This window comes from Anopheles gambiae, chromosome 3 (genome assembly GCF_943734735.2).
Source record: "Anopheles gambiae chromosome 3, idAnoGambNW_F1_1, whole genome shotgun sequence".
Taxonomy (NCBI): Eukaryota; Metazoa; Arthropoda; class Insecta; order Diptera; family Culicidae; genus Anopheles; species Anopheles gambiae.
The window spans coordinates 45,177,069-45,228,632 of record NC_064602.1 but is presented as its reverse complement, the minus strand read 5'-3'; the positions used below and the strand labels follow the sequence as shown (position 1 = coordinate 45,228,632).

Genomic DNA, 51,564 nt, shown 5'->3' with positions numbered 1-51,564 from the left:
AGTCGTTTGCCGTCTGCTAAACGAAGTCTTTCTATATTCCGTTTAGGTAGAGAACTTGAGTCGTTTAGAAGCCGTTTAGTGGTCGTTTAGTGGATTTGTGGCACTTGGGTACCAGGGTAGGTGGTTATAGAAATGAAGGTTAAGGCAGTTGCAAAATAAATCAAACATCGCTGTGAAAACCCTATGAAAACAAAATAAAATCTAGAGGCCGGGGGACATTGTCCGTCGACATATCGAATCGAAATATTTTCATTTATAAAAACTACTAAGGCCGGGGAACATTGTGCGTACTAGCTAGTGTAACTTCGATTTTCACTAGCGCATCTGGCGGCAGCTGATGGAAACTTTTTTGGTCATTGAAGGAATGGTCATGCCAAATCTCAAAATAAAGTATTTTTTCCATCGTTTTTTGTCAAGAAAATGGATGTAATGCGTGCAGGACATGTGCATCTACCTTTTACAAAACTTTTCTCGTCTGAATATTTTCTAAAGAGGTTCCAAATTGGTTGGCAAAATGCTTCGGTCAGCTGCCGCCAGATGCGCTAGTGAAAATCGAAATTACACTAGCGAGTACGCACAATGATGATTAGATATTAAATCTGGTGATATTTCTGCGGTTTTACTTGTTGGCAAAAAACACAACTCGATCCATTTACAACTTCTGTCATTCTCCTCTTTTATTTCATCTGTTTTTTCTCAAGGTGGATTTAAAAATATCAGGTGGTGGACTCTAGTGCATTTTGACAATTCGTCACTTGACGTAAGGTCCCCAGGATTCAAACTTTGTTTACATTTATTTAATTTGTTCATACAATTTACTTACCGCATTTTTCGATTAAATATTCTTTAAAAATATATTTTGGACTTTGCGAGTTCTTATTTAACATTAAAAAATGGTTTAAAGTATGTTATTTTGTGTTATTCCGTGAATATATTCTATAATTCATTGTGTTTTCAACATTTTTGATGATAAAAACTAAGCAATCATTATATTTTTCAATTTTCACATTAATTCCTCATTATCTACGAGCCGCATGGACAATTTACGTAAGATAAGAACTCTTACTCACATGATTTTAAATTTCGTGCATTAAAAAATCATCAATTGTTTTGTTAATAAATCTCATTTTTTCGATAAAATCAATAGACACACAAAAATCAACATAATAACACAGAAATCTGTTCTATTTGCTAAGCTTTGTGTGTGGAAACCAATGGTTAACGGTTCTAAAATGACGTAAAGTCCCTCAACTATGGCGACCCCCCAAAGGCCCTAATCCACCACCTGATATTTTTAATCCACCTTGGTTTTTTCTGTTGTTGACTTCCGCAGCCTTCATGGCAGTTATCTTGATAAACTGTAGTGAGTCGCAATTTGCTTGCGCATTTATAACGCCAGTTTGAGTTGACCGTTATAGTTGTGGCGTCAACACACAATGTCCTCCGGCCTTAGTAGTTTTTATAAATGAAAATATTTCGACTCAACCAAGGTGCCTAGATAGACTAAAAGTGGGTCCTTAGCTCAGAATTGGTAGCCATCAAAGTCTATATAATACAGAGGTCGAGTCGTCCAGAACATTTGATCAAAAAGCGTGGGAAAGTTTTGACAGCTGGATGAAAAAGCTTCAATAGTTTCATCGTAGCATATATTGAGGTTTTAGTTGTTGTGCATGCAGTGGTCTGAATGCATTTTCGGTCATTTTTACATCGTTTGTTTGTAATATTATACTTAAAAAAGTGGACGAATATCAAGAAAAGATAGAATTATAGTACAATTATTGATTATAACAAGATCAGTGCCCAAAATTAGGACGAAATCATGTGCAACTCAAGAGGACCAAAGTTAATAGGCTTGTTTCCTGATTTTGATCGTTTTTAACTGATGAATTAGTGAAAAAACTACTCCATGCCACGTAAATGAGAAGGAAATGTATAGTTACACTAGATTTTTTACAGAAAAAGCACAATTGGCCCTAAAAAGTGTTTGGTTGTGTGGAATCGTTCACAAACTTTTTCATCTAACTGTCAAAAACAAGCTTTCAAAATGGTGGACCAAAATCGAGCTATGCATCGACCTCTGTATTATATAGACTTTGGTAGCCATGATGAAATGAGTTTTCTATGGAGATTGGCAGATAGGGAATAAGGGTTGCTAAGGGCTTTGTATGGGTTGCTAAGTAACTTTGGAGTACACTGGACGGACCGACCTGTAGTAATTTATGGATCTTGGACTCAACTCCAATTTGTTTTCGTGTGATAATGATTCAAAGTTGATATCATCTTTACATGTCAATAAAAAAATACGTTGCACTAAAAATAAATAAAAAAACTTTAGAAATGTGTGGATAAAAAGATCATAAAAACAAGCAGATGTTGAGTTTTTTTAAGCGACTCAAAAAACAAAACCTGTGAAAGAAATAAATAGAAATGCATTATATTTGGGGTGGCCACCACTCTAAAACGAACTCCTATTTTTTTCTTATGCATTACTTCAGATATATTCAAACCATTGTCCTAGAAGCCTATTTTGGATGTCATCTATTTTAGGTCAGAACTTAAAAGTATGACGACCGTTGGAGCGGAGTCGCCTCCGAAATTGTCTGGAGCTATAGGAGCCGTTTTGTCCATTACTACTGCCAATCAAGCGTCTGACGAGATCGTTTTGGTAGCATTTGAGAGATTTTTTTTAAGAGGGCAGGAAGAAAGCTGTTTAGTCTCGAATGAGTCATCGAGGACAATGGAGGAGCCATACCAACGAAGAACTAGGAGAGTGTTACGATATTCGTACGACCTTTGTCGTACAGGAACCACGCTCGTCATGCTTAGGTAAGCCGATCATATTGCACTCGGGGCATCTAACGGCGGTGTTTTCAGGCCGTTAATATAGACTGAGATGGCGTAGAGTCATCCGCCATTAAGACTAGTAAAGTGAACGTTTTCGATGTTGATTCGAGAATGTGAGTATATGAGTATATGATGTATATGAAGGCGCACCGTTAAACTTCTATTTGGCGTAACGTCCTACGTGGACATGCCGGCCTTACAGAGGCTTTCGATACTTAATTCATTACCACGCAGCCGGGTATTCAAGTCAGTCAGTCAGTAAGTAAAAAAACAAGAAAAAAAACAACCAACTAGTTTTAAGATGTATCACTGTTTTATTTTGTAACATTGCCACTAGTAACAATAATTCACACGTGTAAATTGTGTGTTTGAAATCCAGCACGCCTCAGAACGGCGAGTTAGTGTGCAAACAATGTGGATCGCTTCTAAGTATTCAATCGTAGCAAAATTATGTTTTTTGTTTTCGCAAAACATTCTTTACAACATACACTATTCAACAAACTGTTCAACAACTATAAAACGTGCTTCCCTAGGGAAATGTAGTCTAATATCACTGAAAAATACCCTTTCTTCGCGAATTTCCATCCTGCACTTCAATTCAGCAATCCCTGTTTTAGTGCGAGGGTCAGTAAGTGTCCTTCCTCAAACGAATCCTCCGGGACTGGTTGTATCGTAAGGATGTTTTGTTAATATATGGCATAGCGAGCAGAAGCGATTCTTGCCGTCGAATCGCACAGCAACGGTCGATCAGCCCGATCGTCAGGTTAATGTTTCTTCGACTTGATGCGCTTCATATCGTCATCCATGTCCATAAATCTGCTCAAACGCTGTCCATTGAACGGAGCGTCACTACCGGGCGGATTCAGACGCATCTATCGAGGGAAGGAAATGTAAAAACAGACATGATTTAAAAGGTACTTATAGTTCTGCTTCATCTTCTAGCTGCACCACCTATAGATAAAGGTAACCCGAGCAAATAGTTCCATGCTTTGCACATGTTTGTAGCTTGCTTCTTCCTTGAATACGCACCTTCTCGTGTATAGGCCTCCAATTTCCCGTGTAATGCTTTAGGCTGGCGTTTAAGCAGCAGGTTGTGTTTATGTGTTTGTGTGTGATTCGCGTTTTAATCCCCTTTCAAGGTGTGTAAATTTCAGGTGCAAAGCGATACTTTCCATTTAGAACAATTTCGTCAAGTGTCTGTGTAAGTGCAGTGAGGTTCGTTGATTTGCGGCTCTAACAAAGGTATGCAAATGTTCCAATGCTAGTAACCATAAATAGTCTTGCCTAAACGATGTCCACAGTCACGTTTGGAAGTTTACGTTTTGCAAGCGAGTGATGTTGTCTTGTTATGCTGCATTGTATGTTACAGATTAGTTGATATTAGCCATGTAAACGAAGGATATGTTTTGTCGAATAATTAGAAGCGACCGCGGGATAACGATGGTTAGTAAAAGAGATAGCCCATCCACTTCCACTGTCCTCTACCTTCACCATTAATAAGGATATACGGATCAGTTGACCTTGTTATTCAAAGTACATGGAATGTTGTTGATGATACATCTTTCTGTTCTTTTTCGTTTTCTTTTAAACAACGAAAGCCCATTTCCTCGTTATTTGGTAACCGATGAAGTAAAAGTTATTGTTTAATGTAGATAGTGCATTTTTCTTTAAATACCACATGTCGTCTTACTTTATGATTTGGTATTAATGTGTAAATGGTTAAAAATAGGCTAAAACACTTGGAAACTTGGACTAGGCCAAGTAAAGCTTGGAAGAACACAATGGAAGCAACTGTTAATGATAAGTCTAGACAATCGTACTCCAAAAGGGGATACGTTCTATGGCAGGAATTGGAAAGGATAGAATTCAAAGAAAGAAATTAAGTATAAAAATCGTTCCAAAGTTCTATGCAGTTTGTAACAATTTCTAGTAAAACTTCAGTAGCGCAAGTAAAGTCAGAACGTTAAGTCATTGTAATCGCTCGCACGAGAAATTCGAAGTCGGAGATCATATGACCGAGGATGTCTGTTTAGATCTCAACATTATCTTTGGCGAAACGTTTCTATAGCGTGGTTGGATTCGTGGTTGATTTGCAGACGAGATATGGAAGGAAGAGACGAATCGTAAACAATGTTTTATTAGTAATCGAGACTTTCCGTATCGTTTTGAAATTAGTGCTGTTTGTTGCATACGAGCGAGGTGCCAAGCCAATGCCTCCAAACAAATAGAGAATGAATTGATTAGTTCTTAATTTCATTTTGCTTTATAATAAAGCCCATATGCATGTGTAGACTGTAGCCGTTAGAACCGATCTCACGCGAGCGGATATACTTTACCATTATTCTGTACTTCTCCTTGCATGCGTAGTTCGACTCGTCGACATCATTGTAGCAGTCAGATTTGTAATGCGCTGGCAGCGGTTTTCCCTCGTGCTCGCAGAGCTTGTGAAGCGGACGAGACCTTCGGTTGGAAAAGCAATTCGGAAATGGGAGTGATAAGTGGTTGTGCTGTTAAGATACTTTCTTTTCACCCCTACCTCACGATCATCTTATCCATTCCGGTGGGTTTGTTCACGGGGCAGTAGAAGACATCGGGTGTGTTTTTGTCGTACACGATCGACTTTCGTAGCAGATCTTTTTCGGTGTACTTGATGTGTTTTTCCTTTGCCATCGCCTGCTGGGTAGCTAGACCGATAATGATGCTGAGAACTAGTACCACGACCTTGCCCATGATGGTAACCGGTTGTGTTGGGTGTGATCACACACGTTAAATGAGGTATTGTTTGTACGCTTGAGAAAGAACCTAGTAAAGTAAAGGGAAACAAATGTAGAGAAAAAAGAGAATGTATATAAGAATTGAAAGTGCTTTGCTTATATGGGACGTGTGATTTTGTAATGAAAAACAAAAAAACAATTAGCACTCGTCAACACGTGAATGAAAGTGTATGCAGATTTACTTTCATTTTTGCACGTAGTGTTCACGTAATGCAATTGTGTTAATATCTTAGTTTGTACAAGTTACAACTACAGGGAAAAATTTAATGAAGTTTTTTTTAGGAAAAGTATTTTAATTTATAAAATCGATTAGGTCTACATCATTACCGTAAAACTTTATCAATGACATGGTAAAATATTTTTTTTTAAATTAATCACACAATTTGATACCAATAATTATAGAAAAATAACAAAGTAAAATATTGTGCAAAAAACTTTTCAGAACTGACGCAGTTCAAGCAGTAAAGCCACATATATACATGATCTCAGTAGAAGTAGAATCAGTCCATAGCGGGAAGAAGCAGACCTGTTTATTTAACAGCTTTACTGAAGGACATGGAACATTACTCATGCCACTGTGATGATGTTATTGAGCTTGAATACCTGTGTGGTTGGTCGAATGGATGATAAATCAACAGAAAATGCATCCTATGCCCACACTGCATTGACAAGATGTTGGGTTCAGATGTTGAGATTCAACGAGCAATACCAAGGTACTCTAAAGACAACTATGCATACTTTTGCCATACGCACAGCGAGTGGTAATAAGTATTGTTTTCTGAATTGATGATATATAGCTTAAACTTTTTTTGTACAATATAATTTTAATTTATTTTTATTTTTAACTATTAACTTTTTGCATCATTTGTGAAATTGAATTGAAGTTCGTTATTATTAATCTGCTCTTTCACCCTATAACGATCACCGTCAATTTAATCCATTTCACGCATATCATTTTTGCTAATGTACCCCCAAAGTGTGTAGACATGCTGCAACCAGCTATCATACTTGCCAGCCCATCTTTCCCAGAAAAAAAACGAACCTAAACCAGCCAGGCCCACGTGCAAAGTGTGGACCATTTCACGGTTTACGCCTTGTCTGATCGGCAGACGGCTCGGGCGTGATTAGAGGTTACTTCCCGTTTGCTGATGTAATGCTTAACACTTTGAGAAGGCCGTTGTACATACCGAGAGAGAGAGAAAGGAGAAAAAAAGAAGCAAAACTTGACCAGTCACGTTTGGTGTGAATAGATCAACAGGCATGGTTTCGGTAGAAGAACATTTCTACAGTTTGCCACAGTCATCTCCGCTTCTTCTCACCTGGAATGGTCATGGTGAGTTTCAGAAGGAACTAACGGGATCATGAGCAACCCCGGGAGTGTTTGGTTAGAGTTTTTTTAGTTTCATCCCACGGCACTTTCCTCTTCCGCCTTTGCTGATGAGGAAGTTCCGATTTGGAATGGGGTAATGCAGCGGTCAGCGAATTTATGGCCAAGGTGTCATAAAGAAAAGTGGGACGTTGGTGGGTGTTTGTGTGTTTGTAAGCGCTTGAGCTAAAGAAAGAGATAAACAGGGGTTTATTTTGAGCGAAAATTTCAGCAGCATGGTTTGCCACAAGTTTATAAACCTTTTAACCGACTCAGTAATATAAAAAATGCTGCACAGCAAGGATTTTTGTGGGGCAAAAAGATTGTAGTAATCGAATTTTACCAATACATTTTAAACGTAAAACTTTTTCATCTTGCAAATGTCTTCTTTAATTAAATTTCTACTTCCCAAATACCGAAATCCTCTCCAAATTAAAAAAAATCACGCAACGGTTGAAACGTTGGCAACTTCACACACCAAAAAGTGACATGAATTATAATCCGGTTCAAAATGTGTCCTCCGACAGGTTTTGCGTCCATCGCGCCTTAAATGGACAGCATCCATCCTGTGTGGGTGCACGCAAAAAAAAACAACAAACGAAACGATGACGCATCTGTCCATGCAAGCTCTGCTTACGGCCAGCTCCGTAATAATTGAAGCTAGCAAATAAAACAAAAACTTGTCATTCGCTTCTGAACACCATCATCGAACGCTCGATACGTTTGTTCGACATCCCACCGTTGGTCAACCCATTTGGGTTAGCATTAAAACGATCCACTTCCAACGCAAAGATGAGTTGACATTTTACTTGCTGCTTGGCCGAGATCGCACATGCGAATGCCATTTTGGTTTTGCTCCCGCTAATACTGGGATGGAGTCAGCTTAGAGTAAATATTAAGGCCAACGTGCTAACCGGTAATGGAAATGTTGTTTGTCTGCACGGTTCCAGCCGGAATTGGACCACCTTCCAAGCGATTTTGATTAGCTACGGAGCTTCAGGCTAAAGAGATAAAAAAGCACATTCTTAAACTAGTTTCTTAAGCATGCTTACTAGAAACAGCAACTGAGCGATGCGGAGAATGTCTAACGATTTCAAAGATAATGCTCGAGCCCGGGAGAAGGATCGAGTAAGTGCTGCCGTGTGATCGTGTAAAAGATCGGTCGGTAATTGAATTATTTAATCGATTTGCTACGCTAAAAGAAGGAAGCAGATTGCGGCTAGCTGCCGTATGCGTTGATCAATGAGATCATTAACGGAGCCGCGGAACCCTTAATGGGAGGTCTTCGGTGGGCTTCGGTGGAATTGGTTTTTGCGTTCGTATTAAAGTTCGCCTGGGAAAGGAATGGACTGCATTTGAAATGTTTCTGCGGTTGATTAGGAGAGATACCTTTATTCTCATGCAATGCTATTTTCATACGTGTCACGGATACACTCCATGAAAGGTCTGTGAAAAGGACCAAACTGATACACTTTAAACGATAAAGCATGTTTTACGATCTTGAATGCCTTGAATTCTTGAAACAACAATTAAGATGAATTTATCGCTAATGAATTGATGATGGTGTTGCTGATGAAAGTCAGCCGAATGAGAACCATCCGGTGCGTTGCTGCAACATCCTTGTAATTTTCAGTGTTTCATTTATGCGCATGAGTGACGCCTTAAGCAGGTCTACAATCTTGCGACCAGTGCAAGGTTAGTAAAACATGCTTTGCGAAAGTCGTTTTTATTTTGTAAAAACGATCGGTGCTGTTTCGTTGCACACATAAACGATCGCCCATTTCCATACGTACAGGTAAACGTTGTTCAAGGACTCGGTGTGTCGGTGTGTTTGTGGTTAAGCGACGAGCTTTCATTTTCAGGCACAACATTTAAGCCAATGTCGAAGCGTTTTGCAAACAGTTTCCTTGCCTCTCATTGGCCATCATAGTCAATTATGGCGTTGGAGTTGTGAGAGCGGCACAGGGTTTTCTCTTTTTTACAAATCACTGCTAAAGGTGTCCATAGGTGTTGCGTATACGTTATCCATCCATCTCGGTACGATCATAACTCGTAAGTCGGCAGTCCATTGCTACTCGAATGGTAATCTACTGGCCATTTCGTTGCTGACGCAATGGGTGAAAGTCTTCGTATGAGTTTCAGTTTTCAAGAAGACATTTATTTATGGCCTGTGCCGATGATGAGTGAGACTTTTCCCGCCATTCATCGCACAAGTTGAATGCGTTGTATACCCTATCACCCTAGCGGAAATCAGAATTGAAGTATTGACTCGAATTGTCAAATAATTAAAAAAAAAGGAAAACAAGTTGTCTTCAACAGCGACATACAAAATGTTCCGGCTAAAAGCGTTCCACGGAGAATGTTATAGCCATGTTAAACGTTCGCTAGTTAACACCCCATGATCACTTCCTGTTGAACCTCCGGTTCATGCTTAAGTTTGAATTGCAAAGCTTCAATGGGTCGAAACCAAAACGGCTTTGTGAGCTATTTTGCAAACTGTTGATATTTGTTTCTGCTTTGTTTTGGGCTTCATTCATATCTCATATTCGAACAACTATCGAAATAGCCTTCATGTATACGAGCTCCTGGAGAGGTAGCATGGAGAGATGGGGTTATGACTGCTTGGTCGGTTTGAAAACCGGTTTCCAGGTTTGAGCGTAGCGTGCTTGAATGCACGTGTGTTATCATCGTAGGCCATGCTTGTGGTCGGAACGAACAACCGTCTGTGGTGGCTGCGGTTGTAGGAACCACGGTTCTCCCTGTGTGCACGACGATCGTTACAACAACAGAAAACCTTGGTTCGACCTATTTTTCATGCTCCGGTATGGGGTGTGTGTGCTTTCGTTTTCCGATCACGATTGACCTAGCGTCGGTAGAATGCTAGGTTGGATGGCAGGAAATTACGAAGAAGGATAGGTAGCACAGAATACAAGCGTAGCTTATAACAAATTATGAATATTTTAACATTAAATAGGATCAGTATGGATGAGGGAGGAAGATAGAAAGAGGGGGATAAAGAGAGGGGTTAATGAAGTATCCACGAAACGTAGTAGAATTTGATTTTTGGCCTATTCAACACTGTCCAAAAAAAAAAGACTTAAAATTTTTTAACCAAAAATATGTAATATTTTATGATCTTCTGTACTATTGACAACAGATGGTTTGCAACACGCGAACAAAAGTTGCTTTGCATCACGTACAACGTAGACAACGAACTTGAACATTGAAACGTAACCGATTGTCACTCCGTCAACCCACTCGAAATCACTTCTGAAAACGTCACCCTCGTCGTACACTGAACGTTGACTCATACTAGTTTTGAATATTGGAGAGCCCTTGTTTCACAGTCACTTTACTCCATCTTGATACGCTTACTTTCATACAACTTTTTTACAATTTCTCAGCAGTAATTCAAACAAAACTATGGCACAATTTTACACATTTAAATGAAGCGTGTGATACGCAGCACTGATTTCTCTTGCCGACATAGGGCGGGATGGATTATAAAACAGCTTAAACAGTAAACATGTTCAGGCAAACACAGACACACATACATACACACACACACATACACACACCTTTTTCTCCAGTAAATGTCAGCCGATCGTAGACGGACAAGCGAGCAGAAACGAAAGACTTGAGCGCCAGCAAACGACGAACGCGTGTACCCTCGCCGACAGACAGAATGAAACTCTGCTTTGTGAATATATCCGAACACTGCTGTGCTCCATCTGTTAGAGTTAAAGCGAATGGTGGAGAGCGATGAGAGGAAGCAAACAAAAGCGAAAGAGAGATTTTTGAAGCGTTTTTAAAGAGATGAAAGCTGAAGCATTTCTATGTTGTTGATTGGAAGCAAAACCAAAGCAACTCAAAAATAGAGAAATGTATTTATTGCACCCCATAAATGTAGACTGATCACGATAATTTGATGATCACTTATTAACTAATAGACATAAGAGTGTGCAAGTAAGTTTGTTGGTTCATATTTGCACGATTTCTTAAATTCAAAAGCATTTTAAACAAAACTTCTTGCACACGCTTTGCTTTTACTGTTTGCAAGGAATTGAAAGAAAATAGTTAGTAGACGACGAACCTGTTTAAACATGTGCACCGAGGCGCGATTAATGCGATTCACTTTCATTTTCGTGCATGGAAGCGGTTTGTCGATGTGTGGCTGAAGACCGCTTTCTGAAAACAATCGCATTCACCCGAACATTGCACCTTCTTGTACCTGCAATGCAGTTTGTTGATTTTTATTTAGTTTAATTTATATTATTTTAAGACAATTTTTAGGAAATTACCTACAAAACCTACAAAAATAGTTTATCTATCAAAGATGCATATTCTATTTTTAATATCAATAAACTTAATACAGACCTCAAATTCATATGAATATTATACAGTGGAACACTTCATAATCATAACAACCAGTACCCCTTTCGCATAACGAGCAAATCTAAGTTCTCGAGAAATACCTATTTTAACGAGTAAAAAAACTTACATAGCGAGCAATGTAATTCGTGTTTGGGATAAATTTTTTGGGGAGTAGATCTGAAAACAAGATCACGTTCGGTTTACATTGAGTATTTGATCAACATATGAATTGCTAGTATTATGAAAATATTTTTCAGTTTTTCAGACGCATGTGTGTATTATACTAGCACATTTTCGGTTTTGGAACCAATTACTTTACTTTCCATACAAGTTATATGGAAAATAGATTCCCGCATAATGAGTGATTCACATAACGAGAGAGTAACTGGAAGGAAATAAACTCGTTTTACGGTGTTCTAAAATAAATCAAATTGTCGTGAATCAATAAATAAATAAATTAAAAATATGTAACATTTATCTATAGTTCTCGTTATAATTGCATGGTTTGGATTGTTGAAAAAATATCATCATGCGTTATCTATTCAAGTTTTTTACATTCTATTTATAATGCCTATATAGTCTATATGTCTATATGTCTATAAAGAAAAGTTAAGCAAATATATTGAGTGTCTCATGCAGGCAGCATGGCAAAGAAATTATCACATTCCTAATGCTTTATCCCTTAAAATCACGCAAGCTTGGAGTAGTCGTCGTAGAATCGAGGTAAGAATAGAACAGCTGGCAGGAGAGCAGAAAAAGCAACCTGGTACTCCATCAGTTCCATTTTCATTCATTCAGTGACAGTTAAAATTGAAAAGTGGAAGAAAATTATCAACAGAGCGTAGCAAGCAAGCACGACCAAGAGGATAGGAATTCGCGGGTGGTGGATAATCTAACGGGGTTTTAATGGCGTCGAGAGTATTCGCTGATTGTCGGTAGTTCACCGCCACATACAGGGGCTGTGGCCTACCGCGCGATGGTTTCCACCTGGACCTGGCATCGGCAACTCAACAACCACCCGTGGTTCAACAGCGAGGCAGAATTAATTCGACTTTGCCGCGCGAAGCCGACCGGGGCCACTGGGGCACTTGGAAGATTTTGCACCGGAACGTAGAGATGAGCTCAGGGGGGAATGATGCAACCATTCTTCGTGGCCAATCGTTCGTGGATTGTGTTTTTAACGGGAGTGGTGGTGGTAGTGGCGAGGAAAAAGTTCTTTCCACGGGAGAGCGCGACGGGGCCTGTTCAGCATAATTCTTTTGCCGTAAGTCGTACGGTACTGTCAGAAACCGGGCTGAGAGATTAAGAGCATGAGCGACAGACAGAAATGTTGGGGATGGAAGGGAGAATTTTATGAAGAAGACGTGTCAAGAGGTGGAAGAGGGGATCGGGGTATTAGTCATGAAAGGTTTTTTCGTGTTTGCCGTGTTTGCCGCGCAGTACTTACTTGACTTGACGCCAAGACGCGAATAGCATTAACCTGGAACTGGATAAGAGGTTGATTTGCACACGAACGTGCATTTGTAAATAACTGTCTTTATTTCGTGGCCCCTTTTATGTTGCTGTGTGTTGCTCGGTCGGCAGTTGCTCTGCGCGTTAAGGGTACAGTAAGCATTTGTTCGTGCAAATTGAGCATTTAGAGTGCGATACTTTTTTTTGTCTTTAGAATCATGATGTCACTTGTAGCATTCCATGGTATGTAGGTCAAATACGCGAAGAGTGCAAGGAAGCAAACTCGAGAGTTTTCATCATTTAAAGCCATGTCTCCGTATTGCTCCTGGTTCTATTAAACAATAATAATTTTCCCCATGATGAATAATTTTTCCCAGATATTTCATAATCTTAAAGGCCTGATATAACTGGAGTTTAGTGAAATTTTCTTAAATAACACGTTAACTTAAAGCAACATAGTCATGGTACGTTTCCTAAATTTGAAAATAATTTAGATTAGATTAGTATGCTTCTATCTCCATATGTGATTGAATAAAGTATTTTATATGTTTGCGTCAAAGTAATTATAATCTCTTATTAATTATCAGTGGTTTTTAATGTTTTGAAGTAAAATGTGGCTATTTTAAAAGACCAATTAGATATATGTTTTTCGATATGATTTATTCTAGTCTTAAGAAGGGACATAGACGAATTCCATTTCTTCTCTAGATCATTTCAATATAAAATGCCTAGAAGCACACATCACACATTTGTTCACTGTTATTCCTCTCCTTTAATGTCTCAGGAAGGTAGTATTGCATGCTAGGTACGAGCATATGAAACTATTAACAAATATCTGTGCCATCGCTTAACCGTCCTATTGCATCTGCTGTTGACGCTAAGGTGATGTTCATTTTGTTCATTGGGAATATCGTGGTTCATACATGTCAGGGGTTGGCAACTTTATAATATGTTGTGTCTATTTGATCGCATCAATATTCCTGTATACAGTTAACGATTTTATAAAAAAAAACATACATTGTTCAGATGAAATATCTAAAATATTTAAAAGGGTAAAAGAACATGTGATATAAAGTATCAATGAAATTGATGACATCCGTTTTGCCTTATTTTAAATTAATATACTACAAATTAATATCCTAAAAAACAAATAGTATAATTGGTGCAAAAATTTAACTATGCTTTACGCGCTGTTCTCGAGTTAAAGGGGTTTCGCTTCACTCACTTGTTTGACACAATTACGTATGAATTACAATTATGTAATAATTGAAAGAATATTGTGCGTGCTGCCTTTCAAACAATTAATGTACTAACTAAAAGTTGCAAGTATATTCTAGATTTATCTTATTTTACTGATATTTCTCGGTAAAACTTTGATAAGAAATTTGCGCGTCTATTTGAATTAAGATGATGGGTTTAAATAGTGGTGCAATTTGTAGGGTTAAGTTTTACGAAAAAATACATATTTTCCTGAATGCTTCGTTGTACCTATGGTGGTGATATGGTTCCTATAGTCGTCATATTGTGTTCCTATAGTGCTGGTAAACAAAGATACCTCAAACACTGTGTATAATATAAACGGAACTTAATTTTGAAGTTATTTTCATATGAATAACTGGGATTACTGCCATAATTTCATTGAAAAAAAAAATGAATAAATTTGAGTGAAGAAAATATTGACTAAAGTACTGAATAACGACCGTAGTCTACCCACACAGGAAAGGGTGTGCTTGATTCGAAGTCGACTTTTCACTCAACCAGTGTGAATTGTGAAAAAAATGTGAATTTAAGCCTTTTCGATTTTGGTAAATTACTTACAGGAAATTCATTTTAAAATTGAAACATTAAATTAAAAATAAAAGCCGTTATAATTATATTAAGATTCTATTAATTATTCTATTATTAAGTCCGGAAAAAATCTAAAATGTCCTTTTTTACTGATTTTATAACTATAACCACTATATGAACAATACAGGCATTGTGTACCTATTATGGCACTGTGGTAATGCACTCTTGAAAATGCGATGATCAAAAGCGATGAATTTTAGTAAATCATTAACATTTCATAAAATTTATATTAAAAACAATAATTGCGTTGTTTTGTGGTATTTTACTGGATTTTTTTGTCACTATGTTACAGAATGGTTCAATTTAACATTTAAAGCCTTTTTGAAAAACCAGAGAACATTTAACAATAACATAAGTAACTTAATTACTCTTCAACTACTGTATGGAGCGCATTTTAGTTCAATACCACTACCATTGGTACTACCACCACTACAGATACGTTTAACCTATATAGTTTTTTCACACCTTATAGGCAATTATTATAAGTAGGGTAAATGTATTTTGGCTTAATGTTATAGACTTGGATGTATACAACGTTATAGACTTGCATGAATATAACGTTATAGACATATCCCGTGGTGTAGTAAAATAACATGCCCGTCATGGGTTCATGTCCCGTATAGAGCGTGTCTCTAATACATAGGAATGACTATCTTGGTAATGAAAATAGTGTTGCCTATGATGTTATTCCCGTATGGTTTGTGTTAGTCTCACAATTTATTCATCGTTGCCATTTTTTTTAAATTATTCGTACGTTGTATAGGAATCGTCACATTGAAAATAAATACAAATTGTGGAAAACACCGAATAAATGGTAAAACGAAAACAAACAAAAAACATTTAACAAGAACAGAAGAACGTTAGATCTAAAGTTTTTAATTCCGTTTGAACAGATGTGTGACATGTGAAACCAGTGGAATGTGTCAAGTGAAGAGAAAGTAAATAATTAAACAAAGGTGAATTAATTTAAAGGGTTCCGGTTCACAATACTGTGACGGTGTGTGTTAAATATTTAAATACTGATAGCAAAGTCCATTTTTTAGGTTTTGCGTAAACCAACGCTATGGTTATAGTAGCTAAGGAAAAGCATCTCCTCGATCCTTTTACCTAAGCTGTCAGTGCAGAACGCATTTGAAGCTACTCCTTCCTTACTCCCCACCATGACTTCTCTACGGCGCCTTCCCTATCAGACGCTTCTAAGGGCTATGAAATTGATCTTCATTACACGTTTTCAAAAACAAAAAAAAAGGTTTCACTATAATCGCATAAAGCAGAATTTAAATAAGGGCGTAAATAATCGAGGCACATCCTATAGGTTCTTACCTTTCTCGGCTATGGCACTGATTTATTCCCCCAAAAACTGCTGAGCAGCAGCAGCAGCAGGAATAGCACGTCGAAGCACAACACACACACAAAAATATCACCTCTAACGAATGCGGTATACGCTTTCAAAACACTTGCTACACCTCCTTCCATTGGACTGTTTACGTCGATGCAGGTGGGCGCGCATTCGTTTAGTTCGGAAGGGGAAACAAACCGATGAAAACCGATACCGGTCAGGTGCCAAACGGCGGCCCGCAATATGGTTTGCTGCCAGCTTCGATCTGCCACCGCGCCATGCGTTGATGGATCGCTGCTGGGGGAACCACCGGTACGGCTCTGTGTCCGTGCGATGTCGAAGGTTATACTGTGCGCGGGTGACGAATGTTCGGTTTCGTTTTCGTTCATCTTTAACAGCATCAGCGAACATATCAAGCGCTTGCCCTGCTGTACCAAACGCATGCTTCAATAACCGTAGCTCTCTCTGCTCGCTCTCTCGCATACACACGTTCACTCTCACTTTTGTTGCTGGAGAGAAGCTCAAACTTCCCTCCTCTCATGCGTATGTATGTGTGTGTGTGAGGTGGTATACTCTCCCGTTAGTGGTTGTGCGGGAAAACTCACTGAAGCGGGAAAACTCACCCGAACGGCGATTGAACCTGAAAGGACACGACGGTGGATTTCAGTTTTGTGTTGACGTTTGGCGCGCGTAGAGCAACCACCGAGCAGGCGAACCGCTTCTACGCTGGCTGTTGAAAGGCTGCGTTTGTTGTGCCTACTGGGTAAACCAGGGTAGAGGAGAATCGGCCATAGTTGACAGTGGAAAATATCATCTACATTTTACATGCTTTTTACATAAACAAATCACCGTGCGAAAGTGTAAGCAGCCAGCAACGTGAACCCATTGGAGTACTACAGGTGGTTTAGTCAAGTTTAGTGGAGGTGCAATAAAAAAGTTTTTCATCACCACTCTTCTGCTTCTGCTCAGACATAACAACGTGTGGACGGGGTTGGTTTGATCAGTCGATAGTTTATCGTACTCGTCGAAGTCGAAGTTTATCAAACAGTCTCATCGGCAGGCAGTTCGGTTCGGTTCCGGTAGCCAGACTAAACAAAGCGACGTCGATAATCTGCTCCATCCTCAGAGATTCCTCATTTGGAAAACTCCAGCCCCTCCATGGCGAGCGCTGGCGAAAAGTGTGAGAAAGTGCCCGCCAGCGTTATCATCACTTGCTAACAGTGAGTGAGGAGTGGAAAGAGTAATAAAAAGGCTACAAAAAAGGAGAAATCTGTGTGCTGGAAAGTGTGTGCTTTTGGAGAAAGGAAAATCGACCGACATTGTGGGAAACGCGTGTGGCGAATAGTGTGTTGATAAACAAAGCGTGAAAATGTAACTTTTGTGCGAGTCAGAAGATAACGTGATACTGAGTTTGTTTGATTTTGTTGTTGTTGTTGCACTTGGTTCGTGTTAAGTTATTCCACTGGAAATGAATAATATTCACCATTGAAGCAACATCCAAAGCAGTGTGGCATGAATCCAGATTTTGGTTTATAGAAATTGCTTTCAATCGTTAAATTTCAACGGAAATCATTTCAAATTCGGAGGTTTTTGGAAAAAGAAAATCGTTCAGCTGTAATAAGGATAATATAAGCAAGTTTGTTTTTGGTACGGTGGTTTAAGCTTAATGAAGATTTAATAAAACAATTGTAAGGGGCTTCCAAAACCATAAAAAGGTAAAGGCGCGGAACGGATACACACTTAGCAAGTGTATGCTTTCTGGTGACTGAAAGTCCGGACTGATGAGATTTTAAAGGATATATTTAAATTGTAGGTAAGTAAAGCGATTTACATATTTTTATCATTTCAACATATCCGCTTGGATTTGGTATTATATTTTGGGTCTCAAGACAAATGTTTGTTTTACTACTATGCCCATCTTTTTATGTCTACTAAGGCAACGACTAGAAAATACTTAAATTTGTTGTTTATGCTTATTTTAATCACATAATGAAATGGGCCTAACATAGCCTTAAATATTTTTCATAAAAAATACTGCCGAAAGCAGTTAAAATGTGGCGAAAGAGTAATTAAAACGAATGGAAATGTATTTAGCTGACTTTAATTGTTCGTATTTTACAATAATGTTACATTTGACCTTTTCTGTGATAGGCCAACTTTCGCATTTAAACTTCGTTTAGCTTATTAATAATAAACAACTTTATCATAAATATTTTTATAGCCTTTTATGGGTAGTTCTGCGACTTGGTGACATCTTAAGCTTTGAACAATGTTCAGAACGTTGAACAAATTAATTAATTTTCCATTCGGCATTTTTAAGAGGCGAGGGACGAGATTTATCCAAGTGATTACGCGCAGTCCCTAAGCCGTTCGTCCTTGTGCTTTATGCCATTCATTTGATTGGATTCGAACGAGCTGATCGTCAAATGGGCACAATATTGGGCAACGGCTTAATTTAGGAGCGTTCAAAGAAACCCCTTCCTGACAATAGCTGACCAGCGCTCAGTCACGAATCTGTCCATCGGTCCCTCGTCAGCAGTGCTTAGTGCTAATTGTCAGATGACACCTCGGGAAGACATAAGCTGTAGCAGCGTGAAAAAACCTGGCTAACGGTAGCGGTGCAGTACAGAACGAGAACGAGTGTCCATTTTTTCCCGTCACCCATTGCCCCCGGGAGGGCAATGGTCAGCCTAATGGCTAATGGTGTGTGGCTCTCTAAAAATAAATGTAGTTTCTCTGAACCATGGTCTAATCTGGGCATTGGTTGCCGGTGGTACTACACGATGTGACGATGTGGATAAATTGAACCATCGATCTAGTTTTCTATTTTCGTTTGCCTTTCGTAGTAATGCGATTGTGGCAGATCGTTGCTGTCCATCAAGGCAGGTGGCATAAAATATTAATCCCGATATACGACACCACGTGAAAAAGGTGCGCTACTGTTGGTGCGTAATTATAGGTATTGGGGAAATATCAGAAAAAAATAAAGCATGGAGCATTGCGTCGTATTAACAGGATAAGTCCCCCTACAACAAAACTAATCGTAATAATTTGGAACAATTTCGTCATGTTGTGTTAACCACCCGTCATCAAACGTTGTTCAAATAATTATTTAAACCTATAAAAAGGTACTAACATAGATTTTGAAACATTTGTCTAATATCATTTTTGGGATGATGAAAGAGCCCATAAAGATGAAGTGAATCGACAACGCTTTCCTCTTTTCAAATTGTATTTTTTTCCTTCTGCATTTTCTACTCTTTTTATTTTCATTAAGCTGTAGTGTGTTAGCGTCCATTTATTGCAATATAGCACACAATCCTGCAGATGATCGCGGGTAGATGAATTCAAGCAGTAACAAAGCTATGGTAGAAAAGAAACCCAACACAGATACCCGGATCATCCTTTTTATTTTCTTGTTCGACGTTTTTCCATTATTTTCCCATGTTTCCCAAGCCGGTACCAGCCATGCCGGTCATACTTGACCGGCGGCACAAGGCTGCGACTAAATTATGCTACTATTTTTAGCACGCCCTAGAAGACTGAAGCATAAGCTACAATCCCATCCCTGGAAATCCACTTAAAACTCGCCTGGCGAGCGCGAGCGTGCGTTGAACATTGCCGGAAGCATTTTTTACTCTTCTTTTCGCTCTCTTTGTCTCGCTAGTTGTTTCTCCTTTTCCTTATCATTCGTATACGAGTTTGGATGGGATTGGAACAAGTAGAAAAGAAATACCTACATACATACATACATATATACAAAAAGTTTACCCGTGGCATCTAACCGCCAGTCGCACGAAATGTTGTGGAAAACATGAACACGCTGATACGCCGAATGGTTTGGGAGCTTTTGGAATCTTCGGTTTTTTTCCAGCAGAGAAAGAAACACTGTACCAGAGAATCAGGAGAAAAAGCTCTTTTCCGATTCCACGTTCAAGGTTTTTACGAGGCGAATGTCCCATATCGCTGTACATTTATCGTGGTGGAATTATGCGACATCAGTCGTATAAGCGGCAAATGAAGGAAACATTTTTTTTTTCGGTTGTCACCATGCGATGGGCTGTACATTTATTTCTAAATAAAAATAGAACTTGCTATAAAAAAGAGTAATAGTACAGAAAATCTATGGGAAAAGATGGTGTTACTGCTGTAAGAGGTTCTTTCTTGGTTGGGAATTGTTGCAGGTGAAATGTTTTTTTTTGCCGTCATCACACCTCACCATTTATCTTTGCATGTGTATACCAATACCAAACCTCAAACCTCATGGAGATCGATTGAAGATCATCGGTAAAGGTAAACACGTATCCTTCTCACCAAATCGTTGGCTGATGAATCAGCCGAAATCGTTTCCTATGCTGTTCGCTAGCTTTCTACGCAACGTGCGGGAAGACGTTCTCTTTGCTTATTTCAACCATTGATCGGAAAGTGTAGTGTAAATATAATAGCGGAAATAGAAATGGCCACTTGCGCGTGATATCCTTTCCATTCGCAGGATACTGTAATTCAGCCGCGATTAACTCAGAAACTTGATTTAGCATCATTCAATTGGAATTTCCGGTCGTACAAGGTTCTCATCGGATGCTATTTACCACCACTGAAAAATAGAGCTGGTTATTTATGCAAACATGATTAGATTATGTAGTTTCCTGAACAACGTACGGCTCGCCATTCCGATGCTCCGGTGGTCTATTCGATGGAAGTGCCGGCTCCTACAAAGTCGGACGGTTTTCATTCCTATCCCTAACGTTCATCTGTAGCAGGCTATCTGGTTGCATAGTATAATAAACTAAAATTAGATTAAAGTCTGATATGAGTTAATTAGATCGATACACCAACGATAATGAAGAAGAAGAAAATATTGATTTAAAACACTTTTCTTTTAATTACGACACTTTGACCTATATAAAAACATTCTAGATATTTATGTGTAGCATGCAGCAAAAACACTGACCATCTTTACCAATGATTCAGCACATGTTTTATAAAACATATTCACGATTATATGTTAATCTGTCGATTTGTATATTTTTGTATCTTATGTTTTGATAATACTATAAATTTTCCAGTACAGCTGCCGAAGTGTGAAAATAGATAAATATACGAAACAAATAATACAAATTGTTGTACTCGATCGGAGGCAGTAAAGAATTGGGGTAGCAAGTCAGGTGACTTTTTCTTCTTATTCTACTACGAGACCTCGTTAAAGCCATGTAACTAATAAAGCATAAAACAGGAGTCAGTCCTTGTTACGGTTGGACGGTCCATTCCAGACTTGAACCCACAATGGGCATATAGTTAAGACGTGCAGGTTGACGACTGTACCACGGCTTCGCCCATAATATATGATAAAGGCCGACTAAATTTGAACTGCAGTCCTTAACCTCTATTATAAGGGAACAATATTTGTGAGCTCTCTTACTCTCTCTTTCTTTCTCTCGTGTATTTTGAGGGATATTTGTCTAAAAATAAGCTCTATCAAAGGTATATACAGCTACCAATTCGTTGCTGCCAGGCAAGGTCGCTGAATGATTATTCCATTTGGTATTTTCCACCAACGCCAAACTACCAAAAAACAAAATGCGCGACAACCTTTCAGAGAAATAAATCCTTCCCATTTGCAAAACTGAAACAAATCTGTAATGGATTAACACGCAAACAAAAACTCTCTTTCTCTAATATTTGTTTATTTTTCCAACCTGTTCAAATTCCAGCGGTAAAAGTAACAAGCATGTAATTTCTACCTTTGAAACACCTACGCATGCAGCTCGCCAAAAACTACAGCCAGTTGCGATTTGGCTGCAATATTCCCTTTCAGTTGTAACGGGTGTGCCACAATGGTGATTCAGTGTGAAAGGTGGGATAACGTTACTCATAGCTTCTTTTTGGCTTTTTTTAACTTCACAATTCTATTTTTCTTCTGCTCCTGCTTTGTGGCTAATGATTGTAATGGTGTTGTTATCATGCCAAATTACCTTCGTGTAGGAGGTAAGCGTTGCTAACAACTGCATTTCCAGTACAAGTGAGAGTGTATGTCAAGACGATAATATAAACATTAGAATAGTTCGTGCGTTAGGTTAAGTGCTACTGTAAACACGTGTCGTGCAATTTTCTTTTTATATCGTATGATGATAAATCTTCTTCAGATCGAGATATCGTCCAATTTTTACCGTATAACATCCTCAACAGGTTGCGGATGTGCCCACTACGGTCAGTTCCGATTACTGCTTACTTCTTGGAACTTATTATCGACGGCCTTTCTATCACTCAAGCAAGCCCTGAATGTCCAATCATACCTAGCTACGCTGGTAAACAGCACCACCTTTGCACAGGGAATTTATCGTCTAATTGAATTCTGCTTCCTGGAAACTTGGAAATAGAGAAGCAGTTGGTTCTTAAATGAGAGAAATATGTTGTATATGATTTGCGGCACACACTCACCGACACGTACAAAAACGCAGATGTGAGTGTGTGTATTCGGGTGTGTACGTTCTCGGAAACATGGGCAAACAAGGAACCTTGCTCGTTGGAGAAATTGGTAACAGTCACCCGAGTGCCATAGTAGTATCGCCTGAGAGTGGTTTTCAAGTGAGGCCTTTTTCTTCCGGTTAGAGTAGGACGTGGTTCAATTGAGACGAAACTGAAGGTTTCGAGTGGTTGCCGAGGCTGGGTAGTAGTTGAGGTAGGGCATGTTCCGAGAAGATTTTACTCAAACCACCCTCGAACCGGGCAACCTTTGCCGTACCACTCGATTGCAGCCATTCAAATGAACTTCGTTTATGACAAGATTTCTCAGGAAAAACGAATCAATTCCACTCACTAACGATGGTAGCAAAGAGGAACGTGAAGTTTTCGAATAGTCACTTGGCTCGAAGTGTTCTGGCGTTAGATCAATCTTTAACAGCTTTATCCAGTAATCTTCAACAGACCGTTGAACCTTCGTTGCTGTATGTGCGGTGTACATAATCAACAAAAGCTACCCAGCAACCACGACAGCATGTGGTTCGGAAGTTAATCTGACTACAAATCAGCATGACAAAACGATTCTGTGTGTTCGCTTTCCAGGGGCGAGCTAAAATGAACTTCCCGTTGGCATGGCAAACGAAAATCACTTTTCCTGTAGGTGGTCTCCTGATGGGGCGAGCATCCGAGCAAGCAAGCATCCTATCGATTGCCCGACAACATAATGTGCACTGGACAAAATGATCGGGCTAAAAATAACGCTCTAGTTTGTGCTATTTTCGGAAACGTTTCCATCGCTCTCGAACGTAGCAAATGCAGGGCAAAACTGCTCCCACACACTGCTGACTGCTCGTTGGCTACCACCGAGAGGCTGTGACAGATAGCAGTGTTCGTATCCAGCTCCACGACGGGCCAGGCGGCCAGAGGTTGGCGAAAAGCAACAGCCACTAGTTGGATGCTTTTATGGAGCATTCTCTGTTTGGTGGATACATTCAGACAAGTGCACTGTAGGCTGAAGAGCGACACATTTACGGCTTGCATGTGGATGAAGGGCCCAAGCATGCCATGTTGCGCTATATTTGCGTACATGCTCGGAGGTGGCTGCTGTTGACGGGATGCCACCCAAACGCTACAGACTTTATGTCATGTTTCGCTCCAGTTGCAACGGAAAGATGGTCTCGGGGGTAGATTGGTAGAGGGGCATGCTGAGCTTGTCATCTAATTCCTTGTCTCCTCCGCCTGGTACTGGAGAATGCGATGAAAGCTCATATCAGTAACAGCTACCCAGCGTTCATAATGATTCACCTGTAGTGGGCAAATGATGAGGGAAAGCTTCATTGGAAATCAGTTAAATGGTTGTGGTGAGCGTATGCTGTGTAGGATGGCACGTACACATCACACAGCAGTATGCAACTTGCCCCGTAATGTATGAAGTGGCGTGTAAAGGGTGACAAGACCAGCCGAATGGTATATCATTTGGTGGAGATCGTAGGGAAATGTTTCCGTTTTAGTATTGTGTTTGTGTAACGTTGGTTTGATGGTATACTGGACATCGCATCGTTTTTTTCTTCAGATAATCCGTTTTCTGGTAGATGCACATTTACAATCCCAGTCTTTACATCTTGTAAGCATGAAGCGTTTTGTACTATTTAACAATAAGTATTATAACCAATTATAACCAATGCCAACCAGATATGGAAAATACAACCCGGATGAAAAATATATATTTCCACTAAAATCTCAGCATTCTGGCCTAAACGAACTAATTGGGAAATCTCTTGAAATAAACCTTGAACCAATTTCGCAGATATGGCAACTTGTTAAAGGATATGCAAATTGTAATTTGCAAAGTTTGTTGAATCATAAATTGAACCGTCATACCTTCCGCCCTCGTGGTTTATTGAAAGATAAATGCTTTCAGACTCGTAAACGACCGACCTTGTTTCGGATGTCCTCGAAAGTAAGCTCTCATTCATTAATTATTCTCAAACCAAAGTTCTTGCTCCCGTAAGAAATGAATGTAAACGATCTTTAGCTTATGCTTATGTAGCTGTGTATGTCTGTAATATTTTAACATACATGTCCATGTATATGGTGGTTTACTAAACTTAATTCTGACGGTATGTTAAGGACAGAAATGTTCGCTTTGAAATGTCATATTTCGTTGAAATGTCATATTTAAAAGTTTTACTCTAGGCAACAAAATTTTCAAATTGTCATTGGCACCATTTGTAAAAATATACCCATGTGACCTATGTGATTTATACGGTTGATAACGACTATGAGGTAAAAAGGATAAAAAAGTTTGAAAATGTTTGATTGGAAGTTATTCCTTGTATGGATCTGTTCATATGATTGTGGAAAATATCAAACTCAATAAAATAGTTCCTGTTGAACATCGAAGAACAACTGAGTAGCTATTTATAGGGAAATGTTGTTTCTGCCTAGGTTTGTTACAGACATGTGCTAATAGAAGTGGCTTATTAGATAGGAGCTATTTTCTGTTGAGTTCAGAATACGGAAATTACAAATTAAGTTCAATAGAAGATACTTTAATTCAAGACTTATGAATTTTCTGAAATGATGATTGTGTCTATCAGATATTACAAATATGTCCTAATACCTAGTGATAAGCTAACTTTCTCCATAAACCTAAAACTCAGCCATTGATAAAAACTCAGTAAAAATAATATGTACATCCAGTAGCACTGACCGTTTGATATCGTACTTATGGAAGCGTTAATTAGAATCTTTTAAATGATGAATATTTATAGCCCGCTGGACTGCTAAATTGAAAGCAGGGGGCCAGTTCAGGGAAGCTAATGAAATCTGACCAGTGCTTTGTAGTACGTGCAGTAGATACGATCAGGTGGGCGTACTAATTGCCATACACATAATTAGATATGATTATTATGATTTTGATTTCCGTTTCCCGCACAAGAAATAAGTTGATTGGTCATATTTGCTTAGGAAATGAGCGAAAAATGCGTTGCAAGAATAGCTTTCCATAGCAAACACATAGGAATAGGTTTCTTTCATTAATATCTTGGCGTTGCTCGAGAATTACATATTCTACCCATGTACATCTGTGTTATCAGTACTACTTGTTCGTTTCTCACGGCTTCTGGAAAGAAGAACTTTTCTAAAGTTATGATTAACCAAACCTACCATATTTGGCGGAGGTATCATTTTTCGTTCGGAACTCATCAATACCAAATGTGCTGAAAACAGACGCACTGTGTCAGTGTGGTATTTTTATACGTGCGAGTATGGTATGCATATGGTCAAATCAATCCACACCAAGTGGCATCTCTGCGCGCCAAACGGTAGACAAACGCGTGGGAAAAGAATTACGTTTCCAATTTAGCTATTTTCGTGTAAACTGCACGACCAGACCAGACCGGACCCGGCGGCTTGCAAAATAAAGATCTTGTTTCTGCTATCGTCCGGCAAGACCAACTCAGTGGCCTTCCTTACTCCTTACCAATTCACCAATATAGGCGGCTTGTATCGAGCGTACGACTAGACCCAAGTAAGACATCGTCTATTGGTGAGGGAAGGAAAAAAAACACCAAAAGCGCCGGTAAACGATGAAAACCTTTTTCTCTTTCTTTTTCCAGTCATTGGACCACCCTCGCAGCTGTTGTCGTCAACGGTGCGGGATGGTTTGTTTTACTTTGAACGATTCGCGCAGGTACGCCGGGCTTGGGCAGGGTTGGTGGGCCGTACAGATCTGTCGTATTTTTGTTTTCGATTGCAATCGAAGAAAAACAAAATAAAACCGATACTCATTGGTGGGATAATAAAATGTGGTACGGCATCAACCCCAGCGACCAACCCGCGCCAATCGAATGTAATATTCTATTTCCACCGCAGTGCGTAATCAAGTTTTATGAGGTTTGTGGAGTCTCGTTTGTTTAGGTCGGGAATGGGACGGAAACGATTAAATTGGATTCAGTAGATCTTTCTGCACAAGTTTTTCGTACACAAATTAAACAATTACAAAATGGATCCCAAATTTATACATTACGTGATTTGAGTATTTGCTGTATGTTAATAGAAAAAATGGCAAGCAGCTTAAGTGCTTCTCAGAACACTTGATGTATAATCGGCATCGCTCTCGTTTGCCTCTTTACCACTGGTCATTGAACAATTCACTATAATTATAAGACTCAAGCAGCGTTTACGTAACGAACGACAATCTTTTCAACAAAACTGTGCGAAGCAGTACCATAGCGTCCTAGACTGCGGAAGCTGAACGCAAAGTACGCCTAAAGTAGGGCTCCCGGAAGATCATTTTCATAAACAAAAGCGTTCCACCGCGTTTTGTTTGAAGTGAGCGCGGACAAAGCCCGCTCTAATGGTGTATTGTTTCTTTCATCTCTCCAGAAAGCTTCGAAGCGTTTAAAAAATGGGAAAACAATTATGTACATCGCTACACTGGTTCCTGAAGCCACTGTATTTAAATCATACTTATATCTAAAAATACACAATTCACGCTGATAACTTTTCAATGCCATTCCACGGTTGGAAGCTTGATAAGGGCTGGTTTGGGCAGTGGGCACACGTACATCTTTTGCCAATCGCTACTTTTCCCGGCCAAGCGGCGTACGAGCCGTCCGCGACGCCCTACGCGGCTCCAGGCTTAATGAACTTGTCGCAAATAGATTGGAAAATTTTAATGAAATCCTCATCGCCCACTCGGTTCGCCCGAGTGAGTAACACCCAACGTAAAACCCCTTTGCAGTGGTGACTCACCAACCAGGGGCCTGGGGGATGATAAGATTCTTAATTCAATTTGACATCCTTTACCGCAGCGACAAATTGCTTTGAAATGCTCCGCCAGGAAAGAACGTGGGATGCCCACCCACCGAGCTGCCATTCCACGGAGGGAAAGATTAATTGAATAAATCAAATTTTGCACAACTTTCGATCGGTTCCAACTAATTGGTGATGCAAAGAAACCCTTCCCTGTCTCGGGAATGTGGTTTGCTAAGAGGAAAATTAATGAAAGCAGCAAGTCGCAAAAGGATATACAAAAAGGCCGAGCCGTGACAGGCTTTTAAACCAAGCAACTTGTATTAGCCATTTCCTTGCAAGAGTTTACTTTGTTCTATCTACGATCGTAAGGAAAAACACAATTTGCATTTTTCTTGTTCATTTACCACTATCTCTACTATGTTGTACCACTCTATAGTGTGCATGCTACATAGCACCATTGCGTAAATGGCATGATTTCATTAAAAATGTTTCAATTCAATTTCCATCCACCTTTCCAGTGTTGACCAATATGAAGGCAGTGCCGTACATAAAATGAAAAAAAAAAACCTATAAATTTTGCGCTCCTGAGCGATCGATTGCGGTTGAATGGAGTACACGCTTCTCAGTGCAGTGAAGCATTATGTATCCTTCCTTGTTACGAGGGGTTACCTTTTCGCGCACAACACCGAACTCCACCGGACGGGAGGGGGGAGGTGGGGAGGGGTAGTGATTTTGACGTGTTGGTGCCTCAGCATCCGGTAATAAATTGCCCCTTTTTGCTGAGAACGACAGTGGCCCCGTTACGTTATCCTTTCGATCCTGCGGTCCCTAGCGCAAAGTGTGGGATAGCGTGCGTTTCGACGTTAGACCGAGGGGATCGGGAGGCTGGTGGCGTAAGATATCGATTGTTGCTATTTATAGCCGGTTTCGTCGATGAAGTGCTATTGCTAATTTCTTTTTTTGTTGTTGTTGTACGCTCGGTATGACGAGAACGGAGATAAGCCGTGCTAACGACGACACGTGACGAGGAAGCGCGGGTCGTGAGGTAAGCGAATGATTATGTAGACGTCTTATGGCTTATGGGATACTTGTTGAAGCTGAAATAATAATGATTGCATCTTGGGTGAGTGTTAAAAGAGACGTAACGGCAAACGGCATCATCAAGCGCTGCTGGAAACTGGGGAGGTTTGCGATTAGGGTTTATTTCTGTTTTGCCCTGAATACTGGAAATTGAAATTCAATTGTATGATTACTAAAAGTATTAGAACATAACATGGTTTAAGCAAACGTTATAATACAAATTGTGTGGCTTTTCACCGGCCTTTAAGTCTTAAACTTGTTATTCCAAAAGTTCAAATAAACAATTTTCTACTACAGATAAAACTTTTACATTACGGTACAAAACTCTGCCACACACGTAGGGAACTCTTCTCTTTTTCTCGTAGGGAAAAAGTCTCAACCTAAAGCGTTTAACCCTGATTGATTGTACGATGGCCACTTGCTATTGCTGCAGTAGAATGGAAATCAACCAACTTACAGTATTCAGCAACCCTGCTAGTAAATGATGGGACCATTTTCCATCTGCATCGAAAGCAGCTTTCGGTGCAAAATGGCAAAAGAAGCTTTCAGCAAACTTCATGGTTCATTGCACGCCCGAGTTTCACAGTCATTTCCGGCGTTCTTTCCATTGCTTCCCGACCTCGATTACGGTTACGCAGAAGGGCTCGCAGCGTTCTCAGTAAATCACTGCTGCTGAATCCATAGCGCACCATCGTGGATGGTGGTAACCCACTCTAACCCATAAGTCCTGATTTCTCCAGGGAACCACGGTGGTGAAACGGGCAGGGTCGAAAGGAGAAGAGAGAAGTTAATGCTAGGAAAAGTCCATCGGAAGCTTTTCTGTTTTACAAGCAGATTTTTGTTGCTTGTTAGAACTGAAGGTAACGAAGCGTTGGATAATGATATCGAAGCATCGCTCCCCATCTTGAAAGGTCATTGAGGGCTTAAATCATTCAGACATCAAGGGAAAAAGGATAAATTATTAATTTGACAGAACAGCACGAATGGTTAGTAAAGACAGCTAAAACTGTTTTAAAATAAATTGTTTGTTGAAATTATGTAAATGTTCATCTCTCTGCCTAATTTTATGTGCTGAAATTTTCATTTTTATGACGATAATTTAATAGAAGTGTGGATTATACATTGGTTGACTAAAACTTTAGGTTTAATTTATGTATTGAATATGTAAAAAAAACTTAAACTTAAACTTAAATTCCATCTAAATTGATTTGTTCCGTACGATTTAATTAAACTTTTTCTTTCTCTCTCTCTCTCTCGTTTTGCTCTCTCTTTGTCTCTCTCGTCTTGCTCTCTCTTTCTCTCTCTCTCTCTCTCTCTGACCAATTCTAATTAACCTTTTTACAAATTCTTTTTTTCATCCATCATTAACACACACGGTCAGCAGAACGGTACCGTTGACATGGCCAACGCTAAAAATAATATCGCTCATCCTTTTTCTCTCTCTCATAAACACGATTAATCTTAATTTACGCAGACACCGTGTCATGGTCGGTGAAAATTCGGCAAACCACTAATTCACCTCCCTATCCCCCCGTTGTTGCTTTATACTTCCACCCTTACTCCAGGGAAACTTTGCGTCCCAATGGGCCCCGGGAACATCGCATTTCGTTGGTAGTGTTTTTTTAGGTTTCATGATTTCCAGCTTTCGTTTGCAATGTGTGATCAAAATATATCGCAATCCCCTATCGTAGCGTAGGAGTATGGTTGGTCGATTTAGCGGAAGACGCGAAGAAACCCGTGTTATGCTTTCGCTGTAATCCTAACCAACCTTCGAGTTTAAGCTTCCTCGGCTCATGGCTCTTATCCGGTAGAGTCGACGGGTGTGGGCCGATAACTCTTGCTGTGTGAATTTGATTGATGTTCTGCTAGCGATTTAGTGCCGGCAGCATAGAGCGTACCGTATGGCGATTAGCGCTAACGCGGAAGAAGCACTGGGCGTCACGATGGCACGCAATATTCGCACAATATCGGTTGCCCGGTAATACTTCATCCGGCTGCTTGTTGAACGTGTAGTAGGTAAGGTTCATCGGCAAGTGTATTCAAGTGCTATCAAATCGGTGGAAAAGAGACCCAGGAAAAGATTATCGACGGTATAAGTGGGCGGCCGATCGAGTCCCCCACTCCCGCTCCGTACTGTTCTCTTGTACCATGTGTCTGTGTAGGTGCGTGAGTATATTTCAAGAGCCATCGCTAGGTCCAGGGTCTGGTGTGTGAGTGATTTCTTTCCCATTTCTGTTTAGCGCAAGAGAACATTGACAGCGACATTTGGCGCCCATTTTGAATACTCATTATTGCGTGATGAATGACTCCTAAATAGATGGGAGGAGAGAGTGGAAAAGTTGAATAATAAATTTCGTTTCTTTATGTATGAGCTAGAATCGATTTGGAGCGGAAAGTAAGCGGAAATCGTACTCAAACGGCATTTGCTAGTCATTTGGAGAAGTAGCAGACCAATTTTGGCAAAAGAAAAAAAAAACGCGTAACCTCTCTGACTGTAGATTTGAAGGGTATTCAAATTACATTTGCAGCAGTAGATGGGAAAATACTAAGTATAGCGAATGAATTTGTTAGTATCAAGTTGAATAATGCTTTACTGTGCGAATCCTTTGCTAGTCGCAATAAACTACACCTTTGCTACGCAGGCGATAGGTTTATACTGTACAAATGATGGTTTCAACAAATGAAAGCAATTAATTTAACCTTCAGCCTACATCCGGTGATAAATGAAACCTAGCCGTTTCACTGCAACGTTACTGCAAATTCGAGAAACCGGAAGTTTAAGCTCTTTCACAAAACCCATTCCAGCCTATTGCGTACAAACGGGTGCATCACATGGTCGGCTCTCACTGCTTATACCACAACAGACCAAGATTTAAACCAACGTCAGGCAATGGCGCAATCGATCGATCACAATACACACTTCCGTGTACATCACAACCGACGTCATTCGTTGAAGGTCCATATGTATCCACCACCATCTGCATAGGGTGTTTTGGTGCGGTGAATCACTTGCATCCAGCGATCGCAATCGTGGCGGTGACCTAAAACAGTACAAGCTTTTAATTATAAACATTCTATCGTCGGTACATCGGGCTGGTGCTAGCACCAAGCGCAAGTCTCGCGAAGGTTCGTGTGATGTGAAAATACGTACTTTTCATAGCAATATGGTGCATTAAGGAAATTTAAAACGGTTGCATTTGATCACTACAACATACAAGGATGAATTGCTGTCGCTGTGGGCTCAATTGTAAAGCATTTTTATTTTGCGATATTCACCACCTACCACACACGTTCCCATGAGGTACCATGCGTCTCCATCAATTTTCGGACGGGTTTAAATTAATCCTAGCCCAGTAATTAAATGCAACTATAAAATCGGATTTCTCATCATCTCGTTACCATCACCGTGTGGAACCAGCATACACAGGAGTGCATCGCATACTGCATCGGCATGATGATGGGATGCACGAACCACATGGTATGGTGATGATGCTATTTTTGATAAATCGCCTTGATCGGAGGAGCACACAAGCTGTGCATTTGCTCGTCCTCGGTGTGTATCAATCCTTTCGGAAGCGGACAAGGGTCGGTTTGATACTTCCAGCATCATCATCATCATTCAACCCGGCGGTTGTCATCGACCTTTGAGAGTTTCATTGCCGTTTTAACATCAGTGTTGGGCGTGAAATTGTGGAAAACACTTTTATGATCGCCGCTGCTTACGCGACGCAACGAGCGAACAAAAATAAAGCAATAAAATTGCGTGCGCGTATATAGTGCACGGCGTGGCACTAAAGCAACGCGGCGACACACGGGGTCGCGCGTGACCCACTCGATCGGCGTTTATTGGCGTCCCTGGAGGGATGGACACCATGAGGAGGGGTGGTGAGAGAATTTCACTTAAAATTCCCGCCACACCCTTTTGCTGCCCGGCGTGATTCAGCGAGCTGACAGTGCACGAATAAATTTGTTTTGAGTAGTGTCAAATCATATAGAAATTTATGATGGCCATCGTCGTTTGAAGAAGGCGTACTCATTTCGGGGCAGATGTCGCTGACTGTAAAGCTTTGTGTGTTGGAAGGAATGTGTTTGAAAGAAACGTTGGCCAAATGGTGTTGAGAATTACGGTTCCGTTATATGGGAAAAATGTTGGAAATCTTCCCGAGTTTTATCTCGGCAGTTGTCACATACAGCCTACTCGAGTTTTACAATATTTCCTGCAACCCTTTGGACATTGCACTGCTGCTCGGAATGAAACCAAAAATAGGAATATAACAATATTCTATTCAATTGTGTATCTCCCACTCAAATTACAGATGATTAATTGTCCAACATTGCTAAATCAATTAAATATTCAAATCATTAACATCTGTAACATGTTAGGTTCGATTAAATTTCATTTAATAAAATGTACGACACTGTAGCAAGTGGTGGTTGCTGTTCGTATGAAGACCCGTAATAGGATAACGAATCACCCAGCTGTACAGGCGATAAATTAGATGCACACATGTCTCTAACCAACTGCTAAAGTATGCGACCTGTATCGACCTACTTCATCCACGCTAGACGGCCAAAGGAGCCGATGAACCGACCAACCCACCGCCTAGAGTGAATCACTTGAAGGCGACAGCGTGGCTGACAGTTTAAATAAACACATCACCAGACGGGCAGGTCGCGCTGCGTCTAACGCTAGCTGGAGATCCACCCAGACTCGAGTGTGATCACACTGTGGACGGTCTAGTGTGCTGCAGGAAATATTAAAAAAGGCATACAAACTCACGAAGGAAAGAGCAGATTGGAGTCTTAAAGCCGTGTTGAGAAAGAGAGAGAGAGAGAGAGGGAGAGAGAGAGAGAGAGAGAGAGAAAGAGAGAGAAAAAAAAGAGAGATAGAAAAAAAAACAAAGCATCATCTTGTCGACGACCATTTGGCTGGCTGAGACGCTTGCGATGGTCCATAAAATCGCCAATCGAAACTATCGCGCCCAGAGATAGTACGCAATGAGAGTCCCACGCACACGGCGAGACAGCATAACAGGGTACGCAAAAGTACACGCAGAGAGACGACAGTCGCAACAAACATGACAGCCCCTCCTAGACAGCTGAGAAAGTGCGTCGCGTAGCGCTGGTGCGTCATCGTGTACGCAAAAAGCTTCCTAGTCTGGATTGTGGGGCTAGGGGTGGAGGGGGGGGGGGGGGCGATAGATGGGGTTGGAAGTACCCGAGCAGCAACACTTTTCATCGGATAAAGCACCGGGAGGGTGACAAGGAAATCTTTTCATCGCAATGCTCTACCAGTTGGTGGTACGTATCTTGTGTCTGCAGCGAGGAAGGATGAACTAGAAAAACAAAAATATAGAATTTTGTATAACTATAATAAAAACGTATCTTTGGAATAGAAGAAAAACACTCCCATTTTTGTTGTCGTTGGGGTGTTTTTATTTTTTTAGCGTACGAAGAAACCATGCAAATGTAAAATTATTCTTGAGAGAAGACACGATAGAAACCGAGTGTGAGCTGTAGGAAAAAGGGACAAAAACAAAGTTTCGAGCCAAACCCGTGGACACCCGTCAAAAGCAGCGACAATGGTTCGTAGCATCACTGTGCGTGGCAGTGCTTGGGGTGAAGAAGGGGGTTGGAAACACAAATCTTCAATATCACTGCTGACGTCATTGGTCGTTTTCAACGGGAGGAAGGTTAACGAAATGTGTGCACAGAGCATGTTTTGGAAGGTGGCGAAGAACACACACACACACATACACACACATACAGTAACGTGAGAAGTCTTCCACTTTGTTCTTGTGGCGTTTTCCGGATTATGTCGAGAGTTTGTCGATGGGACGTGATGGAGACAAGACGATATTTTGATTTTCCCAATGTCAGCCAGCGGACAGTGGTGCAGGGGGTTGGTGGAAAAGCGATAAATCATGCAAAGCGCAGGTTACGCGAAATCGAAAAAGGGAAAACGATGCTCTGTTTGGAAGATGGGTTGGGATAGCCGAAATCAATCGATAAAAGTGATAAAATTACATTTGATGTAAGTGAAAGATCTGTGCTCGGTAGCATTATGTAGCAAATATTTATGTTTGAATTTCACCAACGTACACAGAAACAATTCACACCAACACTCCCGGTATCTTGCTTTCCTGTTTCAAACAATTCAACTGCCAGAAGTTTCTCAACTACTAATTTTATGCATAATGATGTCAACTGCATAAATGTGATCCCACCAGCACACACAACACAACATAGTCCATCACCGAGCCATCATCTTAAAAATGCAAACTCACCTGAAACTCACCTGACTCAAAACAATTCCACCGGTTCGACTTTTTTAAGCCAACATTAAGTCATTCAACTGTACCTATGGAGCCAGTACTAAACACATTCAATATATTTTATCAAAACGTGAGAGGCTTACGTACTAAAACCTCTGAATGTTTTGCTAATACTGCAATCGCCGACTGGGATGTTATCGTTCTTACGGAAACGTGGCTAGATGACAGCTTTCCATCTGAGCTTTTGTTTGATAACAACCGCTTTAATACATTCCGTACGGATCGTTCTGCAGCAAACAGTAACAAATGTAGAGGTGGTGGTGTCCTCGTTGCGATCAATGCAAATTATGCTTCCTCTCTGTGCTCGACAAACACATCTACAATTGAATGCCTTTGGGTTCGAGTAAAAGTTCTTAATGTTTCGCTAATCATCGGATCATTTTATTTGCCTCCTGATCAATCAGCCAACATGGACACCATAAATGCATTCTGTAATTCATTGCACTTAACGAGAGAGAAATATAAGAATGACTTTTTTATTCTGTTCGGGGACTTCAATCAACCTAATCTTAAGTGGGATATCAACGGCAAATTTCCGACACTGAATCTTATGCTTACCCGACTATCCCCTACCAGTCAAGCTCTACTCGATGAACTAAGCTTTGAAGGTCTTCGCCAACTTAACACTGTTCTAAACCACAATAACAACATGTTAGATCTAGTGTTTGCGAACGACAAAGTTACTGATTACATGAGGCCAATCGAATTATGCATCGAAAGTATTGTTGAACCTGATGGACATCATCCAGCTTTACTTACATACTTCACGCTCCCGCAATACAGTGTGCCGTCATCTCAACCCCCACGTCAAGCAGATTTCAATTTTAGACGAACTAATTTCACTGATCTCGTTTCTGCACTTAACCAAATCAACTGGGACTCTATCGCTGACTATGACGACATCAACGACAGTGTGGCTGAATTTTCTTCTCAAATGAATGAACTGTATGAACAATTCATCCCACGGTTTAATGTTCGTGCTCATCCACCATGGACCAATTCTGCACTACGTTTGGCTAAACGTCGAAGATCACGGGCCCTTAAAAAACTGCATCGACTAAAAAACAGCACTAATCAAATAAATTTTGCTCGCGCCTCAAAAATATATAAGCAGCTGAACCGAACCGCCTACGCCAACTACGTCAGGAAAATTGAAATCAATATCAAAAGACATCCCACATCATTCTGGAAATTTGCTAAAGATAAGGAATCCTGTGGACGACTTCCTTCCTCGATGCAGTTTGAGGGAAACACCATTACCGGAGATGAAGAGTTTTGCAATGCATTTGCCTCATATTTCTCTTCTGTGTACACCAACAATTCCTCGGTTCCGTCTAACTCAACATCGGCTTTATCCTTCATAAATGATGAGGTTAATTTATGCACACCACTAATCAACGATGATGAGGTGGAATCTGCTATTTCGTTGTTGAAGCTTTCCTACGCACCTGTGCCTGACAATATTCCCAGCGCAATTCTCATTAATTGCAAGGCTGCTCTCATTCCCATACTGACCAAACTATTCAACAAATCCTTGCAATCGAAATGCTTCCCGCGTCTTTGGAAATCATCGTGGATGTTTCCTGTTTATAAAAAATCTGACAAAAGTAATGTGTGCAATTATAGAGGAATTTCTATGTTATGTGCGTGCAGTAAACTGTTTGAAAAGATAATGTCTCGTCATATGCTCCAAGCCTTTTCACCATTAATTTCTAATGTTCAACATGGCTTTATGCCGAAACGATCGATAGAGACCAATCTAATATACTTACTTAACTTTTGCCACTCCTATATTGACAAGGGCTTACAGGTTGACGTCATTTATACTGACTTCTGCGCTGCTTTTGACAAGGTCAACCACTTTCTATTGCTATCTAAATTATCAAAGTATGGTGTTCACACAAATGTTGTTGAGTGGTTAAGAAGTTATTTAACTGATCGTTGCATTAACGTTAAGATAGGAACTAGTTTATCTGCCACATTCCATAACTTATCTGGTGTTCCTCAAGGGAGTATATTAGGACCTTTACTATTTATTATATTTATTAACGATGTCGTGTTTGCTATTCCTTCTGTTAAATTGTTATTATATGCTGACGATCTAAAAATGTTCCTACCTGTTAAATATTCTGACGACTGTGAAATGTTACAAGACTCGTTAAACTATTTTTCTGCATGGTGTTTTAATAATGAAATGTTACTTAATGTTAGCAAATGTAGTTGTATAACATTCTCAAAGAAAAAAAATCCTATTATTTATAACTACAAAATCAATGAAGACAGCGTTCCACGTTTTTCTCAGGTTCGGGACTTAGGAGTTATTTTAGACAGTAAGCTTAGTTTATCTAGCCATTATCAAACTATCGTCACTAAAGCTCTTAAACTGTTAGGATTTGTCTTACGCGTCTCGGCCGACTTTAAAGATCCTTTCAGTTTAAAAACATTATACTGTTCTCTAGTCCGTCCCATCCTGGAATTTGCCAGTGTAGTTTGGTGTCCCCATCAAATCACATACATAGATAAAATTGAAAAAATTCAGAAAAAAATCACACGTGTTATGTTTCATCGTCTTCCCTGGTCAAACCAAATTCCACGTCCTTCGTATAATGTTCGGTGTTTACTATTTGGCTTAGAGACTTTACAGCATAGGAGAACTACGGCTCAGATAATTTTCATGCATAAATTATTAATTGGAGATTTTGATGCACCTGACATTTTAAATTTTATTTGCTTTTCTACTCCCTCTAGAGGTCTTAGAAGTAGAGAGCTACTAAGAAGCCCTTTTAGATCGACTGGTTTTGGTGCCAATGATCCACTGCTCAAAATGATTGATGTGTATAATAGGTTAGGGTTATCAGCAGATTTCAATCAATCCGTTAGCCAGCTGCGTCAGCATATTCAAGTTAGTTCTAGGGCCATAATTTAAACTTGTACACTGTAAGCATTAAGTTATTTAGGCATACTGCCCGATAACTTTGATTTAAATAAATAAATAAATAAATAAATAAATAAATAAATAACATGGAGCAAAAGCGGTTTAAAATTAAAAGACTTACTAAATGAAAATTGAATAATCTAACATTTTAAGAAGCTGAAATTTGTAATATGAAATAAAAGTGTTTAAGTTAATTTGATTACAGAAATAAACTTAAATCACATGGTATGGAATATTTTACGTAAATTATAACCCATTGGTAACAGTTAAATAAACAAATATTTTTGTATGTAAATATTGAAACAGTTTCCCTACTGTACTGACCTTCGATCGTTTCGCTAGCATTTGTTAATGAATACATTAATCGTGACAAATCAGCATGTATTTTATGCAACGTTCTGTACTCTGTTCCATACACGTACGCGTTTGGCGTCTTGCAAATGACTGAACCTATTATCGCTTAAAAAGCGGTAAAAAAAGCGCAACTGCATGGTGCAACTCACGTTTCGCCGCCCGAAACGAACGCACCAACAAAATTCAAACAGATTTCGTGGAACATTGCCAGCACCAAATACGCTCACTTGTGGCTGCCAGGGTTGGCCGCATCGCGGTTTGTTCCCGGGAGAAGGATTAGAAATTTCCCGATTGGCGTCATTGGCTGCGATTGGCATGGGGCGCGATATTGAAACGAAGCAGATCGCCTACCGCCTTGCTTGCCGAGGGTCGCCATGGTGCAATTTATTCGCTTAAATCAATCAAAAATTATTTACCCTGACAGGGTTCATCTGTTGCGTGTTTTCACTCGTATGGTGGCCATATAACCGTTTACCACCGGCGAAACATTCGTATCGTTTTCGTTTAATTCGTTTACGGAGCCACTTTTCTTGTTCAAAGAAACATTCAACACGGTTTACTTCAAGGGTTGTGTTTAGGAAGGGTTACATAAAGGGGACAGCAACGATTGAGACAGGAAATGAAGAAAACCCGATCGATCGAAGTGCATCGAAAAGGGCAAACAAGTGGTAAAACATGGGCAAATCTGTTGTCGATTGATCGTGCTTGAGCATTTGCACTTGTAAGCCAATACGTTGCCAATACAGGATGGGTCGCCAATTTCTGGGACCAAGATGACACGGAAGCTTGGCTTTATTTTACACCCTATCCTCACTGGTGTGTTGGTTGCTGGCTCGTACCGATATTGAATGACGTTTGAATAAGCTAATTTAGCATGATGTCAGAGCGCGCCGCACACGAAAGGTGAAAGATGCACTAGGGCACTGTGACTGTGACAACGAGATCGAGACCGCGCTTCGATTGGCATTTCCGACCCAACTTGCACCATCAGTTGGACGGGTGGCCGGTATGTCCATCCGAGCGGGCTGGCGAATGCTCATTTACGTTGCAGCTGGAGCGGGAAAACGTTTCGCTACCGGGTAGCAATAGTTTTCCATATCGTGTGAGTAGTTTTTTGGCAAAGGAATAAAAGGAAGAGGCAAGATCAGCATGTCTGTCGCTGCTGAAGCTCGTTTGAGAGCTGTCGAGAACGAAACAGAACCTGCTAGGGGCGTCTATTTTTATGTCCGTGTTTGACATGGTACGGGTATACGATTATTGCTTTTTAAGATTGGACGTCGCTCTTCGGTTGCGCTCTTCGGCGCTAGGCACTAGGTGTATGGAGATATAGGATGCTATTTCGAGCATCGCGAGTTCCGGATATGGAGTTGATAAAAATACACATTTTTCCATTCCGCTTGGCATAAGTAGATTATTGAAAAATGAGTTTGATGGTTTATTTCAGTGCTGAACAAAGGAAATTGGTTTGGCACTGCATTAGAATTGTTTAAAAATAGCAATCTCGTGTCGTTTTAGCACGATTCTATCCTGTCTAGAAAGGATTCTATTTACAGAACCTTTAGATTGTATGCTATTAAGGAGGATAATAATCTAATTTCGATCCTATAGTCATTATCACTCATTTTCCTTTTTCATCGTTTTTGAGTGGAACTAAATGATCACCATGCTCCAGAAGAAACTAAATCTAATTTTCCACTTGAACACTCGATGAAACACAGAATTTTAGGGTTTTTGGATGAGTTGAAAAATGAACTACCATAAATCGTGGTTAGCTCCCACTGGCCGAACCATCGCCATTTGTCAACGGAACGGAAAAGGTTAAGTCATTACGTTATCCACTCCGTCCGGCCCGACCTGGGGTGGCACGACTGTGACACTGGCAAAAACTACTCCCCGGGGAGAAGTTATGACTACTGTTGCTTTCGTTCCCACCGTAGCCATGCGTAACCTCATCAGCCAATTCCAAAAGCAAACTTACCACACTCGGTGCTACGAAACGGTACGAAAAGGCGGGATTAGCATTCCAGGGAATCAACCGGTTTTATTTAGACTTTCGCTTCCGCACTCAGGAAGCTGGTATCGCAATACGAAAAAAATCGTAGCCGCAAGAGAATCAAACCACTTGCTGATAGAATTTACGAGCGCACGGATAAAACATGCAAAGCAAAAAAAAAGGACCAGTCATGGATTTGTTTTCGGTTCACATGATTGTACACCCTTTAGCACACTCCCTCCCGCAGCTCTGGGGAGTAGCAGATCCTGGCAAAAAGTGAGAAAAAACGATCGTCATCGTGCGAAATGGAATGGAAATGTTTTCACGTCACGTCAGCAACGTAAGAGTCGGGTTCATTTACATAGAGCTTCCCTGCTGGCAGACAGACACTCGGATGCACGGCGAGACAATGGAAAACCGTCCGCCCCGAAACCGCTCTACTGCATTCCTCCATCACTCGCCCGCCGAGTATACACTCTGAAGCACAGTATCTAAACTTTCCAGCACACTGGCACTGCTGAATATAATTTATGCTGCTCGTCAGGCACACCGGAATGCCCCGGTCCCAGTTTTCATCGCAGCTTCAAGTGCCCGTTTGCGTCATCGTCCGTTCGGTCCCGTTCCGGCGAACACTCGGCGAAGGGACAGGCATTCCGTTCTAATGCCATGTTCTTTTGTACCCCTGTTGTCCCTGAGTGACGTCATCACATGATTGACTGTGGAATAGCGCCAGAGGCGGTGGTAACCATGGCAACTTCTGTGGCTTTGTGTGGTTGCTAAGCGTTGCTGAGTGGGCGGTCTGCCTGCTCCCTTATCAATTAGCCAGCGCGCCGTGTCCGGTTCGGGCCGGATCCCGATGGGGGAAATGGAATGTACGGTCCAGCGAACAGATTGTATCCAAATGTGGAGGAAACAAGGAAGCCAAAACCTTACCCACAGTGTTTATGTTGTGTTCCACCGGCTCTCATCTTTGTCCTCTCTCTCTCGTTAGTTCGTTCCCTCTTTCTCGTTTTGTGGTTTCACGTGAACAAATAAAACGCATCGTTTCGCTTGGATGGAACGGTAATCGGACCGTTGCCTATGATATTATGGCAAGTGGAATGAAAATGTCTCCACCGGATGCTGTCGTGTAATTTGCGAGTGTGCGCAAGAACTGCCCGGAGCAAAGGGCTTTTTTCCTTTATTATAATTTTAAGCACCTAACGAACAGTTTAACCAAACGCTGGCCATGTAAAAGAAGGGAAAATAATCAGGCTTTGATGGCGGTATTAACACCAAGCCAAACTGTTGTCTTTAAAGTAGTTTTACCTCAATAATTTCATGGGACAGAAACACTTCATTTAAAAGTATTTACCGTAGAAATAAGATCGACACAAAATGGGTGAAACGTGTAAATATTTTCATTTCCGTCAGGTCCCGCAGAATGGATACCCATTTGAAACTAAACCTGTCCCAATATTCAGCAACCGTTTCGCTTCTCAAGGTTGGCGTGAGTGGTATAATAATAAAAAAACAAGCCTACTCACCCACTATCCGACGATGTAACCTTTGCTAAGCGGTGAAAATTGGCGTGAAAATGGTCACCGTCAGTTGGGACAAATGAATTTTGGCGACCCCATCCTACAATCCACAATCTCCCGCCCTGTATATATAACCCTGACGGGCGGTCGAGCATGTGTTGCCAAATGTGAGATGCGTACCCATGCATACATTCCATTTGCGTAGACGCAGGTCCTTTGCGATCGGCTGCTGGCAGATGTAACCACCAGGCGCAACTCCAACAGCGCTCAAGCGTTCGCCCCACCCACCTTTGCTCCATCGAGCTCTTTGTTGCCTCCCTGTCACTGGAGGACAACAAACGCTCGACGATAGGCAGACGCCGATCCGGTGGGCAATGTGCGTGTTTAAAAATAAGAATTTATTTATAGTAGAACGTGTGTTTAAAATAACTTTACTCGTGACCTTTTTCCCCTCGCGGTGCTCTTCCTCCACTGTCCGGATCCGCGTGAGTTCACGCAGTTTGCACCGTTGCCGTGCGATCAGCAAAGCGTGGAGAATTGCCGAACCAAATAGATGTGGATGGATCAGACGCTTCCCGGCTCTATCTTTTGCCTGCAATAGTTGGCCGATGCAACCACTCGGGTTATGTGGGGGTACGATTTGTGGGAACGGAACAAATCATCTGTACCAGATTTTGTAACCGTTTTATTACATGTTGCACCAAGGTAACATGTTAGCAGTAACTATCAAGGCAGTAGATGCAGATGCATACTAGTTTATGCGATGAGATCACCAACGGTGTCCTGGTTAGCTATAGAGTAATTGTAATATAAATTTTAATGACTGCTCACATAGAATATAGGTAAAATTGGTTTCAGATATCGCGCAAACCCAAACTGATATGTCAAGCAAATATTGAGATTAATATTGATTTGAAAAAGTTTATTTTACATCACTAATTTCTACATTTCTCTTTCACTTTCTCTCTCTCTCTCTCTCTCTCTCTCTCTCTCTCTCTTTCTTTCTCTCTTTCTATCTTGCTTTTATGTTTCCCATAGATGAGAAATATAGCAGCCACAACCGTCATCATGAAGCTATCCGAGAGTAAATCCGACACCTCCATTATTGCCAACCTGTACAAATCGATCAACAACAGCTACCGGCGGCTATCGAACACAAGCAATGTGCTACACCGCATACCGGAAATGGAGATTCCCAACATGGCGATCGCCGATGAGTACGATATCGAGAAGATGATCGCCGAGGGTTGTTTTGCAAAGATCTATCTAGCACACCATCGGCCCACTGGCACGACCGTAGTCCTAAAGGCAATTCACACCGAGCTGACGAGTCTGAAGGAGTTTGTGCGCGAGTTCCACTACAACTATCAGCTCAGCCACCACCCAAACATCCTCAGCTGCTATCAGGTGAAGTTTCAGACGAAGGAGTATTACGTGTACGCGCAGGAGCACGCCCCGTTTGGTGATTTGGCGGCCAACGTCGGGGCAAGCGGGTTACCGGAGAGCAGCTGCAAAAAGATCGCCGAACAGCTCAGTTCGGCGCTTGGTTTCATGCACCTAAAATTGCTCGTTCACCGCGATTTGAAGTTAGAGAACGTACTGGTCTTTACGCCTGATTTTTCCCGCATCAAGCTATGCGACTTCGGTTCGACGACACGGGAAGGTGTGCTGGTGAGCAAAAACAACAAAACCTGGACGGCGTTCCTACCGCCCGAGGTGCTGGAGGTGGTCAAGAACGAACGGTTCATCTGCAAGGCGTCGTCCGACTCGTGGCAGTTTGGCATCGTGCTGTTCGTTTGTCTGACTGGGGCAACACCTTGGAAGTCGGCCGACTGGGTGCGGGATACCAAGTATGCAGCGTTCATGAAGTATCAGAAGCGCGAAACTACCAAAATTCCGGACAACTTCCGGCGGTTCACGCCCCGATTATTGCGTGCCTTTCGGCGCATCTTTGACCACCGGGACGAGGATCGGGCGAAGGTGACGGACATCATGAAGTACATGAAGAACCGCTGGATGGATGGCAAGATCACGGTGTCGAAGTCGGCTTCCAACATTGCCAGCGTGGGCCAGCCACAACAGTGCCCGCATCCGCACCAGCAGCACACCAACTCGGACCAGGACTCGGTGAAGTACATCAACCATCGCGAAAGCCGGAACTCGTTCGATGGGAAGCTGCGAGCACGCCGCATGACCAGCGTTGGAGCGCTCACGCCCGACTCGGTGCCGGGCTCGATGAATTTAGCCGGGGTGGATCACCAGGATGCCATCCGAAGCAAGGTGTGGGATTGGTTGGAATCGAACGATCTGAGTGCGAGCGGCAGTGTGGACGATCTTACGTTCTGGAGCACCAAAGATACGAAAACGTTGCAGCTACAGCATCACCAGCAGCAGCAGCGGCGCCAAAGTGTCGGTGGCCATCTGCTCCAGCCACATCACCAGGATCTGATCAGCTTCAGCGAATCTCACAGCACAGTTAGCTTTCTTCGCGAAACGCGAACCATCACCGGCGGTGGTGTGAAAATGTTCAAATGAAACAACCCCTAGAACCTCAAATTCCACCCAAAACGTGTGAAACGTGAACCGACAGTACACAAATGAACAATACTCCTCCAAAATCCCCTACACATACACATCAATCGTAGCGCCGCATAGGTTCTGACTTTCCAGGACAGTCATGTCGGTAGAGTAGGTAGATAGGTACATGTGATTATATTAATTATGTGTGTGATAATTGCCAAAAAGTACGATAGTAGAGTCCTACATCCTTGTGAAAGGTTTCGGTGGGATGTCCGTCGAGTCCGGAACTGTTTGCCCATCAATGAACGTACATTGCTGTGCAGCAATTACTATTTCGTAGAAACATTTAAGAGTTGTAAACCTTTGGAAGATACAAAAAAACCTCCAATAACGCAATGAGTGTTTGCAGAATGAACAGAAATGAGAATTGTACGTCTTTAGTACACACAAGCGAGCATACAAATGATTCAAAAATGGTTTTTGATTGAAACATAATGCAAAAGAATTGAGCAAAGAGAAAAGAGAACATAAAGAGAAAAAAAAGATCAAATGAAAAACAGGGAGAAGCTAGTCACCTAGTGTGTGTTTTTTAGTAAACGTGATAATGTATGACCGAGGGTATTTATACATACAATATACTCAGATATACTGAGCTGTATACATATATATTTAAAATACTGTGTTAAGAACGAACAGGATGTTGTACATGAAGGAGCTAGCGTAATGAGATCTTTCATTCGAATAATTTCAAATTCTTAAGAATACGTCGAACCTTTCTGCAATGTGTAGCAGGGTAAGTAGCAAACCAATCTGCTCAATGGTATATTAATTGCGCTTCATGTAAGTGTTACCTTGTTTGTGTTTTACATAGCGTGAGTTAAAACAATAATAGCGTGACTGGAACCAGAACCAGAACCAAACCAAACCAAAACAAACAAAACAAATACTGAGAGTTGAAAACCTCTAAATGTAACCTAACGTACGAAAACCAAACCTTAACGTAGTGTATGGAAAGAGAAACTAAACCGATAACGCGAACAAGCTCCAAGCATTATTCAGTAAACGATGCAATAATAGATGAATACTGTAGGGAAAGTAAGGGGATCAAAAACAAACCTAATACGATTGAAACTACATTTTTACCAACCTCTGTAACACTCAAGAACAAAATACAAACAAAAGCAGTGTAAAAATAATGCGTAATAATGTGGAGTAGGTTTTTAATGAAGTAGAGTCACTCTTTTGAATGATTGATGGTATGCTAATGATTGTACATATTGCGGTAAGCATGTTCAGCGCCAAAATGAATGACAGCTGTCTAGTCGATTAATAAAGTATGTGATAGTGAAAGAATTGAATATAAAAAATATTTTCCTTGTTATTTGTTGTTGCTTTTCCGTGAGTTGATATTGAAACTCTCTTGATCGTCCTTTTTCGAATGGTATGTGAAAGATCAGCAGACGCATCCATTTAAATTACTCGTTCCAACGGTCTTCCCCGGTATTGATTTTCAATGAAACGATAGTATGCTTTTGTGGAAAATTTGCCGCCCGTTGTTTGCATTTGAAATGCTGGACGCAAACATTTAACAAATCACTACTGTTTAAGCCTGCTGTTACGGTCTGCTGAGGAAACTTCGCGCGAATAGGTAATTGATTTTCGAACGTCACATTTCGGCAAAGCAGTCCGTGCCTGTTGATTTGCCCGTCCTATCCAAGACCTGTCAGTAAGCGGTGCCAACGTGAATAACAGCTAACTGTACGAAATAGAATCACAGCCCAGCGCAGATGTTGATCGGTAGGTTTCCACACAAGCCGGCGGCATGACGCGAGTTTGGCGAAAAGTGTCGAATACGTGAATTATATCACAAAGCTGTACATGTATGGTGATGTATACAATAGTGGTGGTAAAATGGTTCCATTTTAAGATGCTACCAGGAATTGACTTTCGAAACGCGAACAAGCAAAACCGTTGACAGGACTGGTACAGGAAAGTATAACAAAACCCAAACAAATGCATCGAGAAGTCAGAGCACTTTATTTGTGGGATCGACAGAGGGAAATGATGTCGAACTAAAAAAAACAACACCATCATTGACTTCGGCGGCACGAAAGTGACCGCCAAATAACGTCACTAGCGATTCGTGTTCGGTTGAAAACAACGGACTATCGGCTAGATTGTCGTTTTTGCGCTCTGTCAATCCATCCAGTTTTGTCAGCTTAAACTGAGCACAAGAACAAGAACAGGAAGACCACAGGCTCTCAAGGAAACGCCAATGGTGATCGAGAAGGGAGCCAAATGGCTATGCGCTATTTGATGCAAAGTTGATTGCCGGATGCTTGAATGATTGAATTTCTAAGAAAATTCAATGAAAATGGAATCCACGATTCAATTGTATAGCAGTAGAGTTTGTTACAGAAAAAGTGGCATGCTAACATTCTAGCACTGCTATCGTCAGCTCTGTCACTCTCTGCCGCTTGACGGCTCATTTTGTTCGTTTTGAGTATGTAAACAAGCTGCCCCTCTCAATGATTTTGTTTGTGTCGCCATAAATGGGGCCAACCGTATATGTCAATGAGCAAAAAAAGTATGGTGAGAGTGATCCGAAAAAGAAAACAAGAAGCTCTACTTCAAATTTATGAAGCACATTTAGCTTAACTTTAAACGATCTAGCACGTACTGTGGAAGGTTTGGAAGGTTGTGATATTAAGAGATACGATTTAAATCAGGTTTAAAAATCATTACTTAACTTCCTTTTTACCTCGTAAGCGCCACGTTTCATCAGCTTCAGCCATAAGTCCATTTTTAAAACATCCTAAAAATGTTCATACGTTTACTATACTATGGAAATTCTGGTTTGGTATTTGAGTGTTAAGTAATTCTATTTTTACTTTACAATTGTCACAGTTTTTAACATTTTTTTATTGTGGAGGAACGGTCCAAAAAGGCCGTTTTAGTTTTAAAAATATATAGTGTAATATTTGAACATTTAATAATAATTTATACAGTTTTGTATTAAAATATGTGTAACCATATGTTTTGTTTATAGTGGCATTTTTTTAAATTTCATGCTATCTTAACGTTCAGCAAATCGATCTTTTCCACAATCGACCTCATCGAATACAAAAATTACATGAAGGGTAAAAGGAATAATTTTCTGTTCAACCTGTTTTAATTGGTAATCAAACGGTTTATAGCATTTGACATTTGAAGTGTATCCAACAGAAAAGAATAGATAAAAAACTTGTAAAAAGGTAAGATATTTACAGTGGCCGGCAAAATAAAGTGGCCACTACTTACAATTTTACATGTTTAAATTTTTTTTTTCGTGGAAAATGATGTTATTGCACTGCTTTATTTATTTAAATGCTTTATGCAAATAAATTATGTCAAAGATCCTCGAATATGTGAAGAATGCGAGAGGAACGCATATAAATTATAAGTTTGATGTTATATTTGTTCAGAAAAATATTTTCTGTAGAATGAATAAAGTGGGCACTTTATTTTGGCACAGTGATTTTGATCAATTTTGGAAAAAAATATTTTTTCTTGAAGCAAACTTCTCATTTTTGTCATGCTATTGTACTGCGCATTCTTAAGCATATCACGAACAATGTTTCAAAAAATAAAGCAGTACAATAACACCATTTTCCACGGAAATAAAATTAAAACATGCAAAACTGTAAGTAGTGGCCACTTTATTTTGCCGGCCACTGTACATCATATCGCCATTCGTCTGTTGACACTTTTTTCTCAAACTTAAAAGCTTTATTTTTTACAAATCACTATTCCGCTGGTACCATGCGAGATTTTCCCTCAGTTCCTTGATCCTAAGAAACATTGATTACGTCCATGGTCAATGGCAAATCACAAACGAAGGAATCAAGCACGGTAGATCTAGTCTAGCATGTTGTAGATAACATGTTGCGAATTACAACTGCTGTCCTTCCGAGAATTTCCGGGGACATCAGAGTCAAGTTAAGTTTTTGTCGTTCCCCCTGAAATGACAGCCTGTAAAAGAGTGCCTTCCCATTATCAGTATATTTTTTTGGTCACATACGGTTTTGTAGCGACTATTTGGGACATTTCTTTGTTGTGCTAGTAGATTGTAAGGGATACGTTACAATCTGTAATAGGATTGTCAGCTTTGTATGTGAAACTGTAATAAATAGGATATAAATGTACAACATTCTACGACCCTTCTTGCATTGTCAGTTGTTGTTTTAGGACAGGCAAGTATGTATATTCATACGTTGTTACTGTAGCTTACGCATACTCTGTTACGCGGGAGTAAATCGGTTCTTCAAGGATAGACCCAAATATGGGGGCATAGTAGCAATAGGCTTCTTTGAATCGGTATTATTTTCAATTTGTTGTTTACTCTACATCAGATATCCAGAGGCTCACGAAATAGTTATGACATTTTTTTGTAATTACGGAATTAAACTTTAAAACTGACATACAAAAAGATTGAATGCCAACAACGATAAATCAAACGACCAAAACTTTTAAACACTATAATTGAATATTTGTTATCCATTCAATCCAGTCAATTAATAAGATTAAATACTGCATAAAATACCAAAGGGATCGAGGAGTGACACATACGATCCCCGATAAAGTGTAAAACCTTTTAAATATTGAGATAAACAAGAGATGAAAGCATAGTTTTTCTGTTTGAAGATCGTGTTCTCCAGAACGAGGACACTAACCCCTTCTTATATTTTCAAGGCCTTTTTCAGGAATATAGGAATATAATAATAATGAACATCTATCGAATCGATTAAATCGAACATTTCATAAGATAACTGCTTAGTACAAATGTTGAAATGTAAAATATCAGAAAATCAAGTATACTACTTCGAACAGCTTAACTGTATGATGTTGGCTATAAAAAATACAGAAAATAATTATTGTTTCCAAAACTAGTTGGATGTGAAACAGCAAAAGTCAGTGGCTGTATGCAATCAGTCAGTTTTGTATGGTTGTTGTTATGAGTATGAGTATAATATGACTACGATAGGATACTATGCAAAGGAGATTTTAACTTAAGATGGGCATAACAAGCCTGGTTGCACGGTATGTAAGTGATCCTAGTAATAGAAATCTTAAAGGTAGAACATAGAAGACATCCATGCACGAGTCTTGGACCATCCTGGTATAGGTTGCAAACATTCTGGGTCTGTTTGAACAATGCATCCTCCGGATCTTCTTTGGCGGTGTGTTCGAGCATGGAGTTTGGGGAGGATGATCTACGAGCTTGCTGAGCTGTACGATCAACCGAGCATCCTGGCGGTGGTGAAGGCTGGTACGATACGATGGCTGGGGCATGTCATGAGGATGCTGGACTCATGATCTACCAAAAAGATGCTCCACAGCTATCTCCAGTTCGGCACCAGGTGCAGAGAAGCACAGCGAGTTCAATCAGGTGAAGCAGAACCTGTCGAAGACAGAACATCCTGAAGAATAATTGTTAACCAGGCCATGCAACGACAACGTGCTTTCTTGTAAGCATGTCAACGAAAGAGAGTGTAGGGAGTGAATCTGATAAGTTTGGTTCAAATAATGGGTCCTTCTATATTTTAAGCCAGAAAGCTGAAATTTTCAGCCTGTCAGTGGAACAGCATTCATCATCCGGGTCGTATCCATTTGGCAATTACGGTCCGCCATAATGGATTTTATCAAATATGTACAAACAACTATGCATTTCAAAACATTTCATTTTTTTCTGTTTTAAATTAATTACAATATTTTAATTAAACATAAAAAAGTCGATCCAAACAATACTTAACTTTTTTTGGCGCAATATTTATCCTACAGCTAAAAAAAATCCTTCATGAGATAAGCTGATCGCGCCCCCATTTGTTTATGTATATTTCAGGCTGAAATAATCTAGCCTGAATATCTGAGGCTAGTTTTGTGTGTGGTTTTGTACGGAGAGTAGACATGATTTCAGCCTCCAAGTATAAAACTCCATATAAAACAGGTGGTTAGTATGGTAAAAGCCTCCAATATTCGTCTCGTGTTAATGCAACCTATTATATGACACTCCCCTAAAACACGATTTGCACTGTAGGATTTCGAATAGCTTGTTAATTTGTGTTATGAAATAACATGTAATTATCACGCGTAACACGAAGTAAACGATTCCCATACGTCAATAACTCAACAAATTGTAATGTGTGTGTGAGAAATGAGGGTGAAAAAATTAATGCTTTCATCGTGAAATATTTTGTAAACAGATGGATTGAAGCAAACCCGCAAGAGAAAAAAAATGCACGACCACTGATAGGCATATTTATTTTCGCCCACAAAGATTCCTCATGTATGCCACTTGTCTTATGTTTACATTCCTCTAAGACATGAGGAATCTAAGCTTTCCTTTCGGTTCTGTTCTTCGCAATTCCTGTTCCCCTGTTAGAAGTACCAATGCACGTGCAAACAAGTACCTTGCGCACAGCCTATGGTTTTTGCTTGTTTTTTCAACGTTTGAAACGTACATATGTCTCTATCTGTTATTCAAAATAAAACACCGAACGCAAAAACGATACCTATGAACCCGTGAAAAAGTTGTGCCCGCGATTGCAACGAAGCGATCAAAGGTAATTTGTTTTGCAGAATACTATCGCAGTGCAAAGGTTCTACGGTGTATGTGTGAATGTTTAGTGAGTAAAACGAGTGGTGCCGGTTTACTATCTAGCCAAGCAAGCAAGGAACTGAGAATAACCAATGTAAATAGCGTCTGATGGGTACTAATAACTTATTCTGTCTACCGTGACGCTTATGACGCTGTTCCGCAGCGCCGTTTGATGGGAATGCCACTGGGCAAATGATGATGACGGTTAAAAATAAACAGAACATATGCCAAACAATTTGTGTTCAATGTTTCCCCGCTATCGCCTTCCCACCTGAGTCCTGGGCCGTCAGGGTTCGTGACAAGGAGCAGAACGGTCAAACAAAACTTGAAACAACACACACATAGAAAAAAAAAACGAATGCAAAGATCACAACTCTCGATTGTTTGGAGGGGGTTGCGATTCGCTCACGATCATGGCTCAAACACCTTATGTGCAAAACTTTGCCCGATTCCGCAAATGTTTCGATAGAGTCAGAGGGTGCGGTATCTTTGTGGTAGTAGTAGAAGGATATTTCTTGTTTTTGGTTTTTCTCGCACGAAACCGCTTCTTAAAATTCTCTTCGTTATTTTGAAGATTATGAACATTTTCCGTCTCTTACACACTCAGCTCCTCAGCATGTATTGTTTACGTTCGGCAATGGAAAATCGATACATTTTTCTTCCATTCCCATTGGCTACCCCGAGGTACCCCGCACCCGCGTTTGTTTTTGGCACCCGACACATTCGGCACTATTTGGGTGGTGAGATATTTTTAAATTTCCCACTGCCAAAGGTTAATCGGTTTTCGAATAAGCAAAAACAGCAAATGGCCCGAGTAAAAATAGTATCTTTGAGGTTTTGCCTTTGCACTATTGCATTTCTGGTGCGGCCTGTCTGGTGATATTGTAAAACACACAACAAAAGCGTTACAAACCTGAGAGATGGCTGAGAGAGGGAGTGTCATAGAGAGATAGAGAGTTTATGGAATGAAGAG

At 40.4% G+C, this 51,564-nt stretch overlaps 2 protein-coding genes across 3 annotated transcripts; one reads left to right on the top strand and one right to left on the bottom strand.

Annotated features, from left to right (window-relative positions):
- Window positions 1–3,135: 3,135 nt before the first annotated feature.
- LOC4578299 (uncharacterized) lies at window positions 3,136–10,705 on the bottom strand. Of its 2 annotated transcripts, none has more exons than XM_061657866.1 (4): window positions 10,563–10,705; window positions 5,381–5,646; window positions 5,181–5,304; window positions 3,136–3,716 (listed from the first exon to the last, which is right to left on the bottom strand). In XM_061657866.1, the coding sequence occupies exons 2-4, from the start codon at window positions 5,572–5,574 to the stop codon at window positions 3,609–3,611; spliced, it is 426 nt and encodes a 141-aa protein (XP_061513850.1). In that variant the 5' UTR covers window positions 5,575–5,646; window positions 10,563–10,705; the 3' UTR covers window positions 3,136–3,608. The 2 variants fall into 2 exon arrangements, with proteins under 2 accessions (XP_061513850.1, XP_061513851.1); XM_061657867.1 differs by lacking the exon at window positions 3,136–3,716 and adding an exon at window positions 4,215–4,906.
- Window positions 10,706–16,635: 5,930 nt separating this feature from the next.
- LOC1279349 (serine/threonine-protein kinase meng-po) lies at window positions 16,636–45,406 on the top strand. Its single transcript, XM_061657895.1, has 2 exons — window positions 16,636–17,810; window positions 42,473–45,406. The coding sequence occupies exon 2, from the start codon at window positions 42,473–42,475 to the stop codon at window positions 43,967–43,969; it is 1,497 nt and encodes a 498-aa protein (XP_061513879.1). The 5' UTR covers window positions 16,636–17,810; the 3' UTR covers window positions 43,970–45,406.
- Window positions 45,407–51,564: the final 6,158 nt, after the last annotated feature.

Bases quoted from the DNA above. Each gene is read 5' to 3' on its own strand.
- LOC4578299 (XM_061657866.1), bottom strand. From the start codon at position 5,574: ATGGGCAAGGTCGTGGTACTAGTTCTCAGCATCATTATCGGTCTAGCT. The intron at 5,305-5,380 runs GTAGGGGTGAAA...TTCCAACCGAAG, and splicing joins ATGGATAAGATGATCGTGAG to GTCTCGTCCGCTTCACAAGC. The intron at 3,717-5,180 runs GTAAAGTATATC...TTCCCTCGATAG, and splicing joins AGGAGAAGTACAGAATAATG to ATGCGTCTGAATCCGCCCGG.
- LOC1279349 (XM_061657895.1), top strand. From the start codon at position 42,473: ATGAGAAATATAGCAGCCACAACCGTCATCATGAAGCTATCCGAGAGT.